General features: G+C 43.1%; 3 protein-coding genes and 1 long non-coding RNA gene across 4 annotated transcripts in view; all 4 read left to right on the top strand.

The window, feature by feature from the left end:
• Positions 1 to 16,701, top strand: part of LOC133121437 (GTPase IMAP family member 4-like) — a 29,577-nt gene extending 12,876 nt beyond the window's left edge. Inside the window, exons 7-11 of the mRNA XM_061230601.1 lie at positions 12,082 to 12,599; positions 12,825 to 12,891; positions 14,213 to 14,216; positions 14,719 to 14,722; positions 16,521 to 16,701. Of these exons, the coding sequence (XP_061086585.1) occupies positions 12,082 to 12,599; positions 12,825 to 12,891; positions 14,213 to 14,216; positions 14,719 to 14,722; positions 16,521 to 16,701 (774 nt within the window). The remainder of the gene's footprint in view (positions 1 to 12,081; positions 12,600 to 12,824; positions 12,892 to 14,212; positions 14,217 to 14,718; positions 14,723 to 16,520) is intronic.
• A 1,297-nt stretch (positions 16,702 to 17,998) lies between these two features.
• LOC133122649 (uncharacterized) lies at positions 17,999 to 20,435 on the top strand. The gene is made up of 3 exons (XR_009708121.1): positions 17,999 to 18,230; positions 18,880 to 18,917; positions 19,863 to 20,435. It is a non-coding gene; the product is annotated as an uncharacterized LOC133122649 (long non-coding RNA).
• A 5,195-nt stretch (positions 20,436 to 25,630) lies between these two features.
• LOC133121436 (trichohyalin-like) lies at positions 25,631 to 45,322 on the top strand. Its single transcript, XM_061230600.1, has 9 exons — positions 25,631 to 26,505; positions 30,292 to 30,471; positions 34,106 to 34,231; positions 34,483 to 34,744; positions 34,904 to 34,958; positions 38,817 to 40,234; positions 40,391 to 40,738; positions 40,841 to 41,077; positions 45,308 to 45,322. The coding sequence occupies exons 2-9, from the start codon at positions 30,353 to 30,355 to the stop codon at positions 45,320 to 45,322; spliced, it is 2,580 nt and encodes an 859-aa protein (XP_061086584.1). The 5' UTR covers positions 25,631 to 26,505; positions 30,292 to 30,352.
• Positions 45,323 to 54,912: 9,590 nt separating this feature from the next.
• LOC133121435 (uncharacterized) lies at positions 54,913 to 64,903 on the top strand (the record flags this gene model as incomplete). The annotated part of the gene is made up of 2 exons (XM_061230599.1): positions 54,913 to 55,024; positions 55,233 to 64,903. Coding segments are annotated over 2 exons (9,117 nt in total), but the record flags the coding sequence as incomplete, so codon positions are not given.
• Between the last annotated feature and the right edge of the window lie 1,994 nt (positions 64,904 to 66,897).

The raw sequence follows: 66,897 nt of genomic DNA, 5'->3' as shown, positions 1-66,897 counted from the left end.
TAATGACCTGTAATCAATATATCACATGTATGCTGTTTTATTAAATTGAATGATTTACTGATGCTTAGTAGTATATTTTTGAGTAATTCACTGATGTTTGATATGTCATATTTTCCATGATTTCACTGATGTTTTAGTAGTATATTTTCAATAATTCACTGATGTCTACCATATATTTTCTATGATATTACTGCTGTTTAGTATGTCTGTATACTTTCTATGACTTACTGCTGATAAATATTTTTGTTAGAAGCGCATAAGTGACCCATGTGTAATCCAAAGTTGATAATGCATGTATTGTGTTGGCCAGACCCCCAACCCCTGTGTTCTCCACCGAACTTGCAGGTTTACACCGGTGGCCAGTTCATTACTTAACTAGTGTAAACCTGCAAGTTCAATGCGTAGCTTGAATTCATTATTTTGCTGGCAAAAGACACCCATCTCATATTAAATGTCACTAAGACAAAAAGCTATTGCTTGTGTTGAGATAAGGACAGTGCATAAAATGAGAGTTGAGTCTGATATTCAAGGTTGAAAATCTGCGGGTTTGAACCGGCTGTTGTGCATGTGTGCCACAATAAAGTCTCATTTTCTGAAGAGCTTGCAGCTGTGGGATCTTTTCCTTCTTGGAGTTAATTTTCAGCTGATTTCCTAGCAACGACAATATTATTACATTATGTCTTATGTAGTAGTAACAGGAATTTCATGTAAAATGGATAAGGGAAGTTTCATAACTGCAGCATAATGGGACATAATGATCATCTGTTTGGTATTGATGTGATCCGGTAAAATCAATGTATTTCATACCAAATGGAGTTTAATAAACCATAGTTTAAAAACTGGGGTTAGGGTTGGGGTTGGGGTTAGGGTTAGGGACAGTGGAATGTCCTCTCTGGTAATTGTAGGGGAAAATTCACAGAACAAAAGATCTCCCTCCTAAAAGCATGATAAACAATCACAAGTCAAAATCAGGCTCCACCTTGATGAGCAGGCTGGTTCCTCCAAAACTCTCGACGATTTATGCCAGAAGTGTATCTATATGCAAGTGAATCAATATATCACATGTACGCTGCGTGTTATCAAATCAAATGATAACAATGATGTTGTGGGAGGAGATGTGGGAGTAGTTAAGATAAGAACAGTGTTGGTGATTTGCCACAATGAGGTTTGAGGAGGAGTTGTAGGAGGCATATTTGGCATAAAAGTTAAGGAGACAAGCCTAACAGGATCGCATTCGACTTCCCACACCGTGCATATTCTGTATCTGTGTGTAGCCAAAGCAGGCTAGGTAAGATTATTTACTCTGTATTTCTATTTTTCATTCGTGTATTCTGAAAATTGACTGTTGCATTCTAAGCTATTTACCTGCTTGTAAATAAATTATTTTATTTGTAACTTGTGTAAGCTCCATGACTCTAATTCATCTTGTAACTTTTCAGCCTAAATTACGACTGAATACTCAGGGGGACAATATTGACCAGAGACCTATTGATCAGCGGCTTGGTACTCTAGTGGAGTTCCCAAGCTGGGAAAGGCAGCCAAGTTCAGCCCATAAAAAGGATTGGTGGTGCATGGTTCTTGTAATTTGATGCATTACATTATATCATTTGGCAGACGCTCTTATCCAGAGCAACGTACAGTTAATTAGACTAAGCAGGATGTAATCCCCTGGAGCAATGCATGCATTGTGTTGGCCAGACCCCCAACCCCTGTGTTCTCCACCGAACTGAGATTCAGCAATAGTGCTAATCCCGGGAGCATATATTGAGTAATGGTGGCCGTGTGGGTTCTACACCACTACTCCACAACCCAGGTCCTAATGTCACCGTGGACGAAAGCCTGGTGGCATTCAGAGGTCGCTGCCCCTTTAGGCAATACATGCCTTCAAAGCCAGCAGAATAAGGCTTAAAAGTCTGGGCAGCTTGTGATGCAAACTCAAGCTGCGCATTGAACTTGCAGGTTTACACCGGTGGCCAGTTAATTACTTAACCAGTATAAACCTGCAAGTTCAATGCGCAGCTTGAATTCATTATTTTGCTGGCAAAAGACACCCATCTCATATTAAATGTCACTAAGACAAAGGAGATTCATATGGGAGGTACCACGAGAAACATCCCCCATCCTCCGTTTGACCCCCCTAGAACAGGTCACAAATTTTTAGTAGCAGGGCACTGAGATTGATCAAAGCCTCTCCATCTCAGCCCATTGAAGATTATCTTTTAGAGCTCAACCACACACCACTATCTCTTAGATAAGTCTACCAATCTCTTGTGGAGAGTGTTATAACCTTTAATCTGGTCTCCTAGTTTAACCGTCTAACAGCAAGAAATTAATTGAAACAGGATTGTCACACAGGGGGGGTAAAATTACTGGACAACAGCAAGCCTCACTGTCTCATCATTATTTTAAATGGTTGGCATTTATATAGCGCCTTTATCCAAATCACTGTACAATTGATGCTTCTCATTCACCCATCCATTCACACCCACGCTCACACCCCAACAGTGATTGGCTGCCATGCTAGTCGGCACTAGCTCAGGAGCATTTGGGGGTTAGGTGTCTTGCTCAGGGACACTTTGACACAACCGGGGCAGGATCGACACCCTCTGTCTGCCAGACTACTGCTCTAACCACCTGAGCCAATGTCACCTCGGTGATTCTAAGGCAGTGGACAGAATAGCAGAGAAGATTTTGAGATGCCTTTGAGATGCTTTCCTCAGGTCACAGATTTAAGGGCCCGTTCATTAAAAAGAGCTCTTTCATACCCACTGCATTAAGAGACGGACCAGAAATGACAGGACTGGTAGTGAACACAGACTCTGGTTTAAATGTATTTAAATGTAAATGTATAAACTTCATGCATATTTATTGTGTTAAAAAATATATAGGAAAAGATAGCCAATAATAGTTTTTTGTCCCATGGCATTCTGGACCTGTTAAAGGAAACTTGGGAGAAGGGTCAAAGCCAAAGTAAAAGTGAAATTCAATATGTGTTGGACCTGCGAGAAAAGCTGAACTTACTCACGTGAACATTTGCTTGAGGCTCGAGAACATCCAATAACATAACAGAATATTCAAAATGGGAGGCAAAGTCCTGGTATTTCCTCCTTCAGCAGCATTCAAATTACTCGCTGAGTGGGACGGAGAAAGGACCATTTGAGGTTACACGGCATGTAGACTGTGAGGTTATTCATTCAGAGAGGTGAGAGGCACGTCAGATCTACCATCTCAATTTACTACAATTGTGGAGAGAGGTAGACCCTGCCTTGCTAACCACACCGGATATCATGTCAACTTGGTCAAGAAGATCAAGTCAACTTGGTTTCTGTTTCCCAGAAATGTCGTCTCTTGGTCCCAGGAGATGGAAGAGTGACTGACTGGGAGCAGTGTTGTCCCAGGAGATGGAGGAGAGACTGACTGGGAGCAGTGTTGTCCCAGGAGATGGAGGAGAGACTGACTGGGGGCAGTGTTGTCCCAGGAGATGGAGGAGAGACTGACTGGGGGCAGTGTTGTCCCAGGAGATGGGGGAGAGACTGACTGGGGGCAGTGTTGTCCCAGGAGATGGGGGAGAGACTGACTGGGGGCAGTGTTGTCCCAGGAGATGGAGGAGAGACTGACTGGGGGCAGTGTTGTCCTAGGAGATGGGGGAGAGACTGACTGGGGGCAGTGTTGTCCCAGGAGATGGGGGAGAGACTGACTGGGGGCAGTGTTGTCCCAGGAGATGGGGGAGAGACTGACTGGGGGCAGTGTTGTCCCAGGAGATGGGGGAGAGACTGACTGGGGGCAGTGTTGTCCCAGGAGATGGGGGAGAGACTGACTGGGGGCAATGTTGTCCCAGGAGATGGGGGAGAGACTGACTGGGGGCAGTGTTGTCCCAGGAGATGGAGGAGATACTGACTGGGGGCAGTGTTGTCCCAGGAGATGGGGGAGAGACTGACTGGGGGCAGTGTTGTCCCAGGAGATGGGGGAGAGACTGACTGGGGGCAGTGTTGTCCCAGGAGATGGGGGAGAGACTGACTGGGGGCAGTGTTGTCCCAGGAGATGGGGGAGAGACTGACTGGGGGCAGTGTTGTCCCAGGAGATGGGGGAGAGACTGACTGGGGGCAGTGTTGTCCCAGGAGATGGGGGAGAGACTGGTCCTTTACATCATCCTTCCCGGGGAGTGACACAGCACATGCATACCAAATATTGATTTGATTTTGATTTTTCTTCTGTTCACTCACTTTGCATTTTGTTAATTGATAAAAAATAAACTATTAACATTTCTATTTTTGAAAGAATTCTTACTTTACAGCATTTTTTCACACCTGCCTAAAACTTTTGCACAGTACCATATATATATATATATATATATTTGTTTATATTATTTTAATGTTCTGCACATCTGTGTTTTTTTTTTTTTTTAATCCTCTGTACTGTGTGTCTCTGTATTATGTGTCTCATCCTGATTCCCTGTGAAGTGATCTTGGGTGTCTTCAACATCCACAATGCACCTTTAGGGGGCAGAAGTGCAGTACACAGACTTGTTGACAGTATTCGTTTGTCAGAAACTATTTATTGACACATTATTAGTAAACTTGGTAAAAACAACAATATACATGATCAGTGGTAACTATACACCTGTTTCTCCAAATTAAGCTGGCATGAACTCTATAAAACTCTAATTAACTCTAATTTGTTTATACATACAGTTTCTAATAGACACAAATACATAAAAAATACATATCTTGCTTCTATCGAATGCTAATGTAGAAGCAAGATATGTATTATATTGTGTCTAATTATAAATAGCAGATCCAAGCAAATATAAGTTTGCTGTTTCAGAAGTGAGAAAATATCTACAATATATACAATATTTCTCAGGTGTTATACAGGTAAGCTCCTGTCAGCCCATGTGTTTATGTTGGCTGCTGTCTTGGCCAGGCCTCTGAAAAAAGATATTTTGTTTCAAAGTGACTTCCTGGCTTTATAAATGTTAAATAAAACATAAACACAACACTTATGGATGTCCCAATATGTAAAACCATAGAATTGAAAGAGGGTGTACTTTCTTTCCACATCGTTGTACTTTGCCCAGGTTTATTACGAGAGTGTGAGAAGAGTGCATGGTACTTATTGTCCATCGTAATCGTTAAAACATAATGCTGGCTTCAGGTTTCATTATGTCTGTTTCCTGCAAAGTACGCCAACTGTATCTCAAAATATTATCAGTGGTCAGATGGGTGTGTATGTGAGTCTGTGTGTGTGTGTGTGTGTGTAATGAGTGTTATGTCAATATGAGAACTTTAAACAGTATATAATTAGACCTATTTCACAGCAGTGTAAAGCATTGCAATATCTTGCTGCAGCAGCCATTTGTGCATTTGCCCATTGACACTACTGGGGAATGAGATTCATTTTCAGTGTACTCCATTTCCATAATGGTGGTGATACAGGTGGCCCAAAAGACATCCGTTTTAATTACCTAAGAATAAGCAAACTGCAGAGACACCACACTGCTGCTGTTGGGAACGGGAGAGGGTGAGAGCAGTGGGGTGTGTCTCTGAAACACAGTCTGCCTTTGCCAAGGTCTCAAAGTCCAGGAATTTAGTCCAATAAATGTACGAATATATGTATTGCTGCTTCCTTGTCTGTGTATCAGTGGTAAGCAACGGCGGACTACTCCAGAAGCTGCAAAATCACATCATTACTTCTGCTTCTCTTCACACAGGAGGTAAGACATAAAGCCTGATCAGCTTGTTCATTAATAAATTAACTGAGGTTAGTTGGGGGGGCTTCTGTGTTTAAGTATTACTGTTTTTGTCTTTGTCTCTTGGGGGGGTGAGGCAATGATAAGAGTATCATGTTTGCTGTGTAGAGTTTATTACAGTTCATTATGTTTCGGATTTAATGTACTGTATGTTTTCATTTAGCCCAGAACATTTTTATATGTAATGAAGGATATCTTGGTTACTCACAGAGGTTTCGGGTAACCTGCTGGCATAATAAGAGCTTATAGTAGCATTTGCAGGCTTGTTTCTAAAGCAAAGAAATGTAACTCCAAACAGCTTGTCTAGAGATGTTATGTGCCCAGAGGCTATACAGCACATTGGAGTAGATACATTACCGAGCTTTCAGTCACTATTGTTAACATAAAAAACCTATTTATATTTTGAACATGATAATCTGCTGCCCCAGTAACAAGTCTGGCTCAATTGTGAACTCACTTTCAAAATGAGTTTATTCCAAAAAGTCAACAAACTATTGAGTCAATTCAGTTATCCACATAGGTGAAACGAGGTCCTGGTGTTTGTTCAATTTGTGTTTGTTCTTTCAAGTAATTTCCTTATTGCTTGTCATATGGGCAATTCACATGTTCCTGTTATCTCATTACCAGAGATAACAGAGATAAAAGATTCAAGGTTCAAGGTTGCACATTGCCACGGATTTCATTAGTGTATGTTTGGCCCAGACAGTTTTTGATGATTTTTGAATACACAGTATGAAATAGGGAAAAAGGACATAACAAAAACAGATTTGCTGAGGTAGCAGAACTGGAGGGCATATCCTTGAGCCATTCTTTTAGCTGCCCAATAGTTTTGAATTTAGCACCATTGGAGGGTGATGAAACATGGAGAGACATGGTAGAGCTTGGGGAGGTTGTAGCTCAGACAAACCACAACATTCTGGATGAGCTGGCAGGGAGGGCAGTGAGGAGGGACCTGCCTCAGTGGGAGATGATCAGTGGCCAGACTCACCCCGCTTTCAAGTGGTGTCGGACTTACGGTCTATACAAGTTTCTCTCCGGAAAGGTGCACATGAACACCTTATCAGATCGGATGATCGAGTTGTGGAATTCGGGATTCTAGATGTGGCACAAATTGGCCGAGTTGTGATGTACTTGCTCCTGCCAACTCAGAGAAAACTAATGACCTGACATCACTTGAAAGCAGGTAAGAGGTGGGATGTGTAGGCGATGAAGAAAGTGCGGATGGATCTGAACATTGTACAGGACGACAGACTGCCATGATATTCTGAGAGTGGGACAGTTAATCTTGTACCATTCTGATATTCCCGACAGGTTATTGTGGTGCCATCTAGGATAGGCCCAAAAGGGGCGAGACTTGGTATGGAGAAAAAAGAGGAGAGTGCCAAGGACGGAGCCTTGAGGGACACCTGTTAAACATTCCTGAGGTCACGGAATAGACCCATCCACACAATCTGGAAGGAGTGACAAGCCAGGTAGGAAGCAACCAGTTGACAGATGTGCCTCAAATCCCCAAGGTAGTTTAGGGAAGACCGTAGAATTTGATGATCAACAGTGTAAAATGCTGCATTCAGGTTGAGGCGGACCTGGCCATTACTGGCATATTTACTTTCATCACAATGCAGCATTGATTGTTTACAAACTATAAAAGCTCCAGGCCTTTATTTTCAGTAACTAAAGGGAAGACAGCTCAAACTAGGTCTTGAAACAGCTGGTATCTGGTAGACCAGTTCAGAACAGCTCAAGCTATGTTTTGCAACAGCTGGTAGCTAGTTGACCAGCTACCAGCCCAGACAAGCTACCAGCAATAAATGGTAAATGGCAGGCATTTATATAGCGCCTTTATCCAAAGTGCTGTACAATTGATGCTTCTCCATTCACCCATTCATACACACACTCATACACCGACGGCGATTGGCTGCCATGCAAGGCCCCGACCAGCTCGTCAGGAGCATTTGGGGGTTAGGTGTCTTGCTCAGGGACACTTCGACACAGCCCGGGCGGGGGATCGAACCGGCAACCCTCCAACTGCCAGACGACTGCTCTTACTGCCTGAGCCATGTCACCCCAATAGCTGGTTGACCAGCTCATACCCAGCTAGACCAGCTAATGACTTTTTGGATGACGGCTTTAGGATTTTACAACAGGGTAAGGCTAAGTGTTCAGTGTTTTTTTTTCTGTTAACAGTCTGCTATCTCCACTGACCTTCTGGAAACCTCTTTTCTTATTAAAATGAGCCAATCTTTGGATGGAGGGGAGGGGGCTACAGCCTCTGAAATCAGCCCCATTTTGGGGAAAGAGCCTGAAAAGGAAACATCTGATGAACATGAACATGTGAACATGAGGTAAGACACAGATGTGTGTATACTGTACATGCTCTCAGGCCCTGTGAACATGAGGTAAGAGACAGATGTGTGTATACTGTACATGCTCTCAGGCCCTGTGAACATGAGGTAAGAGACAGATGTGTGTATACTGTACATGCTCTCAGGCCCTGTGAACATGAGGTAAGAGACAGATGTGTGTATACTGTACATGCTCTCAGGCCCTGTGAACATGAGGTAAGAGACAGATGTGTGTATACTGTATATGCTCTCAGGCCCTGTGAACATGAGGTAAGACACAGATGTGTGTATACTGTACATGCTCTCAGGCCCTGTGAACATGAGGTAAGAGACAGATGTGTGTATACTGTACATGCTCTCAGGCCCTGTGAACATGAGGTAAGAGACAGATGTGTGTATACTGTATATGCTCTCAGGCCCTGTGAACATGAGGTAAGAGACAGATGTGTGTATACTGTATATGCTCTCGACCAGTCCGTACATACAGGTATGCAAAAGTATATTCAGGTGTGATTTTTATTATTCATATAAATAAGAAAACATTTTCAATAAATTGATTGGTGTTCATTGACTCTTTGAACTGCATTTGAAAACAAGTACACAGTTGCATTCATGCGCTCCTTCTAGGGTGGTGCGATCTGACTCACCTGTGCCCAGTGTTCTGTCAATGAGGACCGACCATTCCAAGGAGGAGCCACTGAATTTCAGCAAGGAGGCGGAGCACATCGGATCCAGGTGTTATATCCAATGATTACATGCTTCATTTTATGAGTTATACATGGGATATTGAAATAATTATACCCGGTATATATCATTAGGCTGAATTCAGGTACACTGATACTTCTCATCCAAGAGTGAATCTGCATAGCAATCCAGTGAGTTGACAATAACTGTTTTGATGCTGGGACTCCACCTTGAAGAACCCAAGCTTGCACTACATGCCCTTTTTGTGTAAAGTTTCCTCACAAATCCTTGCACCCACAGTTTCAACTTGTAGGCCAGTAGTTGTCATCCACAGTTCATAATAAGTATCCATACATGCATTGAAAGCTTGTACATTTCCCAATGAGAATTCTTTTCCCCTCCATTGTCAGAGACCAGACTAGCCTGGTAGAAACCCATTTGCACCCACAGTGCAGAAAGAGGTCTGGAGCTCCATCCTGGTCTGGAGACACAGTCTGTGATGTCTGCTCTGAGGGACGGGCTAGAGCTGTGAAGTTCTGTCAGACTTGCTCTGCCTACTACTGTGAGACACACGTCAGAGAACATTACACTGTAGAGGAACTGCAGAGACATAAGCTAGACGACATTACTGATGCCTGCCAGCAGGAAGAGGCGAAACAGCTTTCAGCCTCTATGGAGACAGAGCAGGGTGAAGCAATGGTAAGAGGCCTCACTTATTCCTCTGTAGGTTTCTGTACCTGTCATATATTCACAAATTCACTTGGCCTGTAGATTCTGTACATGCCCATTCACTGCTCTTTGCCAGTGATGTTCATGTAACAGTAGTTGACTGTGTTTCTACATTTTCCTGCAGCAACAAGTGGGAAATTCTCAATATCTGCACCAAAATGGTAAGAGACAAGAAGGGAGTAAGTACTGTCTGCTATTATTAATTGATTACTACTATTTGAGCACAGAATTCTCACCTTATAATAACCAGGCAGATATAGCCAAGAAGAAATGATTTATTTTTGACAGAAGGAGTTCAGTACTTACACGCAAAAAGGTGGATAAGCATGCACTAATGATGATGTTGGTGGTTCTCACCTTTTACACCTTGCAACCTCACCTTTTATTTGCGTTAGTGTAATAATCAATGCCCACATGCAGTTTCATTGGCTTACTGCAGCCATAATGTTTAATGTGGCAATATATATATAACATAAATGAGATCTTCGTAAGTACAAACTATATATTAAGTTCCAAGCAAATTAATGAAAATTTGAGAAAGTAGACATTTTACATTTTTTCACAAAATTCAAAATGGCAGAAAATCTACTCCGGCACATCTTTTTGTTCATCGGAAGCCAAGGAATCTGGGGGAAAGAATTTTGACACTAGCCCAAATGCTTGAAAAATTATTGGCCAAACCATGTTGGGGCTTGGTATAGTGCCACCGTGAGGCTAATTAGGGTAAGACCTGTCGAGTGTCCGCACTGCAGAAGGATCTACTATCCTGGAAAGTTTTGTCAAAACCGAATTAATTTTGTCAAATGAATGTATGAATTCATCAAAGTATTCATTTTTTCTGCTCAGATCCAAGCAAATTCATAAAACTGGTCGGGCGACACTTCATCATGCATGATCCAAAACATACATCCAAGGCAACCAAGGAGTTTCTTTTTCAGGCCAAAAAGTAGAATGTTCTTGACTGGCCAAGTTGAAACAACAAATAGTCCCGAAACAAGCAGGTGCTGAAGAGGGCTGCATTGTAGGTCTGGCAGAGCGTGAACAGGGAAGATACCCGGCATCTGGTGGTGTTTATGGGTCATAGACCTCAGGCAGTCTGTATTGATTGTAGTTAATAAATACACTGGTTTACAAAAGCAAGATGACCGCTTGTGTGTGCTGCCAATCTTCAACAAGTTCGCTTATAAATGATCATATCCGTTCCCAAATTATAGTTAGCTCGCTAGCTGGCTAGTTGTCCTTTGGCCATTGTAGTGCATGTAGCTTAGTTTAGGAATTAGCCAATATAAAAAAACATCACAACACATTTTTCCTTTTATTACAATGTTTTTCTGGCAAGGAACCAAACATGATCATGATCTTAATCAGCAGGTTGAGCTATTTTTATTTAATCTTCTTATTAAAGCACCAAAGCAGTGATAATATGCCTAGCATCACACCGGTATCCTTCAATGATATCATGGATATATATTTAGTTACTGTTTGCTTCCTTACACACCAGTCTGGGAATGCTGTTAGCACTGTATTTTTCATATCAGGCAAAACTGGTGAATGCATTGGACGGCCATTTCCAGAGTGACTTGTATTGTACATTGTACTTGCATTTTAAATCACTCTGGTTAAGAACATCTGCTAAATGACACCCACGATAGCTGTGAAGTAAACTACTGTCACTAGGCAATTGGATTTTAAATCTGCAAGATGAATTTGATGAGGTTCTGCAATATCCTACATGGTAAATGGTCTGCATTTATATAGGGCCTTTATCCAAAGCATTGTGCATTTGATGCTTCTCAGTAACCCATTCACACAAACACACCAACAGCAATTGGCTGTCATGTAAGGCACCCACCAGCTCGTTTAGCCATTACAAGCTGCTTAACTGTATTCTTGCTACCTACATCAGGCACCAAGTAAGTTAATTGCCCCACCACAGAAATCTGAGGTTGTGATTGTGCATGGGTGCGGGGGACAACATGATTAATATTTGTTATAATTATGTATAAATAACATGTCAAATGTCTTTTAATTAATGCTTATTTCTGTTTTTCAGTGTGTAGACCAGCGGGTGTCTTTCAGAAGGAGTCGTGGGTAGAGTGCTTATGCATTTCATCTGTTGGGTGTGTCCTGGCCATACTACTCTTGTTTATTATTCTTACTCCACAAGGTATTTATGAATTTGTACTTTGGGGGTTGATTTTCTCTCTCCCTCTTTCTCCCTCTCTCACTCTCTCTCCCTCTCTCTCTCACTCTCAGTTTCTCAGTCTCTCTCTCTCACTCTCTTTCTCCCTCTCTCACTCTCTCTCCCTCTCCCTGTCTCTCCCTCTCTCTCTCACTCTCACTCACTCACTCTTTCTCTCTCTCTCTCTCTCTCTCTCTCTCTCACATATGATGAATGGCTTCTTTCATGTAATGGTGTATTTTCCCACAGAGTCTGGAAGGAGACCTGCACCTCATGATCTGAGGATTTTGCTGGTGGGAAAGATTGGAGTAGGAAAGAGTGCAACCGGAAACACCATCCTGGGGAGAGAGGTGTTTAAAGATGTCACCTTGAAGTGTGAGGAACATAGTGGAGAGGTGGCAGGGAGACATGTTACTGTGATCGACACACCTGGGATCTTTCATACATCTCGTTCTTTTGATCAAATCACGCGTGAAATGGTAGAAAGCAAGAGCCACTTTTTCCTGCTTGTGATCAGACTGGGGAGGTTCACAGAGGAAGAGAGGGCCACTCTAAAATGGATCCAGGAGAATTTAGGAGAAGAGGCTTTGCAGTACACAATGGTGCTTTTCACGGGAGGAGATGAGCTGAGATCACCAGTGGAGGAGTTTCTGAGTGAAGGCAGCGGTCTTCAGGAGCTCATCCACAGCTGCGGTGGTGGATATTACGTCTTCAACAACAGAGACAGAAAGAACCGCACTCAGGTTGCAGAACTGCTGGAGAAGATTGATACTGTGCTGTTTAGTATGACAGGATACCATCATGCCATTACGAGGATCCAACAGGTTCAAAGAATGATACAAACAGACGAGGAGAGAAAGAGGGAGGAATCTGAGAGAGAGATCAGAGAAGAGGAGGAGAGAAAGAGGGAGGAGATGAGGAGAGAGATCAGAGCAGAGGAGAGAAAGAGGGGGGAGATGAGGAGAGAGATCAGAGCGGAGGAGAGAAAGACGGAGGAATCTGAGAGAGAGATCAGAGCAGAGGAGGAGAGAAAGAGGGAGGAGTCTGAGAGAGAGATCAGAGCAGAGGAGAGAAAGAGGGAGGAGTCTGAGAGAGAGATCAGAGCAGAGGAGGAGAGAAAGAGGGAGGAGTCTGAGAGAGAGATCAGAGCAGAGGAGGAGAGAAAGAGGGAGGAGTCTGAGAGAGAGATCAGAGCAGAGGAGGAGAGAAAGAGGGAGGAGATGAAGAGAGAGATCAGAACAGAGGAAGAGAGAAAGAGGGAGGAGTCTGAGAGAGAGATTAGAGCAGAGGAGGAGAGAAAGAGGGAGGAGTCTGAGAGAGAGATCAGAGCAGAGGAGAGAAAGAGGGAGGAGTCTGAGAGAGAGATCAGAGCAGAGGAGGAGAGAAAGAGGGAGGAGTCTGAGAGAGAGATCAGAGCAGAGGAGGAGAGAAAGAGGGAGGAGTCTGAGAGAGAGATCAGAGCAGAGGAGGAGATAATAGGGGAGTTGATTCGTAATTTCACGATAGCAACTGGAATATTTATTGCTGCTGTAGCAGTAGTGGCATTTGGACAAATCCAAAAAACAAAAGCAGAGGAGGAGAGAAAGAGGGAGGAGTCTGAGAGAGAGATCAGAGCAGAGGAGGAGAGAAAGAGGGAGGAGATGAAGAGAGAGATCAGAGCAGAGGAAGAGAGAAAGAGGGAGGAGATGAAGAGAGAGATCAGAGCAGAGGAGAAAAAAAAGAGGCAGAAGATGGAGACAGAGAACAGAGATAAAATACTGAAGATGAGACAGATTCATAAAAGTGAGATTGCAGCACTGTCGGAAACGATGTTTGGAAAGCTGTCAAATTTTTTTTCTAAATGATTATTAATTTTGTAGTTTTAGTCCTTGTATGCAATGGTTAAAATCTTAATTAGGGTTTTTCCAAGGTCCTTGAATATCTTGAAAGCATCCTCAACATCTTAATTAGGATATTTAAAGATCTTGATTGAATACTTAATTATGATGTCAGTTTGATGTCAGTTTATTTTTATTTCATAATGTATTATTTCTGTACATAGTTATGTATTGTGTGTTTAATTGGATGCAGTGTTGTCAAAAAATAAAATTGTTTCAGTTTTCTGAGCATATTTCCTCCAGGTGCTCTGCGGATATCTCTACATATTTTAAAGTGATGACATTGACATGGCTGTATGATTGTGGCTACTCCATAACTTGTGGAAGAACCTATGCACTTGTATGTCGCTTTGGATTAGAAGTGTCTGCTAAATGACAAAAATGTAAATGTAAATACAACCTATGCTTGCAATGCAGGATGACATACCTGAACTGACATTTTAGGTTTTGGAGATATACTCAAGTGAACATATTGTTTAGTAAAAAAATCAGTCTGTGCAGCTGGGTGTGGTCTGGCAGAGTGTCTGTATCTATGCAGCTGGGTGTGGTCTGGCAGAGTGTCTGTATCTGTGCAGCTGGGTGAGGTCTGACAGAGTGTCTGTATCTGTGCAGCTGGGTGTGGTCTGACAGAGTGTCTGTGTCTGTGCAGCTGGGTGAGGTCTGACAGAGTGTCTGTATCTGTGCAGCTGGGTGTGGTCTGGCAGAGTGTCTGTATCTGTGCAGCTGGGTGAGGTCTGACAGAGTGTCTGTATCTGTGCAGCTGGGTGAGGTCTGACAGAGTGTCTGTATCTGTGCAGCTGGGTGAGGTCTGACAGAGTGTCTGTATCTGTGCAGCTGGGTGAGGTCTGACAGAGTGTCTGTATCTGTGCAGCTGGGTGAGGTCTGACAGAGTGTCTGTATCTGTGCAGCTGGGTGGGGTCTGACAGAGTGTCTGTATCTGTGCAGCTGGGTGAGGTCTGACAGAGTGTCTGTATCTGTGCAGCTGGGTGGGGTCTGACAGAGTGTCTGTGCAGCTGGGTGAGGTCTGACAGAGTGTCTGTATCTGTGCAGCTGGGTGTGGTCTGACAGAGTGTCTGTGCAGCTGGGTGAGGTCTGACAGAGTGTCTGTATCTGTGCAGCTGGGTGTGGTCTGACAGAGTGTCTGTATCTGTGCAGCTGGGTGAGGTCTGACAGAGTGTCTGTGCAGCTGGGTGTGGTCTGACAGAGTGTCTGTATCTGTGCAGCTGGGTGAGGTCTGACAGAGTGTCTGTATCTGTGCAGCAGGGTGAGGTCTGACAGAGTGTCTGTATCTGTGCAGCTGGGTGTGGTCTGACAGAGTGTCTGTATCTGTGCAGCTCGGTGTGGTCTGACAGAGTGTCTGTATCTGTGCAGCTTGGTGAGGTCTGACAGAGTGTCTGTATCTGTGCAGCTGGGTGTGGTCTGACAGAGTGTCTGTATCTGTGCAGCTGGGTGTGGTCTGACAGAGTGTCTGTGCAGCTGGGTGAGGTCTGACAGAGTGTCTGTATCTGTGCAGCTGGGTGTGGTCTGACAGGCTGAGGCAGAGTGTCTGTGCAGCTCAGCTGGTGGACTGAGGAGCAAAGGCAGGTGGCAGTGGCATACAGAACTTTGTAGGGTATGTGTACTCATAGAACAGGAAAAGAAAAATCTGAATATGAAGTATGTTTGCATGAGAAACTGTGTGTGTGTCTGTGTGTGTGTGTGTGTGTGTACATGTAATGAATTTTAAACCCCAGCCTCTCACAACGCGGTAGATTCCAAAGACTACCACGTCACAGGTCAGCTGAAGGTGAATTCGACCATAAACAAGGGCAACAACATTATTTTGTATTTGATGGTTATGTCATCATACGGTGTTGTCCCGGTAACCTGCTATGAGTCCCACAATTCACCGTGATTTTACCACGCCTGGGTTCAAATAGTATTTGTTTTGGATTCAAATCCTTTTCTGTGCTCGATTGATCTTGTCTGGTGCATTTGAGCCTGCAAGGAGGAGCAGGTGGGTGGTGTTTACACTTTTGGGGCCATTTCCATTTGTTCCAATGCACCAGGGAAACTTACTCAAATGCAGAAAAGTATTTGAATCCAAAACAAGTACTATTTGATTTGAGCCCAGGTCTGGCGTAAGCTAAGCTGTGCTACATTTGAGTGTGTGAGAGAGAGCGTGTGTGTGTGTGTGTGTGTATGTGTGTGTGCGTGTGCATGTGCGTGTGCGTGTGCGTGTGAGTGTGTGTACGTGTACGTGTACGTGTGTGTGAGTGAGTGAGTGTGTGTGTGTGTGTGTGTGTGTGTATGTGTGTGTGAGAGTGTGTGTGTGTGTGGGTGAGTGTGTGTGTGTGTGTGCGCGTGTGAGAGAGAGTGTGTGTGTCTGTGTGTGTGTGTGTGTGTGTGGATGTGTGTGAGTGAGTGTGTGTGTGTGTGTGTATGTGTTTGAGAGAGTATGTGCGTGTGTTTGAGAGAGTATGTGCGTGTGTTTGAGAGAGAGTGCGTGAGAGAGTGTGTGTGTGTGTGTGGGTGAGTGTGTGTGTGCGTGTGAGAGAGAGTGTGTGTGTCCGTGTGTGTGCATGTGTGTGAGTGAGTGTGTGTGTTTGAGAGAGTATGTGCGTGTGTTTGAGAGAGAGTGTGCGTGAGAGAGTGTGTGTGCGTGTGAGAGAGAGTGTGTGTGTCTGTGTGTGTGTGTGCGTGTGCATGTGTGTGAGTGAGTGTGTGTGTGAGAGAGAGTATGTGCGTGTGCGTGAGAGAGTGTGTGTGTGTGGGTGAGTGTGTGTGTGTGTGCGTGTGAGAGAGTGTGTGTGCGCGTGTGGGTGTGTGTGAGCACGTCTGTGTGAGTGTGTGAGAAACTGTGTGAGTGTGTGGGTGTGTGTACGTGTGTGTGTGTGCATGTGTATGTGCATGCCTGCGTGTATGTGTGTGTGTGTTTTGTTCAATGTCGTTTCCCCGCCTCCCTGCCCCTCCTCCAGGTGTCCTAGCAACCGTCGCCTGGTGAAGGTGGAAGAGGGCGGGCCCTCTCTCCCCGGCCGCTTCACCGTCTTGGTGAACTTATTCTCGGGTCACTACGACCCCATCTTCCTGCACTGCAGTCTGAGCGTGTGTGACCCCACGCAGGCTGCCTGCTCCCAGGTCAGTCCTTCCTCCTCCTAGGGTTGCCAGATTATGAATCTGGAAGGTCTGCTTTTCAGGGGACCGCTGCAGGTCCGGTTTGTGGTCCCGTCCAGACAATATAACGGCCAGTCGCACAAATGGATTTAAAGAGAAATAAAACATCTGTGATTTGGAATGGCTTTGCACTTGTGAACTCTGTCCTCCTGTGCTGGGCTGTTGCCAGAGGGGTGAAATGTGGTGACCTTGCCTTGGGGGGGGGGGCCCACAGCTAGACAGGGCCCCCCAGACATTCCAGTGGGACACGGGGCCCAGAGCAATATTCGATAACAGTATGTCATAACAGGTATGACATCAAATTACATAAAACTGTTATACTTTTATCGGCAAGCTTTATGACAGTAACATCTGTCATAACATTTGATGTGAACTGACATCGCACGTTATTCCCATCTTGGGACAGCTGTTATGTCATGTGTATAACAGTGTGATGTCAGCTTTATGGCGAGGGTTTCAAGTTACCGTATTCTTTCAGGGGCTCATGAACTCCTCGGTAAGTCCCTGCATTTATGTGAACAAATTCTGAATCTGGCTACCCTCGTTCCTCGTGTAGGGATCATCTTCCTCTGACAGAAAGAGCCTGTAAATACAGAAAGCAATTGCTCTATATATTACTGAGAAAAGACGGCAAGGATGGTGCAGTGGGTAGCACTGCCGCCTCACAGCAAGGAGGTCCTGGGTTCAAATCCCGGGGCCTCTCTGTGTGGAGTTTGCATGTTCTCCCCGTTTTCGTGTGGGTTTCCTCCGGGTATTCAAGTTTCCTCCCACAGTCCAAAGACATGTAGGTTAGGCTGATTGGAGAGTCTAAATTGCCCGTGGTTATGAGTGTGTGAGTGAATGGTGTGTATTCCTGCCTTTCGTCCAATATATGCTGGGATAGGCTCCAGCCCCCCTGCAAACCTGTTCAGGATAAACGGGTTAGGATAATGAATGAATGAATTACTGAGAAAATGGAAACTGCTAGCAGCAGCTAAATGGTCTTTCACCCAAATGTTGAAGTGAGATGTACCTCTCACATGGAGAACTTCACAACAAGTAAACGTTCAGCCACAATGTCGAATAAAGTTCATGAATTGGCATTAACTATTGCAGTTGTTAACATGAATTAGTTGATGTACAAATGCATTAATTAAGTATGACATTAATTACTTAAAGTATTTGTTAACTACTAACTACTGTATAAGTGAATATTTATTGCATTCGGAAAAAAAGGAGAAACTTACCATTGACAAATTCACTTTTTTTTCTCGTCACAATTTGAATTGGCATGAACAAATGTAGTTGTTTACATGGAGTAATTATGTACAAATACTTAAACAAAGCTGTACAGATTAACTTCTCAGTGGTTAGTTGGTTAACGACTACATTATTACATTCCGATTCATGTAACTTTATTGTCCAGGGTTACCAAGCTTTGGTTAATTTCGTTATTCTCTCTTCACAGTCCTGCAGGTCCAGGCTGTCCCGGTCTGTTGCCCTCGACGATCCCCTGACCATCGGACCCATCTCCTGTAAGCCTCGGCACAGAATCACGGGTTTACGTCACCTGCATACAAACCTCCACATGAGTTTTATAGAGATGGCCTTACCAGGCACTTTACTGTTCAGCCTGTTATTGATCTATTGTCTTCTGGGCTTTGGAAACGCAGCCAGGGCGACAGAGAATGGAATTAGACTGACCTGGGATCAGACTTGAGGTTCAGTTGTGCTGAAAAGGTGCTCATCTGGGCCAGGGGCTGCTACATTCAGTACTTTGGGCCAGTGTTTGGGCTGTGTTTGTGCTTGAAATTAGAGTGACTGTAGGATGTACTTTGGTTAGTATTGTTGGTGGATAAGTATTTCTCCTGCAGTTTCTCTTGATACTATTTTTCCTAGACTCCAAGAAACAATTTTGGTTGAGGCTGGAGCATGTTTTTTTTTCTTCTGAAAACAAGAATGTTTTCTGGATTTATTTATATATATATTTTTTTTTTTATTGATTGATTGATTGATTGACCAATCAATTGATTTACATGGGGGAGAGAAAGTCTGACTTGTGTGTGCCTCCTGCTTTGGATCTCTCTACACTCCACTCCCCAAATATCGAGTGAGCTCAATCACAGTGAACTCTTTGGAGTGTTCCCAGTGAAACACGGGTAACAGTCAGTTTTTACCTTTCAGGGAAGAAGGTGACCGAGAGCACACCTTAGCATTCGCAGGTGAGCGCTAACACTTTATCACACACTCACAATATTAGCACAGGCTATTATTGACGTTAGCATGTCATGACCCGTCGGTTTAGTCAATAATCCCTGTAACGGTCACCAACAGTGGAGCCATACTACAGTATATGGTTTACTAACACAGGGAGGTGCAACTCCATTCCTGCAGGGCAGGAGTGTGTCCTGGGTTTTGTTCCTGCCAGTTAGTCTGGCTCCATTTTCTAAACACATTTACCTTCATACGCCAGCGCTGGTTCTTTCTGTACATCAGACCGCAGTAAAAATACTTTCAGCAAGGACACGCATGCAATATGCAGCTGTAGCTCATGACTTTGTGAATGCTATAAATGTATATCGTATCAAACTAACGACTGGGTGGAGTTTGGTATAATGGCTGAGGAACAGGCCCGCAGCACCGAGCGTCTGGGCTCAAATCAGAGCCAGTCGTCGAGATAAACACTCTTTCATCTATTTCTTCACACATATTTAATCCTTCTTACCTTTACTTTACACCTGGCCAGCCAGTGGAGGATGGGCTCCCGCTCTATAGTCGGGTTCCTTCTGGGGAGTTGTTTCTCGGAGTGTTTATTTTATTTGATTATTATTATTATTATTTGTTTTACCTCATATAGCCTACTTGCTATTTTGGGGTTCTGGTATAGTATTTTCCTTTTTTAGCCTGTCTATTACTCTCTAAAGCATCTTTGTGACAGTTTGCTGTCAAAAAACACTGGGCAAATAACATTAAATTAAATTGCTAATTTATAATAATTATTAATAGGCCACACAATACAGGTTTAGAATGTAGATTTTCTTTAAAGGCAGTTAAGTTGTGTTTTGATTCTTCTGGCTCCAGTTCACAAATGCCAACTACACTTCAGCTTTTTCTTAATTGTAGGGTTACTTCTTCTTGATGTGTATAAATGCTTTTATTGTTTTCAGGAGCATCAAATGAATACGTCCCCATCTGTGTGCTGTTCCCCGGGCCTCTGCCTTTCTGCCTGCTTTGATTGGACACTTGGGTTTCAGTCCCTGCATCTGATTCCTCGTTCCCCTTTATCCTCCCTGTTCTGATTGGTCACATGCCTGTCCTTATATGGCATTGTCCAGGTCTGATTGGTCACAGCAAAGTGCCAGGGTGTAGTTGCCATCCACAGAGATCATACACACAGTGGTTGATATAGTGCCCTTTAAATGTTCTGTTTTATAAACTAATTTGTCATACTCTCTGAAAGCACACATAGGGAGGGTCTGCTTGACTTCTGAAATGAAGGCGTTTCATCAATATCCACAATTTATAATCACAAGACAAGTATTCAGGGAACCGAATGAAATAGTTTCAGTCTGCATAAAACACCAGTTAAAAAAACAGTCCTTCAGATCTGCTGATACTACATGTCAAAAAAAAGTGAACTCCTTCAGAAGTCCAACTGAACAACACCCCCGAAGAGACCACTGAACTGTACAAATGTATTCTGAATGATGCTTTTTAATAAATGTCTGACAGCAGATAAATGTGTTTGGACATCATGTCTGAGGTAGCCGATGGGCTAGGCAGGATAGCCAGCTTCTGACGATGTCTCCAGCAGGTGTCTGAAACTCCAGCCAGCAGTCTGTGCATTATTTAGGAGATCTAATTCTAATTTACTGTTAACCGTTGTAGGACTCCCTATTGTCTCTCTTACCTCTATTTGTCCTGACGTAGATGCACTCTGTGGCAACCAGAGCGGGAATCTGGGAGATGTGCATATAATTGAGTGAGACACAAGACCGTTGCAGTTTTAAACATTCAAGGGCGCGTTTATTCACAAAAACGAGGCCTTATCCATTCAGAAAAGTGCTCTCTTTTTGCCCAGTCTGAGTTGTACATTGTATATCGTTTTTTGTTTTTTTTTTGCTGCTGGCTGCTTGTCAGATTTTGTTCTTTTCGTTCCCCTTGTCCGTCTCCCCCCATTTTATAAAACCGACAAAATAAAGAAAAAAATAAATGAGAAGTATTAGGCGATTACCTCTAGGCTAGTAACTCGCTGAACGATGGGTGGGGTGGGGTGGGTCGTTGAAGTGAATGCACGCGCCAGACTGACTGCCCGTACAGCAGTTGCTAGGGGATAAAGTAAACGTTCGTATTTCTGCTAACAATTAAATATAAGTATCGGCATATGGCCAATCGTCGCTGTGTTTTACTCATTTTTACTTGTTTACAGACACGGGATTGGATGTCTAAACGTAAAGAGGAAAAACAGAATGGCACTAGAAGAATCCGGTTTTATTTGAAATCCTGTTCCGAGCAATTGTTGCTGTGTTTCTAGTGTGGGGAGGCCATACGTTGCCATAGACTGTCAATTGCCACCCAGCTCATTTGCATAGCTCATAACTCAAAAACTAGAAATTGTTTCAAAATGAAAGGGGGTATACATTTGTTAGCAGGACCCATATCTTTAATATGAAACAGTCCTTTCTGCAAAATCCTGTTCCGAGCAATTGTTGCTGTGTTTCTAGTGTGGGGAGGCCATACGTTGCTATTCACTGTCAATTGCCACCCAGCTCATTTGCATAGCTCATAACTCAAAAACTAGAAATTGTTTCAAAATCAAAGGGGGTATACATTTGTTAGCAGGACCCATATCTTTAATATGAAACAGTCCTTTCTGCAAAATCCTGTTCCGAGCAATTGTTGCTGTGTTTCTAGTGTGGGGAGGCCATACGTTGCCATAGACTGTCAGTTGCCACCCAACTCATTTGCATAGCTCATAACTCAAAAACTAGAAATTGTTTCAAAATGAAAGGGGGTATACATTTGTTAGCTGGACCCTTATCTCTAATATTCTATAGTCCTTTCTGAAAAATCCTGTTCACAGCAATTGTTGCTGTGTGTCAGGTGCAAGGTGGGCATTCATTGCTATAGACTGTCAATTCACATGCTGCTCATTATAAACCTATATACCCAGGGATAAACCCAAACCATGCAACTTTACAATGAAATTAAAGTCAAATCAACTTTATTTGTGTTGCACATTTCACGCTATATTTGTCAGTACATGCTTTAGAGCAGTGCTTCTCAACCAGGAATTTATTAATTGATTTATTTAATTTAGGGCATTTTTGGTGGTATGATTGGTTCAGTTATTAAATTAGTTGTTTCAGTTTCTGGTTACAACAAAAACCTTCCGGCAAGACTAGAGTTGAGAAACACAGCTTTAGCGCAAGCCCCAGCCTTTCCCCCCACAAAAGCAAGCCTAGGGCAACAGTGGCAAGGAAAAACTTCCAAGGTGGAGAAGGAAGAAACCTTGGGAGGAACCAGACTTAAGTGGGGGGCCCATTCTCCTCTGGCTGGCTTACAGGTGACAATGATGGTCAGATAAAACAATTAACAATTAATTATGAACAATTTGTTCATGTGATGGGTTTTGAATGTGTGTGAGATTGGCAGGGTGCAGATGAAGGAGGTGGCGGTCCTGGGGCAGTATGTGGGGGGTGTCTCAGCGCTGCAGTATGATTGTGATGAAGACAAGGGGGAAAAATTGACAATATGGCAGTGGGAAGTAAGTAGGGACACAAATGGGACTTGGAAACAAACCGAGGCCTTAATTGTAAGGAGGATTTACTGTTGGGCTAATTCTAATGAGTATTTAATTTTAAGTTAAGTCATCCAGGACAACCTTTCGCATTTTACTTGGACTGCAATTTAACTGATTACTATCAAGTATTATACTTTTTGAAAACACAAACGTAAAGTCCAAAGCTGCTCCCATCTAACTGACCTGGAAAGGAAGGACATTGGTGAGCATATTCAAAAACCAAATTTACTGGATGTAGTTTTCCTGTAATGCCAAAATACTGTAAAGATAAATAGAGTGAGAGACGGTCAAGAACTGCTAATAAAGATGAGTTGTGGTGCTTCAGTGAATCCATTAATATTGCTTTAAAAAATATTTTTCCCTCTAATATCCTGCAATGTTCCATTGTAATATGAATCATGGTCCAATGTAACAAATCTAAATTCACTGGAACAAGGACAAATTTAAATCTCCACCAATTTCTTTTTAAATTTGGTAAATTTGGCAAGACCTCAATTGTCTTGCAGTACAAACTATACAGTTCCTGGCTAACAAATAGTTGCAGTAGAGGGGACTGCAAGAATTATTTTTTTGGGTACTGTTCTGATTAAAAATGACAGGTATGTGTTTATAATGGAATCATTTAGCCAATTGTTTCCAGGATTTCACAGAAAGGACTGTAGAATGTTAAAGATATGGGTATATAGAGTAAATGTATACCCCCTTTCATTTTGAAATAATTTATAGTTTTTGAGTTATCAGCTATGCAAATGAGCTGCTTGTGAATTGACAGTCAATAGCAATGTATTACATTATTGGCATTTAGCAGACGCTCTTATCCAGAGCGACGTACAACAAAGTGCAAACCCATAACCAGGGATAAGTTCGCTGAAAGACCCTAGAGGGAGGTACAATTTCAACTGCTACCTGTACAACAAAGATAAAGACGAGGGCCTTTTATTTTTATTTTATTATTTTTTTTTTTTTGAGAACAAATTAACAAACAAACAGAGCAAAAGTGACCAAAGTGAACTATCCAAGCACTGCTTACCTAGCCAACTAAAAATACCGATACACAAAGCACATCACAGAGACAACAATTAAGGTTCACAGGGAGGTAGGGAGGGACGGGAGAGGTGCTGCTTGAAGAGGTGCGTCTTCAGCTTGCGCTTGAAGGTGGGGAGAGATTCTACAGTTCTGACCTCAACGGGGAGTTCGTTCCACCACCGTGGAGCCAGAACAGACAGTAGTCGTGAGCGTGAGGTGGAGGTTCGGAGAGGGGGAAATGCCAAGCGGCCTGTGGAGGCTGAACGAAGAGGTCTGGCAGGGGTGTAGGGTCTGATGATTTTTTGTAGATAAGCTGGGGAAGACCCTTTAACTGCTTGGAAGGCTAGCACCAATGTTTTGAATTAGATGCGAGCCATGACAGTGGAGGGAAGTAAGCAGGGGGGTGACGTGTGAGTATTTGGGAAGGTTGAAGACCAGACGAGCTGCTGCATTCTGGATGAGTTGGAGGGGTCTGATGGCAGACGCTGGGAGGCCAGCCAAGAGGGAATTGCAGTAGTCCAGGCGGGACAGAACCATCGCTTGGACCAGGAGCTGGGTCGAGTAGGGGGTGAGAAAGGGGCGGATTCTCCGTATGTTGTATAGGAAGAACCTGCAAGACCGGGTCACCGCTGCAATGTTCTCGGAAAGGGACAGTCTGCTGTCCATCACCACGCCGAGGTTCCTTGCACTGGGTGACGGCGTGAGTGTGGTATCCCCGAGGGAAATGGAGAGATCCAGATGGGGAGAGGTTTTAGCAGGGATGAATATCATTTCAGTCTTGCCTGGGTTGAGCTTTAGATGGTGGTTGTCCATCCAGCTCTGGATGTCAATCAGGCAAGCAGAGATACGGGCTGAAACCTGCGTATCAGACGGCGGGAACGAGACGAAGAGTTAGGTATCGTCCGCGTAGCAGTGGTAGGATAGCCCATGTGCAGTGATCACAGGGCCAAGGGAGCGAGTGTAAAGAGAAAAAAGAAGCGGGCCGAGGACTGAGCCCTGGGGAACTCCTGTGGCGAGGGGCCAAGGTGTCGATACCGAACCAGCTCAGGCAACCTGGAAGGAGCGACCAGAGAGGTAGGACTCAATCCAGTCCAGGGCTGTGCCACAGATGCCCGTTGCTGAGAGGGCAGATAGGAGGATGGAGTGATCCACAGTGTCGAAGGCAGCAGAGAGATCTAGGAGAATGAGGACAGAGGAGAGGGAGGCTGCTCGTGCGGCATGGAGTGACTCACTGACGGAGAGCAGCGCGGTCTCTGTCGAGTGGCCCGATCTGAAGCCAGACTGATGGGGGTCTAGCACGTATGGCCACCCCACACTAGAAACACAGCAACAATTGCTCGGACCAGGATTTCACAGAAAGGACTGTAGAATATTAAAGATAAGGGTATATAGAGTAAATGTATACCCCCTTTCATTTTGAAACAATTCATAGTTTTTGAGTTATCAGCTATGCAAATGAGCTGGGTGGCAATTGACAGTCTATGGCAACGTATGGCCTCCCCACACTAGAAACACAGCAACAATTGCTCGGAACAGGATTTTGCAGAAAGGACTGTTTAATATTAAAGATAAGGGTCCAGCTAACAAATGTATACCCCCTTTCATTTTGAAACAATTTCTAGTTTTTGAGTTATGAGCTATGCAAATGAGCTGCTTGTGAATTGACAGTCAATGGCATTGCATGCCCTTACCACACTAAATACAGCAACAATTGCTCGGAACATGATTTTAGATAATAAATGTATAATTTTATATATATTATACATAGATTTAATGTATGCCCCTTCATATTTGGCAACTTTTTTTTCAAACAGTAAGCAGGTATGCAAATGAGGAGTTATTGAACCGACAGGGTCAAGCAATTTATGCTTGGCCTACAATATAGTCACTAGTCAAATAGCAAGCTAGTTGCTTGCTGACTTTTGTAAGTTCTATCAGCAATGAATTTAAACAATGGTAATTATGTGAGGAAGCGCAGCAAACGCGGTAACTATGTTCTCATTATTTAACGTTACTCAGCAGCTCTTATTTTGACGGAAAATCACAGGAAGTTGAAACCGGAACTTCTGTACAGTAAGTCTAATTGTTGCCAACTTCACGGAGCTCACTATCCGTTTATTCAAAGAAGAGATCGCTGCCGTGGATCATTTTAAATGCAGGATTGAAGGTAAAGCGGCGGACAAATATTAAACAAGATGGCAAGATAAAGTGGGTAACGTATATAGGGCACTTTGAATAAGATATCTAAATAAATTAAACCAAATCGACGGGGTAGTTCAGACTGGTTGGGGTGTTAATGTAGACAGTTCTAACAAATAGCATTTCAGGAACGATATTTAGCGATTGTGTCGACAATATAGATATAGTTTTTAAAATATTTGTATATCCCATTACGAAAACATAAAATCAGTCAAACTATGTGTTGTAGGCCTAGTGTTTACTGAGTGGGAATTTTAGTGTGGTCGCGATAGCCGCCTTTGACTGTGATGAAAAACGATGACCATCGATTTTAAACATTGTTAAAACGATAGTTTCACTGGTATCAAACTTGTTATTTAGCTAATTGAATTGAAGTGAATTTAAAAAGCATGCTAGGGCCTTCACTCATTTTGTCTTTAATGAAGGTGGTTGGCCAAAGTAGGCTATTGCTTTTCGGATTTTTTACAATTATTATTATTTTATTATTCATTCGCATTGGCCTGCTATATTAAATTCAGTCGTTCAGAATATTCAGGTGAAATATTGGGTGATTATGTCCAGCAGAGACGGTAACGTTAGATAACGGGACATGTCAGGCAACAGAACACGTTTCTGCAGCGCTAGAAGTAACTGTACAACCTTTGAATTATATTCTGCCTGACAATAGTCGGTTCTCGCTTCTGATTGGTCCATATAAATCTCGAGCATCGCGGAAAAGTCGTTTCAGGCGTCGGCGAAACTGCGCTGGAAGTCGCTTGTTCTGCTAATGAAACAGTTGAAAGGTAATGCAGTTTTTATATTGGCCTAAAATAATAAAAATAGACTGAACTGAATTTAATACATTTGTGTGAACAGGTGGCTTAGAGATAGATAGGAAGGTTTGCTTTTCATGGCCAGATGGGTCTCTTCCAGTTGTGAGCATAGCAATCTAGGGTGCCCACAAACAACACGGAAGTGCCGCTACGTAGGGAGGACAACCGAAAAATGTATTTCCGGAAATCAGCATGAATGTTATGATTATTATCTCAGTTTAACCTTAAATTAACGTGTGGTGGACAATAATTCTGCTTAGGTTGAATCTTAATGTGACAAAATGACTGTTTTTGTGGCTTTTAAGCGCTCATTTTACCAGCATTCCATCGATGTTAAATGCTGGACCCCGACGGCACCGAAAAACAGGCAGATTTCACTGCCATTCCATTCTTTACGTATATGGAGCTCGAAAATGGTGACACAACAATAGCTTTTGCTGGTTTACTTCACGCGCTCATACATGGCAGTTGGTGGCAGTTCGAACTGTCAAAAGTGTGACTGGAGCCAGGTCAATATTTTTGCTGGGTACTCGGTATGTCCAGCCTTATAAGTCCAAAGTCCCTGGTTACTTTTTCATAGTTTCAATGGATTTTGACAATTCATGGGTACCAAAGACGTCACTTCCGGAATGCCCGCCGCCATATTTGTGTCCGACTGACACTTTTGGACCGTCACGGCAGCGAATACAGCGCATCTAAGCGAGACAGAAAGAAAGCGATATTTGGAAAAAACGGCGATTATTGGTTGTGATCCTTATTTATTACCTTTAACTTTATTTTGTCCCTTAAAATCTGCGAAGCGTCTGCCCCAACTTACTTTCCCCGACATCTACATTTATCTGATACATAATCCATCCCCATACACCGGAGACAGCCTTAAGGCTTTCAAGAGTACGGATGCCTATCAATACTCAGTTGCAGGATGGGTCATTTGTATTTTATTTATTTATCCAGAAAGGTCCCATTGAGATACGAGATCTCACATTCACACAGTTACACACATTCACACATATGGTCATTTTAGAGTCACCAATTAACCTAAGTAATTCAACAACAATCATCAACCGTGTTATTTTGGTGGTGGTTAAGTCTAGAGTGATAGTGATTGCTTCGGCTTCGTGCGTTTCATTTACATGTGGCTATTAACGTTAGACTTTACACAGTTCTCGGTCGCTCTGATCAGAAATGCAGGACAACCAGCCGCGGGTCTGAAACTAGGCATAGCCTAGTCTACTACGTAATTGCGCCTCCTTGAGTTTGTTTAAAATAATGACATCGCTCCCATTATTTAACCAAGTAACATTGTCAACAAAATGTGGAACAATATTTTTTATCTTGTGACTAACTGGCTGACCACTAACATCCCTAAATTATAATAAAGTGCTGCATTTTTCACTTAACAGGTCAATCATTCCCAGGCTCTGAACACAAAAGCAACATGTCCATGGATAGTGGTGCAGGAGATCGGGACAGTGGTGATGGCACATTGCACATGTATGGCAGGGTTTCATTTATTAAATAAATAAATAAATAATAAAGGGTTTCACCATTTATTTCGCCAATCTAACTCCTTTGGGATCGAATAGAATTGTAGTCCAGGGTTTCTCTGACGACTGTTGTCACAGCCAACAGCACAACATATCCCGGGCATATTTTATCAACTTTATCGTGGATCTTCCTTCGTTTTCTCTGGTCGTTTTGGTTGTGGCGCGCAGCTGAGACCGGACACAAAGATGGCGGCGGTAAAACACAGTGACGTCACATGGTACCCATGACAGACTTCAATCATGTTAACGCTCTCGAGCGTGCGTCAAAGTTTAGGTAGCAAATAACAGTGCTGTATCCTTCTGACGTCATTTACATAGCTACAGAACTGTCCGATCACGCCGAATCACTGATAGAAACAAGATGAATTAATGACAATTCAGAAAATGTATAACTTTTAAAGATTTAAATAAATCCTATGGTGGGACTTTTGCCATTTATGGACGGTACGACAGAAAATTCCGGTGCCATCGAACTTAATCGAATGCTTTTATTTATATCGTTCGAATGACCAAGTGCCGTTAAAAAGCAAATTGTATGGCTTTGTGCTATTCGCGTATGCTAGCTACATCATGCTAATATCGTACAGGGACCAGTAAAGGCTTAGAACACACTAGCACTTAGTTATTGTAAGTTTGATCATCTCTACTGTAAAGTAAAAAAGTGGACAACTTGTAGTACAAGGCACGGAACCCAAAATTCCAGTTAACTTGTGCTAGTTCATATAAAGTGATCTTAATCTTAAAAGAATGAAAATTCTATGAAATCATGAGTTGCGGTTATTTCTTAGTAATGTTTAACGTATTAAAATACCTACACTAAAATGTCTACGCTGTTCAATCTAGACTGTAAATGCATACTATGGTAATGCAGTTATGTTTACCATACCACAATTCTTTCGTCGCCTAATCTGTGTTTGCAGTGTTACTGTCTTCCTGTTCAATTTCCCTGACTGTAAAACTACAAGATTATCTTTAGGCTATTTTATTTTACTGTATTACATTGTATGTTGGACAGCGATGTTACATCGTGGTTTTCAGACACAAAGCAACAAGACTGAATATTTTTATGCTACAACAAACTTTGTCTTAACCTGTAGAAATGGTGGTTGTGATAGCGTTTCATGGGCTTCTAAGAAGACAGCCTATCCTATGAACCACAAATATGTTTTCAATTTAAAAAGAATTAGTCATTACTTTTTGTTTCATTTTTTAGAGAAATTCATTTGAATTACTAAATCACATGAAGTTGTTTGTATGAATGCTACCGAAAGCTTTTTCATCTAGTCTTTGACTTCTCATTCAAATTAAGCGCTTTCTCTTTGAATCTTGCAATGCTATCAATGTAAATATGATCTAGAAATAATATAAATGTCAGACACCGAAGACGATTGGCTCAAAGAAACAGGAGTAATTATTTTGCCGTGGTTCATGTTTGGGTCATTGTCCATTGTTTTCTTTTAAAAGACCAGGAATATCTGCGTTTATAGAACGCAGTACATTCCTTTTCCTGTGTTTTGGCTCTCTTTCTCTGTGTGAAAAACACAGAATTTTCTGTTAACGCAACCTCTGAATCATCACCAAAATAGCATTGCCCTGCTCGGTCTTGACTGACAGACCCCAAGCAGCAGCTCTCCTCCCACTTTGGTACATGGCAAGTCAAAAAATTACCCAACAGGTTAAATCCAAATCTGAATCCATGAATATACCACTTTGACATAGTTTGCAACAAGCTGGAAAATCGATCCCGTAGTCATACCGTTTTTCAATCCATATTGAGTGATGAATGCCAATAAGTAAATATTTATGTCAAATGCAGGACAAATTATTGATTCAAGATAATACACTACAAGATTCATAATTTGAAAGAATACAAGTAATTGTGCATGAATAAAATAAAATAAAATGTTCACCTTTTTTGACAAGTTATCTTTTGTTGACAAGTTGATTTTAGCTAGACGGGATCAAATCAGGTGTTATGGTTACAGGAAAATGTTTCAATTGGATCTATTAACAAGTTTGTTCGCTTTGAGGTCATCGACAACAGTGTATTCTGTGTTGTACATTGCCTGTTATTTACGCATTCCAGAGGGATGCTTTAGGTTGAGGCAGACCTGGCCATTACTGGCTGATTTGTTGCACTTTGCCTCAATGATGCATTGATTGTTTAAGGCATTGTTTAAACATTTCAGCCCTTTTATGTTGTGTTCAGGAACTAAGGGGAAGAATAAGGCTGTGCTTTTTCCGGTCCGCCATTGGTAGAAGACCTCAAGATGAAAATGAGCCAATCTTTGGAGGAAGAAGAGACCACGACCTCTGAAAGCAGCCTCATTTCGGGGAAAGAGGCCGAAAAGGAAACATCTGATGAAGCTGCAGGCCCTGTGAACATGAGGTAAGAGACAGATGTGTGTATGCTGTACATGCTCTCAGGCCCTGTGAACATGAGGTAAGACACAGATGTGTGTATACTGTACATGCTCTCAGGCCCTGTGAACATGAGGTAAGAGACAGATGTGTGTATACTGTACATGCTCTCAGGCCCTGTGAACATGAGGTAAGAGACAGATGTGTGTATACTGTATATGCTCTCAGGCCCTGTGGACATGAGGTAAGACACAGATGTGTGTATACTGTATATGCTCTCAGGCCCTGTGAACATGAGGTAAGAGACAGATGTGTGTATACTGTATATACTCTCAGGCCCTGTGAACATGAGGTAAGAGACAGATGTGTGTATACTGTATATGCTCTCAGGCCCTGTGAACAAGAGGTAAGAGACAGATGTGTGTATACTGTACATGCTCTCAGGCCCTGTGAACATGAGGTAAGACACAGATGTGTTTATACTGTACATGCTCTCAGGCCCTGTGAACATGAGGTAAGACACAGATGTGTGTATACTGTACATGCTCTCAGGCCCTGTGAACATGAGGTAAGACACAAATGTGTGTATACTGTACATGCTCTCAGGCCCTGTGAACATGAGGTAAGAGACAGATGTGTGTATACTGTACATGCTCTCAGGCCCTGTGAACATGAGGTAAGAGACAGATGTGTGTATACTGTACATGCTCTCAGGCCCTGTGAACATGAGGTAAGACACAGATGTGTGTATACTGTACATGCTCTCATTGGGCCTCGTGTATTGTTGTATTCTTGTCTTAAATTTCTCTCCGTACAATGGGCTCTTACAAGTGTGCCGTCAGATTCAACAAATTGTCATAACTTCAGAAAGCTGTCCTAAATGTGAAATGAATGTCCAAGTAATGAGAAAAAATACTAATGCTGTTATTAGAGTATCAAATGATGCTCATGCCATCACTGAGATTAAGAATGGGTTGAACTGTCTTCAGTCCAATTAAAATATTTTACATGGCTGCAATTAAGAAGTGAAATGTCACTACCAATAAGCTGGCCATCACCATGAGTACCTTGAGAAAGACGCATCCCAGCTTCACTATTTTACAGTACAAATGCGGACGTAAAATACAGTACAAAATGCACTCCCCCAGGGGATCGAACAGTGACATTTCACAGGTTGTATTTTGCATGTGATATACAGTGGTGTGAAAAGGTGTTTGCCCCCTTCCTGATTTCTCATTTGTTTTGCATGTTTGTCACACTTAAATGTTTCAGATCATCAAACAAATTTAAATACTAGTCAAAGACAACTCAAGTAAACACAAAATGCAGTTTTTAAATGAAGGTTTTTATTATTAAGGGAGAAAAAAAAATCCAAACCTACATGACCCTGTGTGGAAAAAGTGATTGCCCCCCAAACCTAATTACTGGTTGGGCCACCCGTAGCAGCAACAACTGCAATCAAGCGTTTGCGATAACTTGCAATGAGTCTCTTACAGCGCTGTGGAGGAATTTTGGCCCACTCATCTTTGCATAATTGTAATTCAGCCACATTGGAGGGTTTTCGAGCATGAACCGCCTTTTTAAGGTCATGCCACAGCATCTCAATAGGATTCAGGTCAGGACTTTGACTAGGCCACTCCAAAGTCTTCATTTTGTTTTTCTTCAGCCATTCAGAGGTGGACTTGCTGGTGTGTTTTGGATCATTGTCCTGCTGCAGAACCCAAGTTCGTTTCAGCTTGAGGTCATGAACAGATGGCCGGACATTCTCCTTCAGGATTTTTTGGTAGACAGCAGAATTCATGGTTCCATTTATCACAGCAAGTCTTCCAGGTCCTGAAGCAGCAAAACAGCCCCAGACCATCACACTACCACCACCATATTTTACTGTTGGTATGATGTTCTTTTTCTGAAATGCGGTGTTACTTTTACGCCAGATGTAATGGGACACACACCTGAACAAAAGTTCAACTTTTGTCTCGTCAGACCACAGCGTATTTTCCCAAAAGTCTTGGGGAACATCAAGATGTTTTCTGGCAAAATTGAGACAAGCCTTAATGTTCTTTTTGCTCAGCAGTGGTTTTTGTCTTGGAACTCTGCCATGCAGGCCATTTTTGCCCAGTCACTTTCTTATGGTGGAGTCATGAACACTGACCTTAACTGAGGCAAGTGAGGCATGCAGTTCTTTGGATGTTGTTGTGGGGTCTTTTGTGACCTCTTGGTTGAGTCGTCGCTGCGCTCTTGGGGTAATTTTGGTCGGCCGGCCACTCCTGGGAAGGTTCACCACTGTTCCATGTTTTGGCCATCTGTGGATAATGGCTCTCACTGTGGTTCGCTGGAGTCCCAAAGCTTTAGAAATGGCTTTATAACCTTTTCCAGACTGATAGATCTCAATTACTTTCTTTCGCATTTGTTCCTGAATTTCTTTAGATCTCGGCATGATGTCTAGCTTTTGAGGATCATTTGGTCTACTTCACTTTGTCAGGCAGGTCCTATTTAAGTGATTTCTTGATTGAGAACAGGTGTGGCAGTAATGAGGCCTGGGTGTGGCTAGAGAAATTGGACTCAGGTTTGATAAACCACAGTTAAGTTATATTTTAACGGGGGGGGGGGGGGGGCAATCACTTTTTCAATCACGGCCATGTAGGTTTGGATTTTTTTTCTCCCATAATAATAAAAACCTTCATTTAAAAACTGCATTTTGTGTTTACTTGTGTTGTCTTTGACTAATATTTAAATTTGTTTGATGATCTGAAACATTTAAGTGTGACAAACATGCAAAAAAATAAGAAATCAGGAAGGGGGCAAACACCTTTTCACACCACTGTAATTTGGACATCAGTGGAATTGGAAAGGGAAGGTGCTTTAATGCTTAGCCTACATGTGTAGGCTACAGTCTATTGCTCCTATGATGTTTGGTAATCCAATGGTGGTATGGAAGTCACTCTTAATTTGCAGTGTAGGGAAATTTGACGTATCTGGTCTGATGAGGGCTTTGATGAACAAAGGAAGCGCATGAATCATCTGATCGGTCAGATTAACACAAAATCAGTGACAAAAAGGGTTTTTTGTATCGGTGTACTAATGGCAGGCTAAGTGTACATGAGTCGTACGACAGGTTGGGACCACTTGTAAACGTTTCTTGTACCAAAGAAAAAGTTCTAAATAAAAATAGAAAATTGGTGAATAGGTCTCGTTTGAACGTTTTAAGAACAAATATCCGTAGTTCCGTGGTTCTTGCATGAGGCGCATTGTGTGTACATATGTAGACATACATTCAGGTGTGCCTACATGTGCAACTTGATGATGATTATGATTGATTATTATCATTCAAGAGCAATTATTATTCATATATACTAATGTAAAAATACCAAATAAAGCCTGCTATTTTGCATTTTGTATATTTGATGCCTAAGTTGTACCCCTGTTGGGACAATTTATTTATCAAATTCAGTACAAATGATTAATTCAACATAATACATTATATAATGTATAGCTTCATACCTAGTGTAGTTGTTTTTGTCACTTTGAGGTAATAAAAACTGTTCTGTGATGTGTGCTTGATGTTCTAAACATAATTTCAAAAACTCAGAGAAAGTATTTTTCATTAAAGAGGTGTTTATTGACTCTTTGGGCAGCATTTAGAAACCCTTATATTTTGTCAGTTTGTGTGCTCCTTCCAGGCTGGGGAGATCTGGCTCACCTGTGCCCAGTGTTCAGACAATGCAGACACACCGTTCCAAGGATGAGCCACCAAACTTCAGCAAGGAGATGGAGCCCATGGGACCAAGGTGAGGTGACTATACCTGGTCTACAGTTTGATGAGGCTCTGCTTAACTAAAAATACAACTGAAGTTTAATAAAGTATCACAAATACTATATGTACTATATTTGCTGATGAGATACTTCACAATATATACCCTATATGCACAGGCTACAGAATTGTCCTATGAATTGAGGATGACTTTTTGCAACTAGTAGGTGTCCTCAGTTATATCTCTAAATGCATAAATATTTCATAATAAGAATTTTCTCTCTCCAGAGACCAGACTAGCCTGGTAGAAACCCATTTGCGCCCACAGTGCAGAAAGAGGGTTGGCTCTCCATCCAGCTCTGGAGACACAGTCTGTGATGTCTGCTCTGAGGGACGGGCTAGAGCTGTGAAGTCCAGAGCTGTGAAGTTCTGTCAGACTTGCTCTGCGTACTACTGTGAGACACACATCAGAGAACATTACACTGCAGAGGAACTGCAGAGACATAAACTAGATGACATTACTGATGCCTGCCAGCAGGAGGAGACAAAGGTAAGAGGCCTCACTTATTCCTCTGTAGGTTTCTGTACCTGTCATATATTCACAAATTCACTTGGCCTGTAGATTGTGTACATGCCCATTCACTGCTCTTTGCCAGTGATGTTCATGTAACAATAGTTGAGTGGTCACTGTTTCTACATTGTCCTGCAGCAACAAGTGGGAAATTCTCAATATCGGCACCAAAATGGTTGGAGACAAGAAGGGAGTAAGTACTGTCTGCTATTATTAATTTTAAAAATGATTAATACAATTTGAGCACAGAATTCTCACCTTATAATAACCAGGCAGATATAGCCAAGAAGAAATTATTCATATTTGACAGGAGTTCAGTACTTACACACAAAAAGGTGGATAAGCATGCACTAATGATGATGTTGGCGGTTCTCACTTTTTACACCTTGCAATCTCACCTTTTATTTGCGTTTGTGTGATAATCAATGCCCACATGCAGTTTCATTGGCTTACTGCAGCTATAATGTTTAACGTAGCAATGTTTATATAACATTAATGAGATCTTCGTAAGTACAACTATATATTAAGTTCCAAGCAAATTTATGAAAATTTGAGAAAGTAGACATTTTACATTTTTTCACAAAATTCAAAATGGCGGAAAATCTACTCCAGCACATCTTTTTGTTCATCGGAAGCCAAGGAATCTGGGGGAAAGAATTATGACACTAGCCCAAATGATTGAAAAGTTATTGGCCAAACCGTGTTGGGGATTGGTATACTGCCACCGTGAGGCTAATTAGGGTAAGACCTGCCAAGTGTCCGCACTGGACTCAAATTTTGTCAAAACCGACCCGGTTAGTTCTGCAACAATGTGATACAGACTAAGATCAGCCTGTACCACAGTGATGGAAAGAGGAATAGCTCATGATCTAGAGTACCCCCCCCCCCCCCCCCCCCCCCCCATCTGTGAAACATGGTGTATGTCGTGTTATGGCACATGACTGGGACCGGCAAGGTCGGTGGTTCAAATCCCGGTGTAGCCACAATAAGATCCGCACAGCCATTGGGTCCTTGAGCAAGGCCCTTAACCCTGCATTGCTCCAGGGGAGGATTGTCTCCTGCTTAGTCTAATCAACTGTACGTCGCTCTGGATAAGAGCGTCTGCCAAATGCCACTAATGTAATGTAATGTTATGGCTTGGCATGTATGGCTGCCACTGGAACTTACTCACTTCTGTTCATTGATGATGTCACTGCAGTATGAATGTATGAGTATGAATTCATCAAAGTATGAATCTTGTCTGCTCAGATCCAAGCAAATTCATCAAACTGGTTGGACGACACTTCATCATGCATGATCCAAAACATACATCCAAGGCAACCAATGAGTTCCTTTTTCAGGCCAAAAAGTAGAATGTTCTTGACTGGCCAAGTTGAAACAACAAATAGCCCCTAAGCAGGTGCTGAAGAGGGCTGCATTATAGGCCTGACAGTGCATGAACAGGGAAGATACCCGGCATCTGGTGGTGTTTATGGGTCATAGACCTCAGGCAGTCTATTGATTGTAGTTAATAAATACACTGGTTTACAAAAGCAAGATGACCGCTTGTGTGTGCCACCAATCTTCGACAAGTTCGCTTATAAATGATCAGTTAAAAATTGTCCTTTGGGCATTGTAGTGAATGTAGCTTAGTTTAGGAATTAGCAGTATAAAAAACAACACAACTCATTTTTCCTTTTATTACAATGTTTTTCTGGCAAGGAACCAAACATGATCATCATCTTAATCAGCAGGTTGAACTATTTTCATTTTATCTTCTTATAAAAGCAAAGCAGTGATAATATGCCTAGCATCACACCAGTATCCTTCAATGTAAATTATAATCCATATTATGGAGATATATTTAGTTATTATTCACTTCCTTACACACCAGTCTGGGAATGCTGTTAGCACTGTTTTCTCATATCAGGAAAAACTGGTGAATGCATCTGCATTAGCTGTGAAGTATACAACTAGGTTCTGCAATATCCTACATGGTAAATGGTCTGCATTTATATAGGGCTGTAGGGGTCCTCGCACGGGACTCCAAATTATGTAGGGTCCTCGCACGGGCCGCCAAATAACGCAGGGATTTTACTCTCTACGAAACCGGGGCGCCAGTTAAACGTTGTGTAGCAGTATAACTGCAAAAAGTAATCAGTCTCATGAAATTACTATTATTAAACAACCGTAAAACACAGAACAGATAAACTAACGGGAAGTTAGTAAGGAAATTTAGTTGGGTATGTGTGTGTGTGTGTGTGTGTGTGTGCGTGTGTGTGGCGCGCGCAAGCGCCCGTGTCGCTTGAACAAAGGAAAGGTAAAAGTGGGAGTAGCTAGTTTGGGTAAGCTAGAGTTCTGGGTGTGTTAGTTATTGTTAGCTTTGAGAAGACTACTTGCGTAGTTTACTCTATATATGCGCAAAAGACGGCGATTCAATTCACGTACATATATAGCTAACAAAATACATTCCAATGATAAGACGGCAAATATGGAAACACAGATTCACAAAAACAGTTAAGACTAAACTAAACACTGGCTATGCCTGAATGTTTGTTCTCTTACTGAGTCCATACGCATTGGATCCAAAAGACGTGCTGTCCTTGTAGGAGCCGCGATGGTGCTGTGAATGTGTGTCGCGGAGAGATGCGCAGGCTGGGGCATCTTAGCCGCGCGTTGTTGTCTGGTCCGCTAGGTTGCTGGAAGGATGATCGTTGGTCCCTTTTCCGGGTGGAAAAGTTTGTTGCTGTTGTTCTTTGGCGAGCTTTGCAGGAGTAAACTGATGTAGCGTTCCGCGTACACCAGTTTCCACTCGCTATAGGCCACGAAGTTACCGCGAGGTAACTGGGTGTGTCCGTAGGCCTGGTAGTGCGCTGTGCAGCATTCAGCCTCTGTCCGAGTCTCGGAGCAGATGAGCTGAAGCGAATGGCCACAAAGGGTGCGTAGAAGAGAAGAAGCAGAAGAGGCAGAAGAAGCAGAAGAGAGATCCCAAGAACGTGTCTTGCTCTTATACGGGACCGTTTATTGCTCCCGCCATTACGGGATTGGCTGAACCAAGTTAGACGTCATTCGTGGTGGACGTCGCAGAATTTTCCTGTGGGAATGTGGAAGTTGTAGTCCCTACAGGGCCTTTATCCTAAGCACTGTGCATTTGATGCTTCTCAGTAACCTATTTACACAAACACACCAACAGCGATTGGCTGCCATGCCAATGCACCCACCAGCTCATTTAGCCATTACAAGCTGCTTAACTGTATTCTTGCTACCAACATCAGGCACCAAGTAGGTTAATTGTCCCACCAAAGAAATCAGAGGTGGTGACAGTGCATGGGTGCAGGGGACAACATGATTAATATTTGCTATAATTATGTATAAATAACATGTCAAATGTCTTTTAATTAAGGCTTATTTCTGTTTTTCAGTGTGTAGACCAGCGGGTATCTTTCAGAAGGAGTCGTGGGTAGAGTGCTTACGCATTTCTACATCTGTTGGGTGTGTCCTGGCCATACTACTCTTGTTTATTATTCTTACTCCACAAGGTATTTCGTGAATTTGTACCTTGGGGGTTGATTTTCTCCCTCTCTCCCTCCCTCTCTCTGTCTCTCCCTCTCTCTCTCACTCCCTCTCTGTCTTTCCCTCTCTCACTCTCTCTCCCTCTCTCTCTCACTCACTCTCTCTCCCTCTCCCACTCTTTCTCCCTCTCTCTCTCTCTCTCTCTGTCTCTCCCTCTCCCACTCTCTCCCTCTCTCTGTCTCTCCCTCTCCCTCTCACTCCCTCTCTGTATTTCCCTCTCTCACTCTCTCTCCCTCTCCCCCTCTCTCTCGCTCTCTCTCTCACTCTTTCAGTCTCAGTCTCTCTCTCTCACATATGATGAATGGCTTCTTTCATGAAATAGTGTATTTTTCTACATTTTTCTCACTCACTCACTCTCACTCTCTCTCTTTCTGTGCCATTTTTAATGCTTAAATCACAGTGATAGCCATGTTGTCTTATTATGTACAGCCACTGGCTATTTTTATGTCTTGGGATATATACATGACTCCTTCACTGAAATGGCTGTATTTTCCCACAGAGTCTGGAAGGAGACCTGCACCTCATGATCTGAGGATTTTGCTGGTGGGAAAGACTGGAGCAGGAAAGAGTGCAACCGGAAACACCATCGTGGGGAGAGAGGTGTTTAAAGAGGGAGTTTCCCCTGAATCTGTCACCTTAAAGTGTGAGGAACATAGTGGAGAGGTGGCAGGGAGACATGTTACTGTGATCGACACACCTGGGATCTTTCATACAACTCCTTCTTTTGATCAAATCACGCGTGAAATGGTAGAAAGCAAGAGCCACTGTTTCCTGCTAGTGATCAGACTGGGGAGGTTCACAGAGGAAGAGAGGGCCACTCTAAAATGGATCCAGGAGAATTTAGGAGAAGAGGCTTTGCAGTACACAATGGTGCTTTTCACGGGAGGAGATGAGCTGAGATCACCAGTGGAGGAGTTTCTGAGTGAAGGCAGCGGTCTTCAGGAGCTCATCCACAGCTGCGGTGGTGGATATTACGTCTTCAACAACAGAGACAGAAAGAACCGCACTCAGGTTGCAGCACTGCTGGAGAAGATTGACACTGTGCTGTTTAGTATGACAGGATACCATCATGCCACTACGAAGATCCAACAGGTTCAAAGAATGATACAAACAGAGGAGGAGAGAAAGAGGGAGGAGATTGAGAGAGCGATCAGAGAAGAGGAGGAGAGAAAGAGGGAGGAGTCAGAGAGAGATATCAGAGAAGAGGAGGAGAGAAAGAGGGAGGAGTCTAAGAGAGAGATCAGAGCAGAGGAGGAGAGAAAGAGGCAGGAGTCTGGAAGGAGACCTGCACCTCATGATCTGAGGATTGTGCTGGTGGGAAAAACTGGAGTAGGAAAGAGTGCAACCGGAAACACCATCCTGGGGAGAGAGGTGTTTAAAGAGGGGTTTTCCCCTGAATCTGTCACCATAACGTGTGAGGAACATAGTGGAGAGGTGGCAGGGAGACATGTTACTGTGATCGACACACCTGGGATCTTTCATCCAGCTCCTTCTTTTGATCAAATCACGCGTGAAATGGTAGAAAGCAAGAGCCACTGTTTCCTGCTAGTGATCAGACTGGGGAGGTTCACAGAGGAAGAGAGGGCCACTCTAAAATGGATCCAGGAGAATTTAGGAGAAGAGGCTTTGCAGTACACAATGGTGCTTTTCACGGGAGGAGATGAGCTGAGATCACCAGTGGAGCAGTTTCTGAGTGAAGGCAGCGGTCTTCAGGAGCTCATCCACAGCTGCGGTGGTGGACATTACGTCTTCAACAACAGAGACAGAAAGAACCGCACTCAGGTTGCAGCACTGCTGGAGAAGATTGACACTGTGCTGTTTAGTATGACAGGATACCATCATGCCACTACGAAGATCCAACAGGTTCAAAGAATGATACAAACAGAGGAGGAGAGAAAGAGGGAGGAGTCTGAGAGAGAGATCAGAGCAGAGGAGGAGAGAATAGGGGAGTTGATGAGTTATTTCACGGTAGCAACTGGAATATTTATTGTTGCTGTAGCAGTTGTGGCATTTGGACAAATCCAAAAAACAAAAGCAGAGGAGGAGAAAAAGAGGGAGGAGTCTGAGAGAGAGATCAGAGCAGAGGATGAGAGACAGAGGGAGGAGTCTGAGAGAGAGATCAGAGCAGAGGAGAAGAGAAAGAGGGAGGAGATTGTGACACAGATCAGAGCAGAGGAGAAGAGAAAGAGGGAGGAGATTGTGACACAGATCAGAGCAGAGGAGAAGAGAAAGAGGGAGGAGTCTGAGAGAAAGATCAGAGCAGAGGAGAAGAGAAAGAGGGAGGAGTCTGAGAGAAAGATCAGAGCAGAGGAGAAGAGACAGAGGGAGGAGTCTGAGAGAAAGATCAGAGCTATGGTAGAGAGAAAGTGGGAGGAGATTGTGACACAGATCAGAGCAGAGGAGAAGAGAAAGAGGGAGGAGTCTGAGAGAGAGATCAGAGCAGAGGAGGAGAGAAAGAGGGAGGAGATTGTGACACAGATCAGAGCAGAGGAGGAGAGAAAGAGGGAGGAGTCTGAGAGAAAGATCAGAGCAGAGGAGGAGAGAAAGAGGGAGGAGTCTGAGAGAAAGATCAGAGCAGAGGAGAAGAGACAGAGGGAGGAGTCTGAGAGAAAGATCAGAGCTATGGTAGAGAGAAAGTGGGAGGAGATTGTGACACAGATCAGAGCAGAGGAGAAGAGAAAGAGGGAGGAGATTGTGACACAGATCAGAGCAGAGGAGGAGAGAAAGAGGAAGGAGTCTGAGAGAAAGACCAGACCTATGGTAGAGAGAAAGTGGGGGGAGATTGAGAGAGTGATCAGAGCAGAGGAGGAGATAAAGAGGGAGGAGTCTGAGAGAGAGATCAGAGCAGAGGAGGAGAGAAAGAGGGAGGAGTTTGAGAGAGAGATCAGAGCAGAGAAGGTGAGAAGGTTTGCCCAGGTGAGACCTCTGCCCCGACAGCCTTCTATAACTAGGACTAGGTCGCTGTTCAGTGATGCAAAAAAGAAGAAAATTGACTATAGACTATAGCTAGCTCCCCCGAACAGACTGTCAGTAGAGTGCTGAAACCTGTGCCACTCCTTGTAGGAGCTGAAGCTAATCTTACTGGCTCTTGCCACCTCCTCAGTTATGTTGTGTTTGGTTATATTCTCTTGGTTTGACGGGCTACAACACCTGACAGAACATATTACACTCATTCCACTACTGAACTTATTGATTTACACACCTCATATCTTTTTGTATTTGTAAAAAGAAGGCCATCATTAAACATTCTCTTCTCTTAACCCTCCTGTTATGTTGCGGGTGAAATTGAGCCGTTTCAAAATATATTTTTAATATTTCTGGGGTATGAAACCTTTTCTGCTGGGCTTAATTACTGTAATGAACATATAAATGAAAAATTACTACAAATATCAGTTGTTAGGGTAATTGATATAGGTCAACAATTTAATGATTTTTTTGTTAGTATTGGTCAGGAATTGGCAAACAAAATTCCTGCTTGTCATGGAAATCCACTGGACTTTATTCCAAGACATTTTCATCGACATCAATCTTGCAATCACATCTTTTCTTTGTTTTTGGAAACAGGAGTTGTGCCAGAGGAGTTAAAAGTTGCTAAAGTTAGTCCTCTGTTTAAAGCAGATGATCCATAGATATGGATCCAACAGGTATATAACTATAGATCTACAGATCTATTTTGCCATGTTTTTCAAAAATATCAGCAAAAACTATATACAAAAGGATTCTTTCACATCTAGATTCCAATTTAATTCTTTACAAACATCAGTATGGTTTTAGGAAAAATCATTCCACTTATATGGCTCTGGTTCACCTGACAATAATGAATTTACTTGTATGTTCAAAAGCTTTTGAAAAGTCAAAAGTTACAGTTAATTATGATATTTTATTGGATACGTTACATAAATATGGTTTTCATGGTATTACGTATAAATGGTTACAAAATTATGTTTCCAACAGAAGTTTGTGTTAAGGGTTGCTATTCCAACAAAGCCAAATTACACTCTGGGGTTCCGCAGGGGTCCATTCTTGGACCATTATTATTTGTTATCTATATTAATGATTTGACAAATGTATCAAATATCTTTTATCCAATAATGTTTGCAGATTACACTACCCTAGTTCTCTCTCATTCAAATTTAAATTCACTGATTAAGGATGCTAATGTTGGTTTAACTGCCTATGTTACACGGTTCAGATTAAATATATTATCTCTGAATATAAAATAAATCTAATTTAATAATTTTTAGTTGCAAAAAACTATACCCTAAGGATTTATGTAAAATTACAATTGAGTCTATTGAGATGCCTCAGGTGTCAACTCCAAGATTCCTGGGAATTATTATTAATGAGAGTTTGAATTGTAGAGAACAAACTGATTGTGTTAGTTGAAAAAATAAATCTATTGGTATAATAAGGAGGGTTAGTCGTCTTGTCACCACAAAATGTCTCCTTACTCTTCATTACAGTTTAATTTATCTCTATCTTTCATACTGTAATATAGTACTTTTCTTACTACTCTCCACAAAATATTGATCCTTCAGAAACGTTTTGTAAGGATTGCAAGCCGGTCAGAGTCACAGACCTCTTCTGCTCCTTTTTCAGAAACTACAGATTCTTACTATTTATGACATCAACATTTTCCAAACGTGTTTTTATTTCTAAATATATTCAAGTGAAGGGAAGATTCCTAAACAGTTTAAGACTTACTTTAAAGCAAATTCACAGGTCCGTTCTTACTTGTCAATCCCTAGATCTTCATCCTCCTAAATTTCTAACTTGCAGAGGTCAATTTTCGATCAGATTTAGAGGCACAAAGTTATGGAATGGCTTTTCCCACCTGGTGAGAAACTGTTATATAAAATGTTACAAAGGATATTTAAAAGATCATTTAACTGCTGTTTTGTAATTGTTTTTTTAAAAGGTACTGTTATCTATGTATCCCATGTTTGTTTCACCCATAGTGACAATAGTAATCATAATCATGTTATTGCTATTGCTCTAGGAGACAATACAGATGTATAAATTTATATTTCTCATGCATGCAAACATATACACACACTCACATGCACCATTTTCCTAATTTTTATTTTGATGTTATTGTTGTTATATATTTTGTTATCATTAGTTTGCCATCACTTTTATGTAGTTATATTATTTTTCTGTATGTTATTTTTTGTGTTCTTTATAACACTGCATTATTTTAACAATCTTAAGGTGGAGGCCCACTGGGCTTTCTGCCTCTTCCTGCACTGTTTATTACTTGTTATTTTTGTCGTATTTCTTTAAATTGTACGAAATGACCAAACGTTTCTACGTCGGTTCTTGTCAAGTTATCTTTAATGAGCTCTCTAAATGCACGCCGACCTGGGCTTGCAACTATCTATGCAAAATATAATGCATGTATTGTGTTGGCCAGACACCCAACCCCTGTGTTCTCCACCGAACTGAGATTCAGCAATAGTGCTAATCCCGGGAGCATATATTGAGTAATGGTGTGGGTTCTACACCACTACTCTACAACCCAGGTCCTAATGTCACTGTGGATGAAAGCCTGGTGGCATTCAGAGGTTGCTGCCCCTTTAGGCAATACATGCCTTCAAAGCCAGCAAAATATGGCATAAAGGTCTGGGCGACTTGTGATGCAAACTCAAGCTGCGCATTGAACCTGCAGGTTTACACTGGTGGCCAGTTAACCAGTGTAAACCTGCAAGTTCAATGCGTAGCTTGAATTCATTATTTTACTGGCAAAAGACACCCATCTCATATTAAATGTCACTAAGACAAAGGCAAAGACAAATCTTTAGTACCAGGGCACTGAGATTGATCAAAGCCTCTCCATCTCAGCCCATTATAGATTCTCTTTTAGAGCTCAACCACACACCACTATCTCTTACACAAGTCTACCAATCTCTTGTGTAGAGTGTTATAACCTTTAATCTGGTCTCCTAGTTTAACCGTCTAACAGCAAGAAATTAATTGAAACAGGATTGTCACACAGGGGGGTAAAATTACTGGACAACAGCAAGCCTCACTGTCTCATCATTATTTTAAATGGTTGGCATATATAGCGCCTTTATCCAAAGCGCTGTACAATTGATGCTTCTCATTCACCCATCCATTCACATCCACGCTCACACCCCAACAGTGATTGGCTGCCATGATAGTCGGCACTAGCTCAGGAGCATTTGGGGGTTAGGTGTCTTGCTCAGGGACGATTCCACACAACCGGGGCAGGATCGACAGCCTCTGTCTGCCAGACGACTGCTCTTACCACCTGAGCCAATGTCACCCCGGTGGACAGAATAGCAGAGAAGATTTTGAGATGCCTTTGAGATGCTTTCCTCAGGTCACAGATTTAAGGGCCCATTCATTAAAACTAACTCTTTCATACCCACTGCAATCAGCCAGCTCAATACCACTAAGAGACGGACCAGAAATGACAGGACTGGTAGTGAACACAGACTCTGGTTTAAATGTATTTTTACTAACTTCATGCATATTTATTGTGTTAAAAAATATATAGGAAAAGATAGCCAATAATAGTTTTTTGTCCCATGGCATTCTGGACCTGTTAAAGGAAACTTGGGAGAAGGGTCAAAGCCAAAGTAAAAGTGAAATTCAATATGTGTTGGACCTGCGAGAAAAGCTGAACTTACTCATGTGAACATTTGCTTGAGGCTCGAGAACATCCAATAACACAACAGAATATTCAAAATGGGAGGCAAAGTCCTGGTATTTCTTCCTTCAGCAACATTCAAATTACTCGCTGAGTAATTGGGACGGAGAAAGGACCATTTGAGGTTACACGGCATGTAGACTGTGAGGTTATTCATATAGGTGAGAGGCACGTCAGATCTACCATCTCAATTTACGACAATTGTGGAGAGAGGTAGACCCTGCCTTGCTAACCACACCAGATATCATGTCAACTTGGTCAAGAAGATCAAGTCAACTTGGTTTCTGTTTCCCAGAAATGTCGTCTCTTGGTCCCAGGAGATGGAGGAGTGACTGACTGGGGGCAGTGTTGTCCCAGGAGATGGAGGAGTGACTGACTGGGGGCAGTGTTGTCCCAGGAGATGGAGGAGTGACTGACTGGGGGCAGTGTTGTCCCAGGAGATGGAGGAGAGACTGACTGGGGGAAGTCTCAGATGGCTCAAAAGACATGCGTTTATTTACCTAAAAACAAGCAAACCACACTGCTGCTGTAGGGAACGGGAGAGAGTGAGAGCAGTGGGGTGTGTCTCTGAAACACAGTCTGCCTTTGCCAAGGTCTCAAAGTGCAGGAATTTACTGGAATTTATTGGACTTGTATTTTTACTAGTCCAATAAATGTACGAATATATGTATTGCTGCTTCCTTGTCTGTGTATCAGTGGTAAGCAACGGCGGACTACTCCAGAAGCTGCAAAATCACATGTGACAAAGGTGAAAAACACAATTACTTCTGCTTCTCTTCACACAGGAGGTAAGATATAAAGCCTGATCAGCTTGTTCATTAATAAATTAACTGAATAACTAAATAAACTGAGGTTAGTTGGGGGGGCTTCTGTGTTTAAGTATTACTGTTTTTGTCTTTGTCTTTGGGGGGGGGGGGGGGGGGAATTATAAGAGTATCATGTTTGCTGTGTAGAGTTTATTACAGTTCATTTTTAATGTACTGTATGTTTTCATTTAGCCCAGAACATTTTTATATGTAATGAAGGATATCTTGGTTATTTACAGAGGTTTCAGGTAACCTGCTGGCATAATAAGGGCTTATAGTAGCATTTGCAGGCTTGTTTCTAAAGCAAAGAAATGCAGTTGAAGTAACTCCAAAACAGCTTGTCTAGAGATGTTATGTGTCCAGAGGCTATACAGCACATTGTAGTAGATACATTACCGAGCTTTCATTCACTATTGTTAACATAAAAAACCTATTTATATTTTGTCTAATTTTTCCAAAATTTTGAGTCTTTGCCATTTTGAACATGATAATCTCCTGCCCCAGTAACAAGTCTGGCTCAATTGTGAACTCACTTTCAAAATGAGTTTATTCTAAAAAGTCAACAAACTATTGAGTCAATTCAGTTATCCACATAGGTGAAACGAGGTCCTGGTGTTTGTTCAATTTGTGTTTGTTCTTTCAAGTAATTTCCTTATTGCTTGTCATATGGGCAATTAACATGTTCCTGTTATCTCATTACCTGAGATAACAGAGATAAAAGATTCAAAAGGTTCAAGGTTGCACATTGCCATGGATTTCATTAGTGTATGTTTGGCCCAGACAGTTTTTGATGATTTTGAATACACAGTATGAAATAGGGAAAAAGGACATAACAAAAACAGATTTGCTGAGGTAGCAGAAGTGAAGGGCATATCCTTGAGCCGTTCTTTTAGCTGCCCAATAGTTTTGAATTTAGCACCATTGGAGGGTGATGAAACATGGAGAGACATGGCAGAGCTTGGGGAGGTTGTAGCTCAGACAAACCACAACATTCTGGATGAGCTGGCAGGGAGGGCAGTGAGGAGGGACCTGCCTCAGTGGGAGATGATCAGTGGCCAGACTCACCCTGCTTTCAAGTGGTGTCGGACTTACGCGCTATACGAGTTTCTCTCCGGAAAGGTGCACATGAACACCTTATCAGATCGGATGATCGAGTTGTGGAATTCGGGATTCTAGATGTGGCACAAATTGGCCGAGTTGTGATGTACTTGCTCCTGCCAACTCAGACAAAACTAATGACCTGACATCACTTGAAAGCAGGTAAGAGGTGGGATGTGTAGGCAATGAAGAAAGTGCGGATGGAATAGACCCGTGACCTCGTGATAGATAGGAAGGTTGTCTTTTCAATCCCTGGAATGGCCAGATGGGTCTCTTCCAGTTGTGAGCATAGCATCTAGGGTGCACACAAACAACACGGAAGTGCTGCTACAAGGCACGGAACCCAAAATTCCAGTTAACTTGTGCTAGTTCATATAAAGTGATCTTAATCTTAAAAGCATGAAAATTCAATTAAATCATGAGTTGCGGTTATTTCTTAGTAATGTTTAACGTATTAAAATACCTACACTAAAATGTCTACCCTGTTCAATCCAGACTGTAAATGCATACTATGGTAATGCAGTTATGTTTACCATACCATACGTCGCCTAATCTTCTGTCTTCCTGTTCAATTTGCCTGACTGTAAATCTACAAGATTATCTTTAGGCTATTTTATTTTCCTGTATTACATTATATGTTGGACAGCGATGTTACATCGTGGTTTTTCAGACACAAAGCAACAAGACTGAATATTTTTATGCTACAACAAATTTTGTCTTAACCTCTAGAAATGGTGGTTGTGATAGCGTTTCTTGGGCTTCTAAGAAGACAGCCCTATCCTATGAACCACAAATATGTTTTCAATTTAAAAAGAATTAGCCATTACTTTTTGTTTCATTTTTTAGAGAAATTCATTTGAATTATTAAATCACATGAAGTTGTTTGTATGAATGCTACCGAAAGCTTTTTCATCTAGTTTTTGACTTCTCATTCGTATGAAGCTCTTTCTCTTTGAATCTCACAATGCTATCAATGTAAATATGATCTAGAAATAATATAAATGTCAGACACCGAAGACGATTGGCTCAAAGAAACAGGAGAAATTATTTTGCCGTGGTTCATGTTTGGGTCATTGTCCATTGTTATCTTTTTAAAAAAGACCAGGAATATCTGTGTTAATAGAATGCAGTAGATTCCTTTTCCTGTGTTTTGGCTCTCTTTCTCTGTGTGAAAAACCCAGAATTTTATGTTAACGCAACCTCTGAATCTTCATCAAAATAGCATTGCCCTGCTCGGTCTTGACTGACAGACCCCAAACAGCAGCTCTCTTCCCACTTTGGTACATGGCAAGTCAAAAAATTTGCCAACAGGTTAAATCCAAATCTGAATCCATGAATATACCACTTTTTTTTCAATCCATATTGAGTGCAAATAAGTAAATATTTATGTCAAATGCAGAACAAATTATTGATTCAAGATAATACACTACAAGATTCATAACTTGAAAGAATACAAGTAATTATGCATAAATAAAATAAAATAAAATGTTCACCTTTTTTGACAAGTTCTCTTTTGTTGACAAGTTGATTTTAGCTAGACAGGATCAGGTGTTATGGTTACAGGAAAATGTTTCAATTAGATCTATTAACATGTTCTCTTTGAGGTCACCGGCAACAGTGTATTCTGTGTTGTACATTGCTTGTTATTTAAGCATTCCTGAGGGACGCTTTAGGTTGACATTACTGGCTGATTTGTTGCACTTTGCCACAATGATGCATTGATTGTTTAAGGGCTGCAAACATAGGGCGGCCTGTAGCGTAGTGGTTAAGGTAAAGGACTGGGACACGCAAGGTCGGTGGTTCTAATCCCGGTGCAGCCACAATAAGACTGCACAGCCGTTGGGCCCTTGAGCAAGGCCCTTAACCTTGCATTGCCCCAGGGGAGGATTGTCTCCTGCTTAGTCTAATCAACTGTACGTCGCTCTGGATAAGAGCGTCTGCCAAATGCCAATAATGTAATGTAATGTAATTTCAGCCCTTTATGTTGTGTTCAGGAACTCAGAGGAAGAATAAGGCTTTGCTTTTTCTGGTCCACCATTGGTAGAAGGCCTCAAGTCCAAAATGAGCCATTGGTAGGAGCCATTCCAGGAACTCATTTGCTCTTCAAAATGAGCCAATCTTTGGAGGAAGAAGAGACCACGACATCTGAAAGCAGCCTCATTTTGGGGAAAGAGGCTGAAAAGGAAACATCTGATGAAGCTGCAGGCCCTGTGAACATGAGGTAAGAGACAGATGTGTGTATACTGTACATGCTCTCAGGCCCTGTGAACATGAGCTAAGAGACAGATGTGTGTATACTGTACATGCTCTCAGGCCCTGTGAACATGAGGTAAGAGACAGATGTGTGTATACTGTACATGCTCTCAGGCCCTGTGAACATGAGGTAAGACACAGATGTGTGTATACTGTACATGCTCTCAGGCCCTGTGAACATGAGGTAAGAGACAGATGTGTGTATACTGTATATACTCTCAGGCCCTGTGAACATGAGGTAAGAGACAGATGTGTGTATACTGTACATGCTCTCAGGCCCTGTGAACATGAGGTAAGAGACAGATGTGTGTATACTGTACATGCTCTCAGGCCCTGTGAACATGAGGTAAGACACAGATGTGTGTATACTGTACATGCTCTCAGGCCCTGTGAACATGAGGTAAGACACAGATGTGTGTATACTGTATATGCTCTCAGGCCCTGTGAACATGAGGTAAGACACAGATGTGTTTATACTGTACATGCTCTCAGGCCCTGTGAACATGAGGTAAGACACAGATGTGTGTATACTGTATATGCTCTCAGGCCCTGTGAACATGAGGTAAGAGACAGATGTGTGTATACTGTACATGCTCTCAGGCCCTGTGAACATGAGGTAAGAGACAGATGTGTGTATACTGTACATGCTCTCAGGCCCTGTGAACATGAGGTAAAACACAGATGTGTGTATACTGTATATGCTCTCAGGCCCTGTGAACATGAGGTAAGACACAGATGTGTGTATACTCTATATGCTCTCAGGCCCTGTGAACATGAGGTAAGACACAGATGTGTGTATACTGTACATGCTCTCAGGCCCTGTGAACATGAGGTAAGAGACAGATGTGTGTATACTGTATATACTCTCAGGCCCTGTGAACATGAGGTAAGACACAGATGTGTGTATACTGTACATGCTCTCAGGCCCTGTGAACATGAGGTAAGACACAGATGTGTGTATACTGTATATACTCTCAGGCCCTGTGAACATGAGGTAAGACACAGATGTGTGTATACTGTACATGCTCTCAGGCCCTGTGAACATGAGGTAAGACACAGATGTGTGTATACTGTACATGCTCTCAGGCCCTGTGAACATGAGGTAAGACACAGATGTGTGTATACTGTATATACTCTCAGGCCCTGTGAACATGAGGTAAGACACAGATGTGTGTATACTGTACATGCTCTCAGGCCCTGTGAACATGAGGTAAGACACAGATGTGTGTATACTGTATATACTCTCAGGCCCTGTGAACATGAGGTAAGACACAGATGTGTGTATACTGTATATACTCTCAGGCCCTGTGAACATGAGGTAAGAGACAGATGTGTGTATACTGTACATGCTCTCAGGCCCTGTGAACATGAGGTAAGTCACAGATGTGTGTATACTGTACATGCTCTCAGGCCCTGTGAACATGAGGTAAGACACAGATGTGTGTATACTGTACATGCTCTCAGGCCCTGTGAACATGAGGTAAGAGACAGATGTGTGTATACTGTACATGCTCTCAGGCCCTGTGAACATGAGGTAAGACACAGATGTGTGTATACTGTACATGCTCTCAGGCCCTGTGAACATGAGGTAAGAGACAGATGTGTGTATACTGTATATACTCTCATTGGGCATTGTGCATTGTTGTATTCCTGTCTTAAATTTTTCTTCGTACAATGGGCTCTTACAAGTGTGCCGTCAGATTCAACAAATTGTCATAACTTCAGAAAGCTGTCCTTAATGTGGCGAAAACATGAATCCCACCTGTTCATAAATGAGGCAGTCGATCATACATAGAAAACAAAACATATCCTTTTTATCATTTATGTTATCAGTGCAACTAAGACACCTGCAAAAAAGTACTTATGCTGTTATTAGAGTGTCAAATGATGCTCATGCCATCAGTGAAATTAAGAATGGTTTGAACTGTCTTCAGGCCAATTAAAGTATTTTACAAGGCTGCAATTAAGAAGTGAAAAGTCACCAATAAGCTGTCCATCACCATGAGTACCTTGAGAAAGAGGCATCCCAACATCACTATTTTACAGTACAAATGAGGACGTAAAATTACAGTACAAAATACGCTCCCCCAGGCGATCGAACAGTGACATTTCACAGGTTGTATTTTGCATGTGATATAATTTTGACATCAATGGAATTGGAAAGGGAAGGTGCTTTAATGCTTAGCCTACATGTGAAGGCTGCTACAGTCTATTTCTCCTATGATGTTTGGTAATCCAGTGGTGGCATAGAAGTCACTCTTAATTTGTACTTGTTTGACGGCAGTGTAGGGAAATTTGACGTACCTGGGTGAGAGTCTGATGAGGGCTTTGATGAACAACGGAAGCATATGAAACATCTGATTGGTCAGATTAACACAAAATCAGTGACAAAAAGGGTTTTTGACGTGTTGGTGTACTAATGGCAGGCTAAGTGTACATGAGTCGTACGACAGGTTGGGACCACTCATGTCTAAACGTTTAGAAAAAGTTCTAAATAAAAATAGAAAATTGGTGAATAGGTCTCATTGAACATTTTAAGAACAAATATCCATAGTGGTTCTTGCATGAGGCGCATTGTGTGTACATTGTGCCTACATGTGCAACTTGATGATGGTTATTATGATTTTGATTATTATTATTATTCAAAAGCAATTATTTTTCATATATACTAATATAGAAATACCATACTATTGTGCACTTGGGTATATTTGACGCCTAAAGTTGTACCCCTGTTGGGCCAATTTATTTTAAGGGCTCAATAGAATTGATGTCAAATTCAGAACAAATTATTAATTCAGCATACTACATGATATAATTCATAGCCTCATACCTAGTGTAGTTTTTTTTTTTTTTTGTCACTTTGAGGTAATAACATTTTTATTCCATGATGTGTGCTTGATGTTCTAAACATAACTCTTTGGGCAGCATTTAGAAGCCCTTATATTTTGTCAGTTTGTGTGCTCCTTCCAGGCTGGGGAGATCTGGCTCACCTGTGCCCAGTGTTCAGACAATGCAGACAGACCATTCCAAGGAGGAGCCACCAGACTTCAGCAAGGAGGCGGAGCCCATGGGAACAAGGTGAGGTGACTATACCTGATCTACAGTTTGATGAGGCTCTGCTTAACTAAAAATACAACTGAAGTTTAATAAAGTATCACAATTCCTCTCTGCAATATATTTGCTGTTTGGGTACTTCGCAATATATGCCCGATATGCACAGGCTGCAGAATTGTCCTATGAATTGAGGATGACTTTTTGCAACTAGTAGGTGTCCTCAGTTATATCTCTAAATGCATAAATATTTCATAATAAGAATTTTCTCTCTCCAGACACCAGACTAGCCTGGTAGAAACCCATTTGCGCCCACAGTGCAGAAAGAGGGTTGGCTCTCCATCCAGGTCTGGAGACACAATCTGTGATGTCTGCTCTGAGGGACAGGCCAGAGCTGTGAAGTTCTGTCAGACTTGCTCTGCGTACTACTGTGAGACACACGTCAGAGAACATTACACTGTAGAGGAACTGCAGAGACATAAGCTAGACGATATTACTGATGCCTGCCAGCAGGAGGAGACAAAGGTAAGAGGCCTCACTTATTCCTCTGTAGGTTTCTGTACCTGTCATATATTCACAAATTCAATTGGCCTGTAGATTCTGTACATGCCCATTCACTGCTCTTTGCCAGTGATGTTCATGTAACAATAGTTGAGTGGTCACTGTTTCTACATTTTCCTGCGGCAACAAGTGGGAAATTCTCAATATCTGCACCAAAATGGTAAGAGACAAGAAGGGAGTAAGTACTGTCTGCTATTATTAATAAAAACATGATTACTACTATTTGAGCACAGAGAATTCTCATCTTATAATAACCAGGCAGATATAGCCAAGAATAAATTATTTATTTTTGACAGGAGTTCAGTACTTACACACAAAAAGGTGGATAAGCATGCACTAATGATGATGTTGGCGGTTCTCACCTTTTACACCTTGCAATCTCACCTTTTATTTGCATTTGTGTAATAAGCAATGCCCACATGCAGTTTCATTGGCTTACTGCAGCCATAATGTTTAATGTGGCAATGTTTATATAACATTAATGAGATCTTCGGAAGTACAAACTATATATTAAGTTCCAAACAAATTAATGAAAATTTGAGAAAGTAGACATTTTACATTTTTTCACAAAATTTGAAATCCAGCACATCTTTTTGTTCATCGGAAGCCAAGGAATCTGGGGGAAAGAATCTTGACATGAGCCCAAATGATTGAAAAGTTATTGGCCAAACCATGTTGGGGCTTGGTATAGTGCCACCGTGAGGCTAATTAAGGTAAGACCTGTCGAGTGTCCGCACTGGATCTACTATCCTGCAAAGTTTTGTCAAAACTGACCCGGTTAGTTCTGCAACAAAGTGATACAGACTAAGATCAGCCTGTACCACAGTGATGGAAAGAGGAATAGCTCATGATCCAGAGTCCCCCACCCCCCCCCCCATCTGTGAAACATGGTGTATGTTGTGTTATGGCTTGGCATGTATGGCTGCCACTGGAACTTACTCACTTATGTTCATTGATGATGTCACTGCAGTATGAATGTATGAGTATGAATGTATGAATTCATCAAAGTATGAATCTTGTCTGCTCAGATCCAAGCAAATTCATAAAACTGGTCGGACGACACTTCATCATGCATGATCCAAAACATACATCCAAGGCAACCAAGTAGTACCTTTTTCAGGCCAAAAAGTAGAATGTTCTTGACTGGCCAAGTTGAAACAACAAATAGCCCTTAAACAAGCAGGTGCTGAAGAGGGCTGCATTATAGGCCTGGCAGAGCATGAACAGGGAAGATACCCGGCATCTGGTGGTGTTTATGGGTCATAGACCTCAGGCAGTCTGTATTGATTATAGTTAATAAATACACTGGTTTACAAAAGCAAGATGACCGCTTGTATGTGCTGCCAATCTTCAACAAGTTAGCTTATAAATTATCAGTTAAAAATTGTCCTTTGGGCATTGCACTGCATGTAGCTTAGTTTAGGAATTAGCAATATAAAAAACAACACAACTCATTTTTCCTTTTATTACAATGTTTTTCTGGCAAGGAACCAAACATGATCATCATCTTAATCAGCAGGTGGAACTATTTTAATTGAATCTTCTTATAAAAGCACCAAATCAGCGATAATATGCCTAGCATCACACCAGTATCCTTCAATGTAAATTATAATCCATATAATGGAGATATATGTAGTTACTGTTCGCTTCCTTACACACCAGTCTGGGAATGCTGTTAGCGCTGTATTTCTCATATCCGGCAAAACTGGTGAATGCATTGGACGGCCATTTCCAGAGTGACTTGTATTGTACATTGTACTTGCATTTTAAATCACTCTGGTTAAGACCATCTGCTAAATGACTCCCACGAGTGACGTTAGCTGTGAAGTATACTACTAGGTTTTGCAATATCCTACATGGTAAATGGTCTGCATTTATATAGGGCCTTTATCCAAAGCACTGTGCATTTGATGCTTCTCAGTAACCCATTCACACAAACTCACCAACAGCGATTAGCTGCCATGCAAGGCACCCACCAGCTTGTTTAGCCATTACAAGCTGCTTAACTGTATTTTTGCTACCAACATCAGGCACCAAGTAGGTTAAGAGGTGGTGAGAGTGCATGTGTGCGGGGCACAACATGATCAATATCTGCTATAGTTATGTATAAATAACATGTCAAATGTCTTTTAATTAATGCTTATTTCTGTTTTTCAGTGTGTAGACCAGCGCGTATCTTTCAGAAGAAGTCATGCTTATGCATTTCTACATCTGTTGGGTGTGTCCTGGCCATACTACTCTTGTTCACTATTCTAACTCCACAAGGTATTCATGAATTTGTACCTTGGGGGTTGATTTTCTCCCTCTCTCTCTCTCTCCCTCTCTGTGTCTCTGTCTCTCCCTCTCTCTCTTTCTCCCTCTCCCTCTCTCTCTCTCCCTCTCTCACTCTTTCAGTCTCTCTCTCTCTCTCTCTCTCTCTCTCTCGCACATATGATGAATGGCTTCTTTCATGAAATAGTGTATTTTCCCACAGAGTCTGGAAGGAGACCTGCACCTCATGATCTGAGGATTTTGCTGGTGGGAAAGACTGGAGCAGGAAAGAGTGCAACCGGAAACACCATCCTGGGGAGAGAGGTGTTTAAAGAGGGGTTTTCCCCTGAATCTGTCACCTTAAAGTGTGAGGAACATAGTGGAGAGGTGGCAGGGAGACATGTTACTGTGATCGACACACCTGGGATCTTCCATACATCTCGTTCTTTTGATCAAATCACGCATGAAATGGTAGAAAGCAAGAGCCACTTTTTCCTGCTAGTGATCAGACTGGGGAGGTTCACAGAGGAAGAGAGGGCCACTCTAAAATGGATCCAGGACAATTTAGGAGAAGAGGCTTTGCAGTGCACAATGGTGCTTTTCACGGGAGGAGATGAGCTGAGATCACCAGTGGAGGAGTTTCTGAGTGAAGGCAGCGGTCTTCAGGAGCTCATCCACAGCTGCGGTGGTGGATATTACGTCTTCAACAACAGAGACAGAAAGAACCGCACTCAGGTTGCAGCACTGCTGGAGAAGATTGACACTGTGCTGTTTAATATGACTGGATTCCATCATGCCACTACGAGGATCCAACAGGTTCAAAGAATGATACAAACAGAGGAGGAGAGAAAGAGGGAGGAGTCTGAGAAAGAGATCAGAGAAGAGGAGGAGAGAAAGAGGGAGGAGTCTGAGAGAGAGATCAGAGCAGAGGAGGAGAGAAAGAGGGAGGAGTCTGAGAGAGAGATCAGAGCAGAGGAGGAGAGAAAGAGGCAGGAGTCTGGAAGGAGACCTGCACCTCATGATCTGAGGATTGTGCTGGTGGGAAAGACTGGAGTAGGAAAGAGTGCAACCGGAAACACCATCCTGGGGAGAGAGGTGTTTAAAGAGGGAGTTTCCCCTGAATCTGTCACCTTAACGTGTGAGGAACATAGTGGAGAGGTGGCAGGGAGACATGTTACTGTGATCGACACACCTGGGATCTTTCATACATCTCCTTCTTTTGATCAAATCACACGTGAAATGGGAGAAAGCAAGAGCCACTTTTTCCTGCTAGTGATCAGACTGGGGAGGTTCACAGAGGAAGAGAGGGCCACTCTAAAATGGATCCAGGAGAATTTAGGAGAAGAGGCTTTGCAGTACACAATGGTGCTTTTCACAGGAGGAGATGAGCTGAGATCACCAGTGGAGGAGTTTCTGAGTGAAGGCAGTGGTCATCAAGAGCTCATCCACAGCTGCGGTGGTGGATATTACGTCTTCAACAACAGAGACAGAAAGAACCGCACTCAGGTTACAGCACTGCTGGAGAAGATTGACACTGTGCTGTTTAGTATGACAGGATACCATCATGCCATTACGAGTATCCAACAGGTTCAAAGAATGATACAAACAGAGGAGGAGAGAAAGAGGGAGGAGATTGAGAGAGAGATCAGAGAAGAGGAGGAGAGAAAGAGGGAGGAGTCTGAGAGAGAGATCAGAGCAGAGGAGGAGAGAAAGAGGGAGGAGTCTGAGAGAGAGATCAGAGCAGAGGAGGAGAGAAAGAGGCAGGAGTCTGGAAGGAGACCTGCACCTCATGATCTGAGGATTGTGCTGGTGGGAAAGACTGGAGTAGGAAAGAGTGCAACCGGAAACACCATCCTGGGGAGAGAGGTGTTTAAAGAGGGAGTTTCCCCTGAATCTGTCACCTTAACGTGTGAGGAACATAGTGGAGAGGTGGCAGGGAGACATGTTACTGTGATCGACACACCTGGGATCTTTCATACATCTCCTTCTTTTGATCAAATCACACGTGAAATGGGAGAAAGCAAGAGCCACTTTTTCCTGCTAGTGATCAGACTGGGGAGGTTCACAGAGGAAGAGAGGGCCACTCTAAAATGGATCCAGGAGAATTTAGGAGAAGAGGCTTTGCAGTACACAATGGTGCTTTTCACAGGAGGAGATGAGCTGAGATCACCAGTGGAGGAGTTTCTGAGTGAAGGCAGTGGTCATCAAGAGCTCATCCACAGCTGCGGTGGTGGATATTACGTCTTCAACAACAGAGACAGAAAGAACCGCACTCAGGTTACAGCACTGCTGGAGAAGATTGACACTGTGCTGTTTAGTATGACAGGATACCATCATGCCATTACGAGTATCCAACAGGTTCAAAGAATGATACAAACAGAGGAGGAGAGAAAGAGGGAGGAGATTGAGAGAGAGATCAGAGAAGAGGAGGAGAGAAAGAGGGAGGAGTCTGAGAGAGAGATCAGAGCAGAGGAGGAGAGAAAGAGGGAGGAGTCTGAGAGAGAGATCAGAGCAGAGGAGGAGAGAAAGAGGCAGGAGTCTGGAAGGAGACCTGCACCTCATGATCTGAGGATTGTGCTGGTGGGAAAGACTGGAGTAGGAAAGAGTGCAACCGGAAACACCATCCTGGGGAGAGAGGTGTTTAAAGAGGGAGTTTCCCCTGAATCTGTCACCTTAACGTGTGAGGAACATAGTGGAGAGGTGGCAGGGAGACATGTTACTGTGATCGACACACCTGGGATCTTTCATACATCTCCTTCTTTTGATCAAATCACACGTGAAATGGGAGAAAGCAAGAGCCACTTTTTCCTGCTAGTGATCAGACTGGGGAGGTTCACAGAGGAAGAGAGGGCCACTCTAAAATGGATCCAGGAGAATTTAGGAGAAGAGGCTTTGCAGTACACAATGGTGCTTTTCACAGGAGGAGATGAGCTGAGATCACCAGTGGAGGAGTTTCTGAGTGAAGGCAGTGGTCATCAAGAGCTCATCCACAGCTGCGGTGGTGGATATTACGTCTTCAACAACAGAGACAGAAAGAACCGCACTCAGGTTACAGCACTGCTGGAGAAGATTGACACTGTGCTGTTTAGTATGACAGGATACCATCATGCCATTACGAGTATCCAACAGGTTCAAAGAATGATACAAACAGAGGAGGAGAGAAAGAGGGAGGAGATTGAGAGAGAGATCAGAGAAGAGGAGGAGAGAAAGAGGGAGGAGTCTGAGAGAGAGATCAGAGCAGAGGAGGAGAGAAAGAGGGAGGAGTCTGAGAGAGAGATCAGAGCAGAGGAGGAGAGAAAGAGGCAGGAGTCTGGAAGGAGACCTGCACCTCATGATCTGAGGATTGCGCTGGTGGGAAAGACTGGAGTAGGAAAGAGTGCAACCGGAAACACCATCCTGGGGAGAGAGGTGTTTAAAGAGGGAGTTTCCCCTGAATCTGTCACCTTAACGTGTGAGGAACATAGTGGAGAGGTGGCAGGGAGACATGTTACTGTGATCGACACACCTGGGATCTTTCATACATCTCCTTCTTTTGATCAAATCACACGTGAAATGGGAGAAAGCAAGAGCCACTTTTTCCTGCTAGTGATCAGACTGGGGAGGTTCACAGAGGAAGAGAGGGCCACTCTAAAATGGATCCAGGAGAATTTAGGAGAAGAGGCTTTGCAGTACACAATGGTGCTTTTCACAGGAGGAGATGAGCTGAGATCACCAGTGGAGGAGTTTCTGAGTGAAGGCAGTGGTCATCAAGAGCTCATCCACAGCTGCGGTGGTGGATATTACGTCTTCAACAACAGAGACAGAAAGAACCGCACTCAGGTTACAGCACTGCTGGAGAAGATTGACACTGTGCTGTTTAGTATGACAGGATACCATCATGCCATTACGAGTATCCAACAGGTTCAAAGAATGATACAAACAGAGGAGGAGAGAAAGAGGGAGGAGATTGAGAGAGAGATCAGAGAAGAGGAGGAGAGAAAGAGGGAGGAGTCTGAGAGAGAGATCAGAGCAGAGGAGGAGAGAAAGAGGCAGGAGTCTGGAAGGAGACCTGCACCTCATGATCTGAGGATTGTGCTGGTGGGAAAGACTGGAGTAGGAAAGAGTGCAACCGGAAACACCATCCTGGGGAGAGAGGTGTTTAAAGAGGGAGTTTCCCCTGAATCTGTCACCTTAACGTGTGAGGAACATAGTGGAGAGGTGGCAGGGAGACATGTTACTGTGATCGACACACCTGGGATCTTTCATACATCTCCTTCTTTTGATCAAATCACACGTGAAATGGGAGAAAGCAAGAGCCACTTTTTCCTGCTAGTGATTAGACTGGGGAGGTTCACAGAGGAAGAGAGGGCCACTCTAAAATGGATCCAGGAGAATTTAGGAGAAGAGGCTTTGCAGTACACAATGGTGCTTTTCACAGGAGGAGATGAGCTGAGATCACCAGTGGAGGAGTTTCTGAGTGAAGGCAGTGGTCATCAAGAGCTCATCCACAGCTGCGGTGGTGGATATTACGTCTTCAACAACAGAGACAGAAAGAACCGCACTCAGGTTACAGCACTGCTGGAGAAGATTGACACTGTGCTGTTTAGTATGACAGGATACCATCATGCCATTACGAGTATCCAACAGGTTCAAAGAATGATACAAACAGAGGAGGAGAGAAAGAGGGAGGAGATTGAGAGAGAGATCAGAGAAGAGGAGGAGAGAAAGAGGGAGGAGTCTGAGAGAGAGATCAGAGCAGAGGAGGAGAGAAAGAGGGAGGAGTCTGAGAGAGAGATCAGAGCAGAGGAGGAGAGAAAGAGGCAGGAGTCTGGAAGGAGACCTGCACCTCATGATCTGAGGATTGTGCTGGTGGGAAAGACTGGAGTAGGAAAGAGTGCAACCGGAAACACCATCCTGGGGAGAGAGGTGTTTAAAGAGGGAGTTTCCCCTGAATCTGTCACCTTAACGTGTGAGGAACATAGTGGAGAGGTGGCAGGGAGACATGTTACTGTGATCGACACACCTGGGATCTTTCATACATCTCCTTCTTTTGATCAAATCACACGTGAAATGGGAGAAAGCAAGAGCCACTTTTTCCTGCTAGTGATCAGACTGGGGAGGTTCACAGAGGAAGAGAGGGCCACTCTAAAATGGATCCAGGAGAATTTAGGAGAAGAGGCTTTGCAGTACACAATGGTGCTTTTCACAGGAGGAGATGAGCTGAGATCACCAGTGGAGGAGTTTCTGAGTGAAGGCAGTGGTCATCAAGAGCTCATCCACAGCTGCGGTGGTGGATATTACGTCTTCAACAACAGAGACAGAAAGAACCGCACTCAGGTTACAGCACTGCTGGAGAAGATTGACACTGTGCTGTTTAGTATGACAGGATACCATCATGCCATTACGAGTATCCAACAGGTTCAAAGAATGATACAAACAGAGGAGGAGAGAAAGAGGGAGGAGATTGAGAGAGAGATCAGAGAAGAGGAGGAGAGAAAGAGGGAGGAGTCTGAGAGAGAGATCAGAGCAGAGGAGGAGAGAAAGAGGGAGGAGTCTGAGAGAGAGATCAGAGCAGAGGAGGAGAGAAAGAGGCAGGAGTCTGGAAGGAGACCTGCACCTCATGATCTGAGGATTGTGCTGGTGGGAAAGACTGGAGTAGGAAAGAGTGCAACCGGAAACACCATCCTGGGGAGAGAGGTGTTTAAAGAGGGAGTTTCCCCTGAATCTGTCACCTTAACGTGTGAGGAACATAGTGGAGAGGTGGCAGGGAGACATGTTACTGTGATCGACACACCTGGGATCTTTCATACATCTCCTTCTTTTGATCAAATCACACGTGAAATGGGAGAAAGCAAGAGCCACTTTTTCCTGCTAGTGATCAGACTGGGGAGGTTCACAGAGGAAGAGAGGGCCACTCTAAAATGGATCCAGGAGAATTTAGGAGAAGAGGCTTTGCAGTCCACAATGGTGCTTTTCACAGGAGGAGATGAGCTGAGATCACCAGTGGAGGAGTTTCTGAGTGAAGGCAGTGGTCATCAAGAGCTCATCCACAGCTGCGGTGGTGGATATTACGTCTTCAACAACAGAGACAGAAAGAACCGCACTCAGGTTACAGCACTGCTGGAGAAGATTGACACTGTGCTGTTTAGTATGACAGGATACCATCATGCCATTACGAGTATCCAACAGGTTCAAAGAATGATACAAACAGAGGAGGAGAGAAAGAGGGAGGAGATTGAGAGAGAGATCAGAGAAGAGGAGGAGAGAAAGAGGGAGGAGTCTGAGAGAGAGATCAGAGCAGAGGAGGAGAGAAAGAGGGAGGAGTCTGAGAGAGAGATCAGAGCAGAGGAGGAGAGAAAGAGGCAGGAGTCTGGAAGGAGACCTGCACCTCATGATCTGAGGATTGTGCTGGTGGGAAAGACTGGAGTAGGAAAGAGTGCAACCGGAAACACCATCCTGGGGAGAGAGGTGTTTAAAGAGGGAGTTTCCCCTGAATCTGTCACCTTAACGTGTGAGGAACATAGTGGAGAGGTGGCAGGGAGACATGTTACTGTGATCGACACACCTGGGATCTTTCATACATCTCCTTCTTTTGATCAAATCACACGTGAAATGGGAGAAAGCAAGAGCCACTTTTTCCTGCTAGTGATCAGACTGGGGAGGTTCACAGAGGAAGAGAGGGCCACTCTAAAATGGATCCAGGAGAATTTAGGAGAAGAGGCTTTGCAGTACACAATGGTGCTTTTCACAGGAGGAGATGAGCTGAGATCACCAGTGGAGGAGTTTCTGAGTGAAGGCAGTGGTCATCAAGAGCTCATCCACAGCTGCGGTGGTGGATATTACGTCTTCAACAACAGAGACAGAAAGAACCGCACTCAGGTTACAGCACTGCTGGAGAAGATTGACACTGTGCTGTTTAGTATGACAGGATACCATCATGCCATTACGAGTATCCAACAGGTTCAAAGAATGATACAAACAGAGGAGGAGAGAAAGAGGGAGGAGATTGAGAGAGAGATCAGAGAAGAGGAGGAGAGAAAGAGGGAGGAGTCTGAGAGAGAGATCAGAGCAGAGGAGGAGAGAAAGAGGGAGGAGTCTGAGAGAGAGATCAGAGCAGAGGAGGAGAGAAAGAGGCAGGAGTCTGGAAGGAGACCTGCACCTCATGATCTGAGGATTGTGCTGGTGGGAAAGACTGGAGTAGGAAAGAGTGCAACCGGAAACACCATCCTGGGGAGAGAGGTGTTTAAAGAGGGAGTTTCCCCTGAATCTGTCACCTTAACGTGTGAGGAACATAGTGGAGAGGTGGCAGGGAGACATGTTACTGTGATCGACACACCTGGGATCTTTCATACATCTCCTTCTTTTGATCAAATCACACGTGAAATGGGAGAAAGCAAGAGCCACTTTTTCCTGCTAGTGATCAGACTGGGGAGGTTCACAGAGGAAGAGAGGGCCACTCTAAAATGGATCCAGGAGAATTTAGGAGAAGAGGCTTTGCAGTACACAATGGTGCTTTTCACAGGAGGAGATGAGCTGAGATCACCAGTGGAGGAGTTTCTGAGTGAAGGCAGTGGTCATCAAGAGCTCATCCACAGCTGCGGTGGTGGATATTACGTCTTCAACAACAGAGACAGAAAGAACCGCACTCAGGTTACAGCACTGCTGGAGAAGATTGACACTGTGCTGTTTAGTATGACAGGATACCATCATGCCATTACGAGTATCCAACAGGTTCAAAGAATGATACAAACAGAGGAGGAGAGAAAGAGGGAGGAGATTGAGAGAGAGATCAGAGAAGAGGAGGAGAGAAAGAGGGAGGAGTCTGAGAGAGAGATCAGAGCAGAGGAGGAGAGAAAGAGGGAGGAGTCTGAGAGAGAGATCAGAGCAGAGGAGGAGAGAAAGAGGCAGGAGTCTGGAAGGAGACCTGCACCTCATGATCTGAGGATTGTGCTGGTGGGAAAGACTGGAGTAGGAAAGAGTGCAACCGGAAACACCATCCTGGGGAGAGAGGTGTTTAAAGAGGGAGTTTCCCCTGAATCTGTCACCTTAACGTGTGAGGAACATAGTGGAGAGGTGGCAGGGAGACATGTTACTGTGATCGACACACCTGGGATCTTTCATACATCTCCTTCTTTTGATCAAATCACACGTGAAATGGGAGAAAGCAAGAGCCACTTTTTCCTGCTAGTGATCAGACTGGGGAGGTTCACAGAGGAAGAGAGGGCCACTCTAAAATGGATCCAGGAGAATTTAGGAGAAGAGGCTTTGCAGTCCACAATGGTGCTTTTCACAGGAGGAGATGAGCTGAGATCACCAGTGGAGGAGTTTCTGAGTGAAGGCAGTGGTCATCAAGAGCTCATCCACAGCTGCGGTGGTGGATATTACGTCTTCAACAACAGAGACAGAAAGAACCGCACTCAGGTTACAGCACTGCTGGAGAAGATTGACACTGTGCTGTTTAGTATGACAGGATACCATCATGCCATTACGAGTATCCAACAGGTTCAAAGAATGATACAAACAGAGGAGGAGAGAAAGAGGGAGGAGATTGAGAGAGAGATCAGAGAAGAGGAGGAGAGAAAGAGGGAGGACATTGAGAGGAAGATCAGAGCAGAGGAGGAGAGAAGGAGGGAGGACATTGAGAGGAAGATCAGAGCAGAGGAGGAGAGAATCGGGAAGGAGATTAGTAATTTCAGGGTAGCAACTGGAATATTTATTGCTGCTGTAGCAGTAGTGGCATTTGGACAAATCCAAAAAACAAAAGCAGAGGAGGAGAGAAAGAGGGAGGAGTCTGAGAGAGAGATCAGAGCAGAGGAGGAGAAAAAGAGAGAGGAGTCTGAGAGAGAGATCAGAGCAGAGGAGGAGAGAAAGAGGGAGGAGTCTGAGAGAGAGATCAGAGCAGAGGAGGAGAGAAAGAGGGAGGAGATTGAGAGAGAGATCAGAGTAGAGGAGAAGAGAAAGAGGGAGGAGTCTGAGAGAGAGATCAGAGTAGAGGAGGAGAGAAAGAGGGAGGAGATTGAGAGAGAGATCAGAGTAGAGGAGAAGAGAAAGAGGGAGGAGTCTGAGAGAGAGATCAGAGTAGAGGAGGAGAGAAAGTGGGAGGAGATTGAGAGAGCGATCAGAACAGTGAAGGGGAGAAGGTTTGCCCAGGTGAGACCTCTGCGCCGACAGCCTTCTATACCTAGTAGTATATCGCTGTTCAGTGAGGCAGCAAAGAAGAAAATGGACGCAGAGCTAGACTATAGCTAGCTCCTCCCAACAGTGTCAGTAGAGTGCTGAAACCTGTGCCACTCCTTGTAGGCAGCTGAAGCTAATCTTACTGGCTCTTGCCACCTCCTCAGTTATCTTGTGTTTGGTTATATTCTCTTGGTTTGACGGGCTACAACACATGACAGAACATATTACACTCATTCCACTACTGATCGTACTGACTTACACACCTCATATCTTTTTGTATTTGTAAAAAGAAGGCCTTTTCTGCCAGGCTTAATTACTGTAATGAACATGTAAATGAAAAATTACTACAAATATCAGTTGTAAGGGTAATTTTCTTAATTGATTCTTAATTGACAATGTGTGTTAACATGAAGACAATCACGTGGTTAAAAATAACCTTTTATTTTTAATCCTTATTACTATGAGACCACTTTCTGAATGAATACCAGGAGTCTTTCTCTGTCTCTCTCCTAGCAGACAGACAGCCTTTGACCTTAATATCTCTGCTTCTCAGCTAGCACATTCCGGTCTTACAGCAAGGTCAACAAGGGGGTTTCAGAAGACTTCATGCTTCATGTCTTTTTGTTTTGTTTTGTTTTGTTTTCCTTCTGGAAAAGTGTGTATAAGAGTCTTACGATGTCTGATTCAAATCTCACTTTCAGTTATTTCTTTGCAAATAAATACGAAAGTTAAACTCAAGTATAGCTATCATTGTTTTTACTGGGATCTGTCAAGCACGGAGAGTGTTAGAGAGTGATTAGTAGTAATACTAACACTGGGACTGGTGTGAGATCCCAGGTCAAAAATAAGGCAGCAAAAGGTTTTAGTGGAAAACTGAAGTTGATTTATTCTCACAAAAACAGTGAAGGGTAAGGGGTGGTGGGAAAGAACAAAGGCAGCCGATCCAAAAACGTCCGGCTGATAGGTTCCCGGTTCTTAAACTTTCCTTTTGTGAGTAGACTCGGCACTACTCCGGGCCTGTGGCAAACTGGAGGAAAAAATCACAAAAATCTGCACTGTCACAAATTTCACCATCACACTCTCCCCTTAGCTCTTGATTCCTGTTCTTAAAGCTCTTGGCCTCATTACTCCAAAGCAGCCCATGGGTGATTGAGGGGGTGTGGCCAGGAGCAGTTCACCATCTCCAGGTGTGCCTCATGTCCTGATCAGCTACAATCATTCAATCATTGCACTAGAAACTGGCACTGAATTTCTCCCCATGGTCCTAAAGCCCTCCAGCATATCAGCAGGAAAACACCTTCCCTCAACCACATGCCCAGGAGGTATCCTCCAGCAGCTTAATATGAGAGGATCCAGCATGCCACTATGAGGATACCATCATGCCACTATGAGGATCCAACATGCTCAAAGAATGATACAAACAGAGGGGGAGAGAAAGAGGAAGGAGATTGAGAGAAAGATCAGAGCAGAGGAGAAGAGAAAGAGGGAGGAGTGAAAGAAATCAGTCAGATCGGAGCAGAGGAGGAGAGAAAGAGGAAGGAGATTGAGAGAAAGATCAGAGCAGAGGAGAAGAGAAAGAGGGAAGAGTGAAAGAAATCAGTCAGATCGGAGCAGAGGAGGAGAGAAAGATGGAGGAGTGAGAGAGAGATCAGAGCAGAGGAGGAGAGAAATAGGGAGGAGTCTGAGAGAGAGATCAGAGCAGAGGAGGAGAGAAAAAGGGAGGAGATGAAGAGAGAGATCAGAGCAGAGGAGGAGAGAAAAAGGGAGGAGTCTGAGAGAGAGATCAGAGCAGAGAAGGAGAGAAAGAGGGAGGAGATGAAGAGAGATCAGAGCAGAGGAGGAGAGAAAAAGAGGAGATGAAGAGAGAGATCAGAGCAGAGGAGGAGAGAAAGAGGGAGGAGTCTAAGAGAGAGATCAGAGCATTCCACAACTGAACTTATTGACAAAAAAAGGCCATCATTAAACCTTCTCTTAATCATGCATCATCTGCCTCCTCATCCTGCCCTTGGACTGGGTTGTGACATATGTCAGATTCGCTTGTTAGCTAAGTGCATGCGTACCATTGGGCTATATTTCATCTCCAGTTATTTTCTCTATATATACAAATGAAATAATGTGTAAAACCAGTGACCTCTCTCTTATGAAATATGCTGATGATTTGGCCTTAGTGGCATGTCTGTCTGACACAGTATCCCTGAGCAGGTACAGTGAATGTGTCCACACCCTGTCTGTTTGGTTCAACGACACCCACCTCATATTAAATGTCACTAAGACAAAGGAGATTCATATGGGAGGTACATTATTGGCATTTTGGCAGACGCTCTTATCCAGAACGATGTACAGTTGATTAGACTAAGCAGGAGACAATCCTCCCCTGGAGCAATGCAGGGTTAAGGACCTTGCTTAAGGGCCCAACGGCTGTGCGGATCTTATTGTGGCTACACCGGGATTATAACCACCAACCATGCGTGTCCCAGTCATTTACCTTAACCACTACACTACAGGCCACAAGAAACATCCCCCATCCTCGGTTACACCACTATCTCTTACACAAGTCTACCACAAGTGTCATGACCTTTAATCTGGTCTCCTAGTTTAACCGTCTAACAGCAAGAAATTAATTAAAACAGGATTGCCACACAGGGTGGGTGAAATTACTGGACAACAGCAAGCCTCACTGTCTCATCATTATTTTAAATGGTTGGCATTTATATAGCGCCTTTATCCAAAGC

The sequence above is a fragment of the Conger conger genome, chromosome 2 (genome assembly GCF_963514075.1).
Source record: "Conger conger chromosome 2, fConCon1.1, whole genome shotgun sequence".
Lineage (NCBI taxonomy): Eukaryota > Metazoa > Chordata > Actinopteri > Anguilliformes > Congridae > Conger > Conger conger.
The sequence above is the reverse complement of the archived record's forward strand: the minus strand, read 5'-3'. Positions and strand labels throughout refer to the sequence as shown.

What these genes read in the sequence shown, in the direction of transcription:
- LOC133121436 (XM_061230600.1), top strand. Translation starts at nt 30,353, where the DNA reads ATGAAAATGAGCCAATCTTTGGAGGAAGAAGAGACCACGACCTCTGAA. An exon ending in GCCAGCAGGAGGAGACAAAG is followed by an intron (nt 34,745 to 34,903) that starts GTAAGAGGCCTC and finishes ATTGTCCTGCAG; the next exon opens with CAACAAGTGGGAAATTCTCA. An exon ending in AGAGGGAGGAGTCTGAGAGA is followed by an intron (nt 40,235 to 40,390) that starts GAGATCAGAGCA and finishes TCTGAGAGAGAG; the next exon opens with ATCAGAGCAGAGGATGAGAG.